Source organism: Staurois parvus, unplaced genomic scaffold (genome assembly GCF_062004578.1).
Source record: "Staurois parvus isolate SC_StPar_1 unplaced genomic scaffold, SC_StPar_1.0 ptg002865l, whole genome shotgun sequence".
Classification (NCBI taxonomy): Eukaryota; Metazoa; Chordata; class Amphibia; order Anura; family Ranidae; genus Staurois; species Staurois parvus.
The window spans coordinates 1-52,500 of NW_028320661.1; the positions used below are offsets into that span (position 1 = coordinate 1).

General features: G+C 56.9%; 2 protein-coding genes across 2 annotated transcripts in view; both read left to right on the forward strand.

Annotated features, from left to right (window-relative positions):
• The first annotated feature begins 369 nt into the window (after positions 1-369).
• On the forward strand, positions 370-26,663 carry VPS28 (VPS28 subunit of ESCRT-I). Its single transcript, XM_089666833.1, has 8 exons — positions 370-397; positions 1,511-1,548; positions 1,627-1,716; positions 20,080-20,185; positions 21,509-21,610; positions 23,648-23,701; positions 25,291-25,382; positions 26,328-26,663. Exons 3-8 carry the CDS (start codon positions 1,637-1,639, stop codon positions 26,443-26,445), a joined length of 552 nt encoding a protein of 183 aa, XP_089522959.1. The 5' UTR covers positions 370-397; positions 1,511-1,548; positions 1,627-1,636; the 3' UTR covers positions 26,446-26,663.
• A 17,026-nt stretch (positions 26,664-43,689) lies between these two features.
• LOC149429005 (ubiquitin-associated and SH3 domain-containing protein A-like) overlaps positions 43,690-52,500 on the forward strand; it is an 82,267-nt gene continuing 73,456 nt past the window's right edge. The window contains exon 1 of the mRNA XM_089666838.1: positions 43,690-43,816. Coding sequence (XP_089522964.1) covers positions 43,692-43,816 — 125 coding nt within the window. The 5' untranslated portion in view covers positions 43,690-43,691. The remainder of the gene's footprint in view (positions 43,817-52,500) is intronic.

Sequence of the window (52,500 nt, forward strand, 5' to 3'; positions counted from 1 at the left end):
TCCCGGCCTCTTCCCCGGGAGGGCGTCTGCTCGGGGCGTCCCGTCCTCTTCCCCGGGAGGGCGTCTGCTCGGGGCGTCCCGTCCTCTTCCCCGGGAGGGCGTCTGCTCGGGGCGTCCCGTCCTCTTCCCCGGGAGGGCGTCTGCTCGGGGCGTCCCGGCCTCTTCCCCGGGAGGGCGTCTGCTCGGGGCGTCCCGGCCTCTTCCCTGGGAGGGCGTCTGCTCGGGGCGTCCCGTCCTCTTCCCCGGGAGGGCGTCTGCTCGGGGCGTCCCGGCCTCTTTCCCGGGGGTGGGGGGTCTCCCCGGGGGCCTCTTCTCTGGTTTGCTGGGATGATGATCAGGGCGTCTCACTTTGTTTTCTTGTTTTTCAGCTCCCGGAAATAAACCCGAATTGTATGAGGTGAGGCACATCGGGGTTCTGCTTCACAAGGGGGGGAGGGGCCATATGGACTTTTCAGCGCATTTATATTTGTTCCCTCTGTGGGGACGCCGGGTTCCCTGTGTGGGGACGCCGGGTGAGGGGTTCCCTGTGTGGGGACGCCGGGTGAGGGGTTCCCTGTGTGGGGACGCCGGGTTCCCTGTGTGGGGACGCCGGGTTCCCTGTGTGGGGACGCCGGGTTCCCTGTGTGGGGACGCCGGGTTCCCTGTGTGGGGACGCCGGGTTCCCTGTGTGGGGACGCCGGGTGAGGGGTTCCCTGTGTGGGGACGCCGGGTTCCCTGTGTGGGGACGCCGGGTTCCCTGTGTGGGGACGCTGGGTGAGGGGTTCCCTGTGTGGGGACGCCGGGTTCCCTGTGTGGGGACGCCGGGTTCCCTGTGTGGGGACGCTGGGTGAGGGGTTCCCTGTGTGGGGACGCCGGGTTCCCTGTGTGGGGACGCCGGGTTCCCTGTGTGGGGACGCTGGGTGAGGGGTTCCCTCTGTGGGGACGCCGGGTTCCCTGTGTGGGGACGCTGGGTGAGGGGTTCCCTGTGTGGGGATGCCGGGTTCCCTGTGTGGGGACGCCGGGTTCCCTGTGTGGGGACGCTGGGTGAGGGGTTCCCTGTGTGGGGACGCCGGGTTCCCTGTGTGGGGACGCGGGGTTCCCTGTGTGGGGACGCGGGGTTCCCTGTGTGGGGACGCGGGGTTCCCTGTGTGGGGACGCCGGGTTCCCTGTGTGGGGACGCCGGGTTCCCTGTGTGGGGACGCCGGGTTCCCTGTGTGGGGACGCGGGGTTCCCTGTGTGGGGACGCGGGGTTCCCTGTGTGGGGACGCGGGGTTCCCTGTGTGGGGACGCCGGGTTCCCTGTGTGGGGACGCTGGGTGAGGGGTTCCCTGTGTGGGGACGCCGGGTGAGGGGTTCCCTGTGTGGGGACGCCGGGTGAGGGGTTCCCTGTGTGGGGACGCCGGGTTCCCTGTGTGGGGACGCCGGGTTCCCTGTGTGGGGACGCCGGGTGAGGGGTTCCCTGTGTGGGGACGCCGGGTGAGGGGTTCCCTGTGTGGGGACGCTCGGTGACGGGTTCTTTTTGTCTGTTGCAGGAGGTGAAGTTGTACAAGAATGCCCGGGAGAGGGAGAAGTACGGACTCTTCATCGGCTCCTCGGTCTGGTGATGTATGCTCGGTATGTGACGTTCTCCTCTGTGTTCCTCCTGCAGGTATGACAATATGGCCGAACTCTTTGCTGTGGTGAAGACTCTGCAGGCTCTAGAGAAGGCGTACATCAAGGACTGTGTGTCCCCCAGCGAGTGAGTCCTCCTTGTACCACCCCACAACCTGGCCAGAGGGAGGAAGGAACATGGCGCACACAAGAGGGGGGGGGAGCGCACACGGGAAGGGTGCGCACACAAGACGGGGGGGGGGGAGCGCACACAGGAGGAGGGCACACCCACAGGGAGGGGCTCACACAGGTAGGGTGTGCACATGGGGGGGGCGCACCCACAGGGAGGGGCGCACACAGGGATCGCGCACACTGTCCCTTCCCCGCACAGACCAGGATCTAACCACTTACCCCCCCGATCCTCATCCTTCTACCACTCCTTCCTTCTGCCACTGACCCTCTTCCCTACACCGACCCCCTCGCTCTCCCCAGTGCTGACCCTCGTCTTCCCTACACCGACCCCCTCGCTCTCCCCAGTGCTGACCCTCGTCTTCCCTACACCGACCCCCTCGCTCTCCCCAGTGCTGACCCTCGTCTTCCCTACACCGACCCCCTCGCTCTCCCCAGTGCTGACCCTCGTCTTCCCTACACCGACCCCCTCGCTCTCCCCAGTGCTGACCCTCGTCTTCCCTACACCGACCCCCTCGCTCTCCCCAGTGCTGACCCTCGTCTTCCCTACACCGACCCCCTCGCTCTCCCCAGTGCTGACCCTCGTCTTCCCTACACCGACCCCCTCGCTCTCCCCAGTGCTGGCCCTCGTCTTCCCTACACCGACCCCCTCGCTCTCCCCAGTGCTGGCCCTCGTCTTCCCTACACCGACCCCCTCGCTCTCCCCAGTGCTGACCCTCGTCTTCCCTACACCGACCCCCTCGCTCTCCCCAGTGCTGACCCTCGTCTTCCCTACACCGACCCCCTCGCTCTCCCCAGTGCTGACCCTCGTCTTCCCTACACCGACCCCCTCGCTCTCCCTAGTGCTGACCCTCGTCTTCCCTACACCGACCCCCTCGCTCTCCCCAGTGCTGGCCCTCGTCTTCCCTACACCGACCCCCTCGCTCTCCCCAGTGCTGGCCCTCGTCTTCCCTACAACGACCCCCTCGCTCTCCCCAGTGCTGACCCTCTTCCCTACAACGACCCCCTCGCTCTCCCCAGTGCTGGCCCTCGTCTTCCCTACACCGACCCCCTCGCTCTCCCCAGTGCTGACCCTTGTCTTCCCTACACCGACCCCCTCGCTCTCCCCAGTGCTGACCCTTGTCTTCCCTACACCGACCCCCTCGCTCTCCCCAGTGCTGACCCTCGTCTTCCCCCATACTGGCTCCTCCCCCTCACTCTCCCCAGTGCTGACCCTCGTCTTCCCTACACCGACCCCCTCACTCTCCCCAGTGCTGACCCTCTTCCCTACAACGACCCCCTCACTCTCCCCAGTGCTGACCCTCGTCTTCCCTACACCGACCCCCTCGCTCTCCCCAGTGCTGACCCTCGTCTTCCCTACACCGACCCCCTCGTTCTCCCCAGTGCTGACCCTCGTCTTCCCTACACCGACCCCCTCGCTCTCCCCAGTGCTGACCCTCGTCTTCCCCCACACTGTCTCCTCCCCCTCACTCTCCCCAGTGCTCACCCTCGTCTTCCCCCACACTGGCTCCTCCCCCTCACTCTCCCCAGTGCTGACCCTCGTCTTCCCTACACCGACCCCCTCGCTCTCCCCAGTGCTGACCCTCGTCTTCCCTACACCGACCCCCTCGCTCTCCCCAGTGCTGGCCCTCGTCTTCCCTACACTGACCCCCTCGCTCTCCCCAGTGCTGGCCCTCGTCTTCCCTACACCGACCCCCTCGCTCTCCCCAGTGCTGACCCTCGTCTTCCCTACACCGACCCCCTCGCTCTCCCCAGTGCTGACCCTCGTCTTCCCTACACCGACCCCCTCGCTCTCCCCAGTGCTGGCCCTCGTCTTCCCTACACCGACCCCCTCGCTCTCCCCAGTGCTGGCCCTCGTCTTCCCTACACCGACCCCCTCGCTCTCCCCAGTGCTGACCCTCGTCTTCCCTACACCGACCCCCTCGCTCTCCCCAGTGCTGACCCTCGTCTTCCCTACACCGACCCCCTCGCTCTCCCCAGTGCTGACCCTCGTCTTCCCTACACCGACCCCCTCGCTCTCCCCAGTGCTGACCCTCGTCTTCCCTACACCGACCCCCTCGCTCTCCCCAGTGCTGGCCCTCGTCTTCCCTACACCGACCCCCTCGCTCTCCCCAGTGCTGGCCCTCGTCTTCCCTACAACGACCCCCTCGCTCTCCCCAGTGCTGACCCTCTTCCCTACAACGACCCCCTCGCTCTCCCCAGTGCTGGCCCTCGTCTTCCCTACACCGACCCCCTCGCTCTCCCCAGTGCTGACCCTTGTCTTCCCTACACCGACCCCCTCGCTCTCCCCAGTGCTGACCCTTGTCTTCCCTACACCGACCCCCTCGCTCTCCCCAGTGCTGACCCTCGTCTTCCCCCATACTGGCTCCTCCCCCTCACTCTCCCCAGTGCTGACCCTCGTCTTCCCTACACCGACCCCCTCACTCTCCCCAGTGCTGACCCTCTTCCCTACAACGACCCCCTCACTCTCCCCAGTGCTGACCCTCGTCTTCCCTACACCGACCCCCTCGCTCTCCCCAGTGCTGACCCTCGTCTTCCCTACACCGACCCCCTCGTTCTCCCCAGTGCTGACCCTCGTCTTCCCTACACCGACCCCCTCGCTCTCCCCAGTGCTGACCCTCGTCTTCCCCCACACTGTCTCCTCCCCCTCACTCTCCCCAGTGCTCACCCTCGTCTTCCCCCACACTGGCTCCTCCCCCTCACTCTCCCCAGTGCTGACCCTCGTCTTCCCTACACCGACCCCCTCGCTCTCCCCAGTGCTGACCCTCGTCTTCCCTACACCGACCCCCTCACTCTCCCCAGTGCTGACCCTCTTCCCTACAACGACCCCCTCACTCTCCCCAGTGCTGACCCTCGTCTTCCCTACACCGACCCCCTCGCTCTCCCCAGTGCTGACCCTCGTCTTCCCTACACCGACCCCCTCGTTCTCCCCAGTGCTGACCCTCGTCTTCCCTACACCGACCCCCTCGCTCTCCCCAGTGCTGACCCTCGTCTTCCCCCACACTGTCTCCTCCCCCTCACTCTCCCCAGTGCTCACCCTCGTCTTCCCCCACACTGGCTCCTCCCCCTCACTCTCCCCAGTGCTGACCCTCGTCTTCCCTACACCGACCCCCTCGCTCTCCCCAGTGCTGGCCCTCGTCTTCCCTACACTGACCCCCTCGCTCTCCCCAGTGCTGGCCCTCGTCTTCCCTACACCGACCCCCTCGCTCTCCCCAGTGCTGACCCTCGTCTTCCCTACACCGACCCCCTCGCTCTCCCCAGTGCTGACCCTCGTCTTCCCTACACCGACCCCCTCGCTCTCCCCAGTGCTGACCCTCGTCTTCCCTACACCGACCCCCTCGCTCTCCCCAGTGCTGACCCTCGTCTTCCCTACACCGACCCCCTCGCTCTCCCCAGTGCTGACCCTCGTCTTCCCTACACCGACCCCCTCGCTCTCCCCAGTGCTGACCCTCGTCTTCCCTACACCGACCCCCTCGCTCTCCCCAGTGCTGACCCTCGTCTTCCCTACACCGACCCCCTCGCTCTCCCCAGTGCTGACCCTCGTCTTCCCTACACCGACCCCCTCGCTCTCCCCAGTGCTGGCCCTCGTCTTCCCTACACCGACCCCCTCGCTCTCCCCAGTGCTGGCCCTCGTCTTCCCTACACCGACCCCCTCGCTCTCCCCAGTGCTGACCCTCGTCTTCCCTACACCGACCCCCTCGCTCTCCCCAGTGCTGACCCTCGTCTTCCCTACACCGACCCCCTCGCTCTCCCCAGTGCTGACCCTCGTCTTCCCTACACCGACCCCCTCGCTCTCCCCAGTGCTGACCCTCGTCTTCCCTACACCGACCCCCTCGCTCTCCCCAGTGCTGGCCCTCGTCTTCCCTACACCGACCCCCTCGCTCTCCCCAGTGCTGGCCCTCGTCTTCCCTACAACGACCCCCTCGCTCTCCCCAGTGCTGACCCTCTTCCCTACAACGACCCCCTCGCTCTCCCCAGTGCTGGCCCTCGTCTTCCCTACACCGACCCCCTCGCTCTCCCCAGTGCTGACCCTTGTCTTCCCTACACCGACCCCCTCGCTCTCCCCAGTGCTGACCCTTGTCTTCCCTACACCGACCCCCTCGCTCTCCCCAGTGCTGACCCTCGTCTTCCCCCATACTGGCTCCTCCCCCTCACTCTCCCCAGTGCTGACCCTCGTCTTCCCTACACCGACCCCCTCACTCTCCCCAGTGCTGACCCTCTTCCCTACAACGACCCCCTCACTCTCCCCAGTGCTGACCCTCGTCTTCCCTACACCGACCCCCTCGCTCTCCCCAGTGCTGACCCTCGTCTTCCCTACACCGACCCCCTCGTTCTCCCCAGTGCTGACCCTCGTCTTCCCTACACCGACCCCCTCGCTCTCCCCAGTGCTGACCCTCGTCTTCCCCCACACTGTCTCCTCCCCCTCACTCTCCCCAGTGCTCACCCTCGTCTTCCCCCACACTGGCTCCTCCCCCTCACTCTCCCCAGTGCTGACCCTCGTCTTCCCTACACCGACCCCCTCGCTCTCCCCAGTGCTGACCCTCGTCTTCCCTACACCGACCCCCTCGCTCTCCCCAGTGCTGGCCCTCGTCTTCCCTACACTGACCCCCTCGCTCTCCCCAGTGCTGGCCCTCGTCTTCCCTACACCGACCCCCTCGCTCTCCCCAGTGCTGACCCTCGTCTTCCCTACACCGACCCCCTCGCTCTCCCCAGTGCTGACCCTCGTCTTCCCTACACCGACCCCCTCGCTCTCCCCAGTGCTGGCCCTCGTCTTCCCTACACCGACCCCCTCGCTCTCCCCAGTGCTGGCCCTCGTCTTCCCTACACCGACCCCCTCGCTCTCCCCAGTGCTGACCCTCGTCTTCCCTACACCGACCCCCTCGCTCTCCCCAGTGCTGACCCTCGTCTTCCCTACACCGACCCCCTCGCTCTCCCCAGTGCTGACCCTCGTCTTCCCTACACCGACCCCCTCGCTCTCCCCAGTGCTGACCCTCGTCTTCCCTACACCGACCCCCTCGCTCTCCCCAGTGCTGGCCCTCGTCTTCCCTACACCGACCCCCTCGCTCTCCCCAGTGCTGGCCCTCGTCTTCCCTACAACGACCCCCTCGCTCTCCCCAGTGCTGACCCTCTTCCCTACAACGACCCCCTCGCTCTCCCCAGTGCTGGCCCTCGTCTTCCCTACACCGACCCCCTCGCTCTCCCCAGTGCTGACCCTTGTCTTCCCTACACCGACCCCCTCGCTCTCCCCAGTGCTGACCCTTGTCTTCCCTACACCGACCCCCTCGCTCTCCCCAGTGCTGACCCTCGTCTTCCCCCATACTGGCTCCTCCCCCTCACTCTCCCCAGTGCTGACCCTCGTCTTCCCTACACCGACCCCCTCACTCTCCCCAGTGCTGACCCTCTTCCCTACAACGACCCCCTCACTCTCCCCAGTGCTGACCCTCGTCTTCCCTACACCGACCCCCTCGCTCTCCCCAGTGCTGACCCTCGTCTTCCCTACACCGACCCCCTCGTTCTCCCCAGTGCTGACCCTCGTCTTCCCTACACCGACCCCCTCGCTCTCCCCAGTGCTGACCCTCGTCTTCCCCCACACTGTCTCCTCCCCCTCACTCTCCCCAGTGCTCACCCTCGTCTTCCCCCACACTGGCTCCTCCCCCTCACTCTCCCCAGTGCTGACCCTCGTCTTCCCTACACCGACCCCCTCGCTCTCCCCAGTGCTGACCCTCGTCTTCCCTACACCGACCCCCTCACTCTCCCCAGTGCTGACCCTCTTCCCTACAACGACCCCCTCACTCTCCCCAGTGCTGACCCTCGTCTTCCCTACACCGACCCCCTCGCTCTCCCCAGTGCTGACCCTCGTCTTCCCTACACCGACCCCCTCGTTCTCCCCAGTGCTGACCCTCGTCTTCCCTACACCGACCCCCTCGCTCTCCCCAGTGCTGACCCTCGTCTTCCCCCACACTGTCTCCTCCCCCTCACTCTCCCCAGTGCTCACCCTCGTCTTCCCCCACACTGGCTCCTCCCCCTCACTCTCCCCAGTGCTGACCCTCGTCTTCCCTACACCGACCCCCTCGCTCTCCCCAGTGCTGGCCCTCGTCTTCCCTACACTGACCCCCTCGCTCTCCCCAGTGCTGGCCCTCGTCTTCCCTACACCGACCCCCTCGCTCTCCCCAGTGCTGACCCTCGTCTTCCCTACACCGACCCCCTCGCTCTCCCCAGTGCTGACCCTCGTCTTCCCTACACCGACCCCCTCGCTCTCCCCAGTGCTGACCCTCGTCTTCCCTACACCGACCCCCTCGCTCTCCCCAGTGCTGACCCTCGTCTTCCCTACACCGACCCCCTCGCTCTCCCCAGTGCTGACCCTCGTCTTCCCTACACCGACCCCCTCGCTCTCCCCAGTGCTGGCCCTCGTCTTCCCTACACCGACCCCCTCGCTCTCCCCAGTGCTGACCCTCGTCTTCCCTACACCGACCCCCTCGCTCTCCCCAGTGCTGACCCTCGTCTTCCCTACACCGACCCCCTCGCTCTCCCCAGTGCTGACCCTCGTCTTCCCTACACCGACCCCCTCGCTCTCCCCAGTGCTGACCCTCGTCTTCCCTACACCGACCCCCTCGCTCTCCCCAGTGCTGGCCCTCGTCTTCCCTACACCGACCCCCTCGCTCTCCCCAGTGCTGGCCCTCGTCTTCCCTACAACGACCCCCTCGCTCTCCCCAGTGCTGACCCTCTTCCCTACAACGACCCCCTCGCTCTCCCCAGTGCTGGCCCTCGTCTTCCCTACACCGACCCCCTCGCTCTCCCCAGTGCTGACCCTTGTCTTCCCTACAACGACCCCCTCGCTCTCCCCAGTGCTGGCCCTCGTCTTCCCTACACCGACCCCCTCGCTCTCCCCAGTGCTGACCCTTGTCTTCCCTACACCGACCCCCTCGCTCTCCCCAGTGCTGACCCTCGTCTTCCCCCATACTGGCTCCTCCCCCTCACTCTCCCCAGTGCTGACCCTCGTCTTCCCTACACCGACCCCCTCACTCTCCCCAGTGCTGACCCTCTTCCCTACAACGACCCCCTCACTCTCCCCAGTGCTGACCCTCGTCTTCCCTACACCGACCCCCCTCGCTCTCCCCAGTGCTGACCCTCGTCTTCCCTACACCGACCCCCTCGTTCTCCCCAGTGCTGACCCTCGTCTTCCCTACACCGACCCCCTCGCTCTCCCCAGTGCTGACCCTCGTCTTCCCCCACACTGTCTCCTCCCCCTCACTCTCCCCAGTGCTCACCCTCGTCTTCCCCCACACTGGCTCCTCCCCCTCACTCTCCCCAGTGCTGACCCTCGTCTTCCCTACACCGACCCCCTCGCTCTCCCCAGTGCTGGCCCTCGTCTTCCCTACACTGACCCCCTCGCTCTCCCCAGTGCTGGCCCTCGTCTTCCCTACACCGACCCCCTCGCTCTCCCCAGTGCTGACCCTCGTCTTCCCTACACCGACCCCCTCGCTCTCCCCAGTGCTGACCCTCGTCTTCCCTACACCGACCCCCTCGCTCTCCCCAGTGCTGACCCTCGTCTTCCCTACACCGACCCCCTCGCTCTCCCCAGTGCTGACCCTCGTCTTCCCTACACCGACCCCCTCGCTCTCCCCAGTGCTGGCCCTCGTCTTCCCTACACCGACCCCCTCGCTCTCCCCCAGTGCTGGCCCTCGTCTTCCCTACACCGACCCCCTCGCTCTCCCCAGTGCTGGCCCTCGTCTTCCCTACAACGACCCCCTCGCTCTCCCCAGTGCTGACCCTCTTCCCTACAACGACCCCCTCGCTCTCCCCAGTGCTGGCCCTCGTCTTCCCTACACCGATCCCCTCGCTCTCCCCAGTGCTGACCCTTGTCTTCCCTACACCGACCCCCTCGCTCTCCCCAGTGCTGACCCTTGTCTTCCCTACACCGACCCCCTCGCTCTCCCCAGTGCTGACCCTCGTCTTCCCCCATACTGGCTCCTCCCCCTCACTCTCCCCAGTGCTGACCCTCTTCCCTACAACGACCCCCTCACTCTCCCCAGTGCTGACCCTCGTCTTCCCTACACCGACCCCCTCGCTCTCCCCAGTGCTGACCCTCGTCTTCCCTACACCGACCCCCTCGCTCTCCCCAGTGCTGACCCTCGTCTTCCCTACACCGACCCCCTCGCTCTCCCCAGTGCTGACCCTCGTCTTCCCCCACACTGTCTCCTCCCCCTCACTCTCCCCAGTGCTCACCCTCGTCATCCCCCACACTGGCTCCTCCCCCTCACTCTCCCCAGTGCTGACCCTCGTCTTCCCTACACCGACCCCCTCGCTCTCCCCAGTGCTGACCCTCGTCTTCCCTACACCGACCCCCTCGCTCTCCCCAGTGCTGACCCTCGTCTTCCCTACACCGACCCCCTCGCTCTCCCCAGTGCTGACCCTCGTCTTCCCTACACCGAACCCCTCGCTCTCCCCAGTGCTGACCCTCGTCTTCCCTACACTGACCCCCTCGCTCTCCCCAGTGCTGACCCTCTTCCCTACAACGACCCCCTCACTCTCCCCAGTGCTGACCCTCGTCTTCCCTACACCGACCCCCTCGCTCTCCCAGTGCTGACCCTCGTCTTCCCTACACCGACCCCCTCGCTCTCCCCAGTGCTGACCCTCGTCTTCCCTACACCGACCCCCTCGCTCTCCCCAGTGCTGACCCTCGTCTTCCCCCACACTGTCTCCTCCCCCTCACTCTCCCCAGTGCTCACCCTCGTCTTCCCCCACACTGGCTCCTCCCCCTCACTCTCCCCAGTGCTGACCCTCGTCTTCCCTACACCGACCCCCTCGCTCTCCCCAGTGCTGACCCTCGTCTTCCCTACACCGACCCCCTCGCTCTCCCCAGTGCTGACCCTCGTCTTCCCTACACCGACCCCCTCGCTCTCCCCAGTGCTGACCCTCGTCTTCCCTACACCGACCCCCTCGCTCTCCCCAGTGCTGGCCCTCGTCTTCCCTACACCGACCCCCTCGCTCTCCCCAGTGCTGGCCCTCGTCTTCCCTACACCGACCCCCTCGCTCTCCCCAGTGCTGGCCCTCGTCTTCCCTACACCGACCCCCTCGCTCTCCCCAGTGCTGACCCTCGTCTTCCCTACACCGACCCCCTCGCTCTCCCCAGTGCTGACCCTCGTCTTCCCTACACCGACCCCCTCGCTCTCCCCAGTGCTGACCCTCGTCTTCCCTACACCGACCCCCTCGCTCTCCCCAGTGCTGACCCTCGTCTTCCCTACACCGACCCCCTCGCTCTCCCCAGTGCTGACCCTAGTCTTCCCTACACCGACCCCCTCGCTCTCCCCAGTGCTGACCCTAGTCTTCCCTACACCGACCCCCTCGCTCTCCCCAGTGCTGGCCCTCGTCTTCCCTACACCGACCCCCTCGCTCTCCCCAGTGCTGGCCCTCGTCTTCCCTACACCGACCCCCTCGCTCTCCCCAGTGCTGGCCCTCGTCTTCCCTACACCGACCCCCTCGCTCTCCCCAGTGCTGACCCTCGTCTTCCCTACACCGACCCCCTCGCTCTCCCCAGTGCTGACCCTCGTCTTCCCTACACCGACCCCCTCGCTCTCCCCAGTGCTGACCCTCGTCTTCCCTACACCGACCCCCTCGCTCTCCCCAGTGCTGACCCTCGTCTTCCCTACACCGACCCCCTCGCTCTCCCCAGTGCTGACCCTCGTCTTCCCCCCACACTGTCTCCTCCCCCTCACTCTCCCCAGTGCTCACCCTCGTCTTCCCCCACACTGGCTCCTCCCCCTCACTCTCCCCAGTGCTGACCCTCGTCTTCCCTACACCGACCCCCTCGCTCTCCCCAGTGCTGACCCTCGTCTTCCCTACACCGACCCCCTCGCTCTCCCCAGTGCTGACCCTCGTCTTCCCTACACCGACCCCCTCGCTCTCCCAGTGCTGACCCTCGTCTTCCCTACACCGACCCCCTCGCTCTCCCCAGTGCTGGCCCTCGTCTTCCCTACACCGACCCCCTCGCTCTCCCCAGTGCTGGCCCTCGTCTTCCCTACACCGACCCCCTCGCTCTCCCCAGTGCTGGCCCTCGTCTTCCCTACACCGACCCCCTCGCTCTCCCCAGTGCTGACCCTCGTCTTCCCTACACCGACCCCCTCGCTCTCCCCAGTGCTGACCCTCGTCTTCCCTACACCGACCCCCTCGCTCTCCCCAGTGCTGACCCTCGTCTTCCCTACACCGACCCCCTCGCTCTCCCCAGTGCTGACCCTCGTCTTCCCTACACCGACCCCCTCGCTCTCCCCAGTGCTGACCCTAGTCTTCCCTACACCGACCCCCTCGCTCTCCCCAGTGCTGACCCTAGTCTTCCCTACACCGACCCCCTCGCTCTCCCCAGTGCTGGCCCTCGTCTTCCCTACACCGACCCCCTCGCTCTCCCCAGTGCTGGCCCTCGTCTTCCCTACACCGACCCCCTCGCTCTCCCCAGTGCTGGCCCTCGTCTTCCCTACACCGACCCCCTCGCTCTCCCCAGTGCTGACCCTCGTCTTCCCTACACCGACCCCCTCGCTCTCCCCAGTGCTGACCCTCGTCTTCCCTACACCGACCCCCTCGCTCTCCCCAGTGCTGACCCTCGTCTTCCCTACACCGACCCCCTCGCTCTCCCCAGTGCTGACCCTCGTCTTCCCTACACCGACCCCCTCGCTCTCCCCAGTGCTGACCCTCGTCTTCCCTACACCGACCCCCTCGCTCTCCCCAGTGCTGACCCTCGTCTTCCCCCACACTGGCCCCCTCGCTCTCCCCAGTGCTGACCCTCGTCTTCCCCCACACTGGCCCCCTCGCTCTCCCCAGTGCTGACCCTCGTCTTCCCTACACCGACCCCCTCGCTCTCCCCAGTGCTGACCCTCGTCTTCCCTACACCGACCCCCTCGCTCTCCCCAGTGCTGACCCTCGTCTTCCCTACACCGACCCCCTTGCTCTCCCCAGTGCTGACCCTCTTCCCTACAACGACCCCCTCGCTCTCCCCAGTGCTGGCCCTCGTCTTCCCTACACCGACCCCCTCGCTCTCCCCAGTGCTGACCCTTGTCTTCCCTACAACGACCCCCTCGCTCTCCCCAGTGCTGGCCCTCGTCTTCCCTACAACGACCCCCTCGCTCTCCCCAGTGCTGACCCTCTTCCCTACAACGACCCCCTCGCTCTCCCCAGTGCTGGCCCTCGTCTTCCCTACACCGACCCCCTCGCTCTCCCCAGTGCTGACCCTTGTCTTCCCTACACCGACCCCCTCGCTCTCCCCAGTGCTGACCCTTGTCTTCCCTACACCGACCCCCTCGCTCTCCCCAGTGCTGACCCTCGTCTTCCCCCATACTGGCTCCTCCCCCTCACTCTCCCCAGTGCTGACCCTCGTCTTCCCCCCACACTGGCCCCCTCGCTCTCCCCAGTGCTGACCCTCGTCTTCCCTACACCGACCCCCTCGCTCTCCCCAGTGCTGACCCTCGTCTTCCCTACACCGACCCCCTCGTTCTCCCCAGTGCTGACCCTCGTCTTCCCTACACCGACCCCCTCGCTCTCCCCAGTGCTGACCCTCGTCTTCCCCCACACTGTCTCCTCCCCCTCACTCTCCCCAGTGCTCACCCTCGTCTTCCCCCACACTGGCTCCTCCCCCTCACTCTCCCCAGTGCTGACCCTCGTCTTCCCTACACCGACCCCCTCGCTCTCCCCAGTGCTGGCCCTCGTCTTCCCTACACTGACCCCCTCGCTCTCCCCAGTGCTGGCCCTCGTCTTCCCTACACCGACCCCCTCGCTCTCCCCAGTGCTGACCCTCGTCTTCCCTACACCGACCCCCTCGCTCTCCCCAGTGCTGACCCTCGTCTTCCCTACACCGACCCCCTCGCTCTCCCCAGTGCTGGCCCTCGTCTTCCCTACACCGACCCCCTCGCTCTCCCCAGTGCTGGCCCTCGTCTTCCCTACACCGACCCCCTCGCTCTCCCCAGTGCTGACCCTCGTCTTCCCTACACCGACCCCCTCGCTCTCCCCAGTGCTGACCCTCGTCTTCCCTACACCGACCCCCTCGCTCTCCCCAGTGCTGACCCTCGTCTTCCCTACACCGACCCCCTCGCTCTCCCCAGTGCTGACCCTCGTCTTCCCTACACCGACCCCCTCGCTCTCCCCAGTGCTGGCCCTCGTCTTCCCTACACCGACCCCCTCGCTCTCCCCAGTGCTGGCCCTCGTCTTCCCTACAACGACCCCCTCGCTCTCCCCAGTGCTGACCCTCTTCCCTACAACGACCCCCTCGCTCTCCCCAGTGCTGGCCCTCGTCTTCCCTACACCGACCCCCTCGCTCTCCCCAGTGCTGACCCTTGTCTTCCCTACACCGACCCCCTCGCTCTCCCCAGTGCTGACCCTTGTCTTCCCTACACCGACCCCCTCGCTCTCCCCAGTGCTGACCCTCGTCTTCCCCCATACTGGCTCCTCCCCCTCACTCTCCCCAGTGCTGACCCTCGTCTTCCCTACACCGACCCCCTCACTCTCCCCAGTGCTGACCCTCTTCCCTACAACGACCCCCTCACTCTCCCCAGTGCTGACCCTCGTCTTCCCTACACCGACCCCCTCGCTCTCCCCAGTGCTGACCCTCGTCTTCCCTACACCGACCCCCTCGTTCTCCCCAGTGCTGACCCTCGTCTTCCCTACACCGACCCCCTCGCTCTCCCCAGTGCTGACCCTCGTCTTCCCCCACACTGTCTCCTCCCCCTCACTCTCCCCAGTGCTCACCCTCGTCTTCCCCCACACTGGCTCCTCCCCCTCACTCTCCCCAGTGCTGACCCTCGTCTTCCCTACACCGACCCCCTCGCTCTCCCCAGTGCTGACCCTCGTCTTCCCTACACCGACCCCCTCACTCTCCCCAGTGCTGACCCTCTTCCCTACAACGACCCCCTCACTCTCCCCAGTGCTGACCCTCGTCTTCCCTACACCGACCCCCTCGCTCTCCCCAGTGCTGACCCTCGTCTTCCCTACACCGACCCCCTCGTTCTCCCCAGTGCTGACCCTCGTCTTCCCTACACCGACCCCCTCGCTCTCCCCAGTGCTGACCCTCGTCTTCCCCCACACTGTCTCCTCCCCCTCACTCTCCCCAGTGCTCACCCTCGTCTTCCCCCACACTGGCTCCTCCCCCTCACTCTCCCCAGTGCTGACCCTCGTCTTCCCTACACCGACCCCCTCGCTCTCCCCAGTGCTGGCCCTCGTCTTCCCTACACTGACCCCCTCGCTCTCCCCAGTGCTGGCCCTCGTCTTCCCTACACCGACCCCCTCGCTCTCCCCAGTGCTGACCCTCGTCTTCCCTACACCGACCCCCTCGCTCTCCCCAGTGCTGACCCTCGTCTTCCCTACACCGACCCCCTCGCTCTCCCCAGTGCTGACCCTCGTCTTCCCTACACCGACCCCCTCGCTCTCCCCAGTGCTGACCCTCGTCTTCCCTACACCGACCCCCTCGCTCTCCCCAGTGCTGACCCTCGTCTTCCCTACACCGACCCCCTCGCTCTCCCCAGTGCTGGCCCTCGTCTTCCCTACACCGACCCCCTCGCTCTCCCCAGTGCTGACCCTCGTCTTCCCTACACCGACCCCCTCGCTCTCCCCAGTGCTGACCCTCGTCTTCCCTACACCGACCCCCTCGCTCTCCCCAGTGCTGACCCTCGTCTTCCCTACACCGACCCCCTCGCTCTCCCCAGTGCTGACCCTCGTCTTCCCTACACCGACCCCCTCGCTCTCCCCAGTGCTGGCCCTCGTCTTCCCTACACCGACCCCCTCGCTCTCCCCAGTGCTGGCCCTCGTCTTCCCTACAACGACCCCCTCGCTCTCCCCAGTGCTGACCCTCTTCCCTACAACGACCCCCTCGCTCTCCCCAGTGCTGGCCCTCGTCTTCCCTACACCGACCCCCTCGCTCTCCCCAGTGCTGACCCTTGTCTTCCCTACAACGACCCCCTCGCTCTCCCCAGTGCTGGCCCTCGTCTTCCCTACACCGACCCCCTCGCTCTCCCCAGTGCTGACCCTTGTCTTCCCTACACCGACCCCCTCGCTCTCCCCAGTGCTGACCCTCGTCTTCCCCCATACTGGCTCCTCCCCCTCACTCTCCCCAGTGCTGACCCTCGTCTTCCCTACACCGACCCCCTCACTCTCCCCAGTGCTGACCCTCTTCCCTACAACGACCCCCTCACTCTCCCCAGTGCTGACCCTCGTCTTCCCTACACCGACCCCCTCGCTCTCCCCAGTGCTGACCCTCGTCTTCCCTACACCGACCCCCTCGTTCTCCCCAGTGCTGACCCTCGTCTTCCCTACACCGACCCCCTCGCTCTCCCCAGTGCTGACCCTCGTCTTCCCCCACACTGTCTCCTCCCCCTCACTCTCCCCAGTGCTCACCCTCGTCTTCCCCCACACTGGCTCCTCCCCCTCACTCTCCCCAGTGCTGACCCTCGTCTTCCCTACACCGACCCCCTCGCTCTCCCCAGTGCTGGCCCTCGTCTTCCCTACACTGACCCCCTCGCTCTCCCCAGTGCTGGCCCTCGTCTTCCCTACACCGACCCCCTCGCTCTCCCCAGTGCTGACCCTCGTCTTCCCTACACCGACCCCCTCGCTCTCCCCAGTGCTGACCCTCGTCTTCCCTACACCGACCCCCTCGCTCTCCCCAGTGCTGACCCTCGTCTTCCCTACACCGACCCCCTCGCTCTCCCCAGTGCTGACCCTCGTCTTCCCTACACCGACCCCCTCGCTCTCCCCAGTGCTGGCCCTCGTCTTCCCTACACCGACCCCCTCGCTCTCCCCAGTGCTGGCCCTCGTCTTCCCTACACCGACCCCCTCGCTCTCCCCAGTGCTGGCCCTCGTCTTCCCTACAACGACCCCCTCGCTCTCCCCAGTGCTGACCCTCTTCCCTACAACGACCCCCTCGCTCTCCCCAGTGCTGGCCCTCGTCTTCCCTACACCGATCCCCTCGCTCTCCCCAGTGCTGACCCTTGTCTTCCCTACACCGACCCCCTCGCTCTCCCCAGTGCTGACCCTTGTCTTCCCTACACCGACCCCCTCGCTCTCCCCAGTGCTGACCCTCGTCTTCCCCCATACTGGCTCCTCCCCCTCACTCTCCCCAGTGCTGACCCTCTTCCCTACAACGACCCCCTCACTCTCCCCAGTGCTGACCCTCGTCTTCCCTACACCGACCCCCTCGCTCTCCCCAGTGCTGACCCTCGTCTTCCCTACACCGACCCCCTCGCTCTCCCCAGTGCTGACCCTCGTCTTCCCTACACCGACCCCCTCGCTCTCCCCAGTGCTGACCCTCGTCTTCCCCCACACTGTCTCCTCCCCCTCACTCTCCCCAGTGCTCACCCTCGTCATCCCCCACACTGGCTCCTCCCCCTCACTCTCCCCAGTGCTGACCCTCGTCTTCCCTACACCGACCCCCTCGCTCTCCCCAGTGCTGACCCTCGTCTTCCCTACACCGACCCCCTCGCTCTCCCCAGTGCTGACCCTCGTCTTCCCTACACCGACCCCCTCGCTCTCCCCAGTGCTGACCCTCGTCTTCCCTACACCGACCCCCTCGCTCTCCCCAGTGCTGACCCTCGTCTTCCCTACACCGACCCCCTCGCTCTCCCCAGTGCTGACCCTCGTCTTCCCTACACCGACCCCCTCGCTCTCCCCAGTGCTGACCCTCGTCTTCCCCCACACTGTCTCCTCCCCCTCACTCTCCCCAGTGCTCACCCTCGTCTTCCCCCACACTGGCTCCTCCCCCTCACTCTCCCCAGTGCTGACCCTCGTCTTCCCTACACCGACCCCCTCGCTCTCCCCAGTGCTGACCCTCGTCTTCCCTACACCGACCCCCTCGCTCTCCCCAGTGCTGACCCTCGTCTTCCCTACACCGACCCCCTCGCTCTCCCCAGTGCTGACCCTCGTCTTCCCTACACCGACCCCCTCGCTCTCCCCAGTGCTGGCCCTCGTCTTCCCTACACCGACCCCCTCGCTCTCCCCAGTGCTGGCCCTCGTCTTCCCTACACCGACCCCCTCGCTCTCCCCAGTGCTGGCCCTCGTCTTCCCTACACCGACCCCCTCGCTCTCCCCAGTGCTGACCCTCGTCTTCCCTACACCGACCCCCTCGCTCTCCCCAGTGCTGACCCTCGTCTTCCCTACACCGACCCCCTCGCTCTCCCCAGTGCTGACCCTCGTCTTCCCTACACCGACCCCCTCGCTCTCCCCAGTGCTGACCCTCGTCTTCCCTACACCGACCCCCTCGCTCTCCCCAGTGCTGACCCTAGTCTTCCCTACACCGACCCCCTCGCTCTCCCCAGTGCTGACCCTAGTCTTCCCTACACCGACCCCCTCGCTCTCCCCAGTGCTGGCCCTCGTCTTCCCTACACCGACCCCCTCGCTCTCCCCAGTGCTGGCCCTCGTCTTCCCTACACCGACCCCCTCGCTCTCCCCAGTGCTGGCCCTCGTCTTCCCTACACCGACCCCCTCGCTCTCCCCAGTGCTGACCCTCGTCTTCCCTACACCGACCCCCTCGCTCTCCCCAGTGCTGACCCTCGTCTTCCCTACACCGACCCCCTCGCTCTCCCCAGTGCTGACCCTCGTCTTCCCTACACCGACCCCCTCGCTCTCCCCAGTGCTGACCCTCGTCTTCCCTACACCGACCCCCTCGCTCTCCCCAGTGCTGACCCTCGTCTTCCCCCACACTGTCTCCTCCCCCTCACTCTCCCCAGTGCTCACCCTCGTCTTCCCCCACACTGGCTCCTCCCCCTCACTCTCCCCAGTGCTGACCCTCGTCTTCCCTACACCGACCCCCTCGCTCTCCCCAGTGCTGACCCTCGTCTTCCCTACACCGACCCCCTCGCTCTCCCCAGTGCTGACCCTCGTCTTCCCTACACCGACCCCCTCGCTCTCCCCAGTGCTGACCCTCGTCTTCCCTACACCGACCCCCTCGCTCTCCCCAGTGCTGGCCCTCGTCTTCCCTACACCGACCCCCTCGCTCTCCCCAGTGCTGGCCCTCGTCTTCCCTACACCGACCCCCTCGCTCTCCCCAGTGCTGGCCCTCGTCTTCCCTACACCGACCCCCTCGCTCTCCCCAGTGCTGACCCTCGTCTTCCCTACACCGACCCCCTCGCTCTCCCCAGTGCTGACCCTCGTCTTCCCTACACCGACCCCCTCGCTCTCCCCAGTGCTGACCCTCGTCTTCCCTACACCGACCCCCTCGCTCTCCCCAGTGCTGACCCTCGTCTTCCCTACACCGACCCCCTCGCTCTCCCCAGTGCTGACCCTAGTCTTCCCTACACCGACCCCCTCGCTCTCCCCAGTGCTGACCCTAGTCTTCCCTACACCGACCCCCTCGCTCTCCCCAGTGCTGGCCCTCGTCTTCCCTACACCGACCCCCTCGCTCTCCCCAGTGCTGGCCCTCGTCTTCCCTACACCGACCCCCTCGCTCTCCCCAGTGCTGGCCCTCGTCTTCCCTACACCGACCCCCTCGCTCTCCCCAGTGCTGACCCTCGTCTTCCCTACACCGACCCCCTCGCTCTCCCCAGTGCTGACCCTCGTCTTCCCTACACCGACCCCCTCGCTCTCCCCAGTGCTGACCCTCGTCTTCCCTACACCGACCCCCTCGCTCTCCCCAGTGCTGACCCTCGTCTTCCCTACACCGACCCCCTCGCTCTCCCCAGTGCTGACCCTCGTCTTCCCTACACCGACCCCCTCGCTCTCCCCAGTGCTGACCCTCGTCTTCCCCCACACTGGCCCCCTCGCTCTCCCCAGTGCTGACCCTCGTCTTCCCCCACACTGGCCCCCTCGCTCTCCCCAGTGCTGACCCTCGTCTTCCCTACACCGACCCCCTCGCTCTCCCCAGTGCTGACCCTCGTCTTCCCTACACCGACCCCCTCGCTCTCCCCAGTGCTGACCCTCGTCTTCCCTACACCGACCCCCTTGCTCTCCCCAGTGCTGACCCTCGTCTTCCCTACACCGACCCCCTCGCTCTCCCCAGTGCTGACCCTCGTCTTCCCTACACCGACCCCCTCGCTCTCCCCAGTGCTGACCCTCGTCTTCCCTACACCGACCCCCTCGCTCTCCCCAGTGCTGACCCTCGTCTTCCCTACACCGACCCCCTCGCTCTCCCCAGTGCTTGCCCTCGTCTTCCCTACACCGACCCCCTCGCTCTCCCCAGTGCTGACCCTCGTCTTCCCTACACCGACCCCCTCGCTCTCCCCAGTGCTGACCCTCGTCTTCCCTACACCGACCCCCTCGCTCTCCCCAGTGCTGACCCTCGTCTTCCCCCACACTGGCCCCTCCTCGATCATAGATCTGATATGAAGTCAGTTATATGTGTGAATCTGTTTGCTTCCAGGTACACGGCTGCATGCTCCCGCCTCCTGGTTCAGTACAAAGCAGCCTTCAAACAGGTCCAGGGGGCGGAAGTTGGATCCATAGATGACTTCTGCCGGAAATATCGGGTGAGTCCATCGTGCTGGAACTACTCTGCGCCCTCTGATCGCTCCCCCTCCGTGCTCTGCTCCCTGCGCCCTCTGATCGCTCCCCCTCTGCGCCCTGCGCCCTCTGATCGCTCCCCCTCTGCGCTCTGCGCCCTGCGCCCTCTGATCGCTCCCCCTCTGCGCCCTGCGCCCTCTGATCGCTCCCCCTCCGTGCTCTGCTCCCTGCGCCCTCTGATCGCTCCCCCTCTGCGCCCTGCGCCCTCTGATCGCTCCCCCTCTGCGCTCTGCGCCCTGCGCCCTCTGATCGCTCCCCCTCTGCGCCCTCTGATTGCTCCCCCTCTGCGCCCTGCGCCCTCTGATCGCTCCCCCTCTGCGCTCTGCGCCCTCTGATCGCTCCCCCTCTGCGCCCTCTGATCGCTCCCCCTCTGCGCCCTCTGATCGCTCCCCCTCTGCGCCCTCTGATCGCTCCCCCTCTGCGCTCTGCGCCCTCTGATCGCTCCCCCTCTGCGCCCTCTGATCGCTCCCCCTCTGCGCTCTGCGCCCTCTGATCGCTCCCCCTCTGCGCCCTCTGATCGCTCCCCCTCTGCGCCCTCTGATCGCTCCCCCTCTGCGCCCCCTGATCGCTCCCCCTCTGCGCCCCCTGATCGCTCCCCCTCTGCGCCCCCTGATCGCTCCCCCTCTGCGCCCCCTGATCGCTCCCCCTCTGCGCCCCCTGATCGCTCCCCCTCTGCGCCCCCTGATCGCTCCCCCTCTGCGCCCCCTGATCGCTCCCCCTCTGCGCCCCCTGATCGCTCCCCCTCTGCGCCCCCTGATCGCTCCCCCTCTGCGCCCCCTGATCGCTCCCCCTCTGCGCCCCGCCCCCTGATCGCTCCCCCTCTGCGCTTTCTGATCGCTCCCCCTCTGCGCCCTCTGATAGCTCCCCCTCTGCGCTCTGCGCCCTCTGATAGCTCCCCCTCTGCGCTCTGCGCCCTCTGATAGCTCCCCCTCTGCGCTCTGCGCCCTCTGATAGCTCCCCCTCTGCGCTCTGCGCCCTCTGATCGCTCCCCCTCTGCGCCCTCTGATCGCTCCCCCTCTGCGCCCTGCGCCCCCTGATCGCTCCCCCTCTGCGCCCTGCGCCCCCTGATCGCTCCCCCTCTGCGCCCCGCCCCCTGATCGCTCCCCCTCTGCGCCCCGCCCCCTGATCGCTCCCCCTCTGCGCCCCGCCCCCTGATCGCTCCCCCTCTGCGCCCCGCCCCCTGATCACTCTGCCTCTGCACCCTTACTATACCTTTCGATCACTTTCATCTCCCCAGCCCTTTGTACCTGGGAGCCATCATGTAACGTCTGTAAGTTTTCTCCTCACAGCTGGACTGTCCTCTGGCTATGGAGCGCATTAAGGAAGATCGTCCAATCACAATCAAGGATGATAAGGGAAATCTGAACCGCTGTATAGCAGACATTGTCTCGGTGGGTGACCACTGCTAACTGCCATTTGTGCCTCCCCAGTCAGGATTTACAGCACAGGAACATCGGGATATAAATATGGGGGAAGGGGGGCAGATGTATTGGGAAGGGGGACAGATGTATTGGCTAGGGGAGGGGTAGATGTATTGGGAAGGGGAGGGGTAGATGTATTGGGAAGGGGAGGGGTAGATGTATTGGGAAGGGGAGGGGTAGATGTATTGGGAAGGGGAGGGGTAGATGTATTGGGAAGGGGAGGGGTAGATGTATTGGGAAGGGGAGGGGTAGATGTATTGGGGAGGGGAGGGGTAGATGTATTGGGAAGGGGAGGGGTAGATGTATTGGGGAGGGGAGGGGTAGATGTATTGGGAAGTGGAGGGGTAGATGTATTGGGAAGTGGAGGGGTAGATGTATTGGGAAGGGGAGGGGTAGATGTATTGGGGAGGGGAGGGGTAGATGTATTGGGAAGTGGAGGGGTAGATGTATTGGGGAAGTGGAGGGGTAGATGTATTGGGAAGTGGAGGGGTAGATGTATTGGGAAGGGGAGGGGTAGATGTATTGGGAATTGGAGGGGTAGATGTATTGGGAAGGGGGGCAGATGTATTGGCTAGGGGAGGGGTAGATGTATTGGGAAGGGGAGGGGTAGATGTATTGGGAAGCGGAGGGGTAGATGTATTGGGAAGCGGAGGGGTAGATGTATTGGCTAGCAGAGGGGTAGATGTATTGGGAAGCGGAGGGGTAGATGTATTGGGCAAGGGAGGGGTAGATGTATTGGGGAGGGGAGGGGTAGATGTATTGGGAAGCGGAGGGGTAGATGTATTGGGAAAGGGAGGGGTAGATGTATTGGGAAAGGGAGGGGTAGATGTATTGGGAAAGGGAGGGGTAGATGTATTGGGAAGGGGAGGGGTAGATGTATTGGGAAGGGGAGGGGTAGATGTATTGGGAAGGGGAGGGGTAGATGTATTGGGAAGGGGAGGGGTAGATGTATTGGGAAGGGGAGGGGTAGATGTATTGGGAAGGGGAGGGGTAGATGTATTGGGAAGGGGAGGGGTAGATGTATTGGGAAGCGGAGGGGTAGATGTATTGGGAAGCGGAGGGGTAGATGTATTGGGAAGCGGAGGGGTAGATGTAATTGGGAAGCGGAGGGGTAGATGTATTGGGAAGGGGAGGGGTAGATGTATTGGGAAAGGGAGGGGTAGATGTATTGGGAAGGGTAGATGTATTGGCTAGGGGAGGGGTAGATGTATTGGGAAAGGGGGTTGATGTATTGTCTAGGGAAGGGCAGATGTATTGTGAAGGGGTAGATGTATTAAATAGGGTAGGGGTAGATGTATTTGGGGAGGGTAGATATATTGGGAATTGTGAAGGGGGTAGATGTATTGGCTAGGGGAGGGGTAGATGTATTAAGAAGGAGGGACAGATATATTTGGGGGCAGAAGTATTGGAAAGGCAGATGTATTGGGGAAGGGGGGCAGGTGTATAGGGTCAGGGGGGTAGATGTATTGGCTAGGGGAGGGCAGATGTATTGAGAAGGGGGGCAGATGTATTGGCTAGGGGAAGGCAGATATATTGGGGGTAGATGTATAGGGAAGGAGGGCAATTGTATTGGCTAGGGGGGAGCAGATGTATTGGGAAGGGTTGCAGATGTATTGGCTAGGGGATGGCAGATGTATTAAGAAGGGGGGACAGATATATTTGGGGGTAGATGTATTGGAATGGGGGGCAGATGTATTGGGAAGGGGGGTAGATGTATTGGGAATGGGGGGCAGATGTATTGGCTAGGTGAGGGCAGATGTATTGGAAAGGGGAAGGGTAGATGCATTTGGGGGCAGATGTATTGACTAGGGGAGGGCAGAGGTATTGGGAAGGGGAAGGGTAGATGCATTTGGGGCTGATGTATTGGGAAGGGAAGGGTCAGATGTATTGGTAAGGGGGGCAGGTGTAATGGTAAGGGGGGCAGATGTATTGGGAAGGCGGTTAGCAGGGAGGGTAGAGGAACTGTCACATTGCTCTCCATGTGCTGAACACATTTGTATCTTCCAGCTCTTCATTACTGTGATGGACAAGCTGCGGTTAGAGATCCGAGCCATGGACGAGGTAGGATTGGCCCACCAGGCAGAACCGTTTCGTAGATTTTATTTATGTCGATGATCATATCCATCCAAACAACTTGTGTTCTCCAAAGTCAAACTATTTCCTCTGATGTAAATGTCTTGTTAGAAATTGTATTCTTGAGGGCCTCCAACAATGGATGGGTGACCCTTGATCTTTATTGATCTCACCCATCACAGGGCTCTCTAGGGGAGATCTTTAAAAACCCCAATACACAGCCTTTTGATGGGTGATAGTAGTACAGACCTCCTTTGGACAACTTTGTGATGGCACTGAGGACCTTCAGTTAGACAATATCGGGGGGCCTAGAATGGAGGAGGTATCACTGAGGACCTTCAGTTAGACAGTATCCGGGGGGCCTGGAGTGGAGGAGGTATCACTGAGGACCTTCAGCTAGACAATATCCGGGGGGCCTGGAGTGGAGGAGGTATCACTGAGGACCTTCAGTTAGACAATATCCGGGGGGCCTGGAGTGGAGGAGGTATCACTGAGGACCTTCAGCTAGACAATATCGGGGGGCCTGGAGTGGAGGAGGTATCACTGAGGACCTTCAGTTAGACAATATCCGGGGGGCCTGGAGTGGAGGAGGTATCACTGAGGACCTTCAGTTAGACAATATCCGGGGGGCCTGGAGTAGAGGAGGTATCACTGAGGACCTTCAGTTAGACAATATCCGGGGGGCCTGGAGTAGAGGAGGTATCACTGAGGACCTTCAGTTAGACAATATCCAGGGGGCCTGGAGTGGAGGAGGTATCACTGAGGACCTTCAGTTAGACAGTATCCGGGGGCCTGGAGTGGAGGAGGTATCACTGAGGACCTTCAGCTAGACAATATCCGGGGGGCCTGGAGTGGAGGAGGTATCACTGAGGACCTTCAGTTAGACAATATCCGGGGGGCCTGGAGTGGAGGAGGTATCACTGAGGACCTTCAGCTAGACAATATCAGGGGGCCTGGAGTGGAGGAGGTATCACTGAAGACCTTCAGTTAGACAATATCCGGGGGGCCTGGAGTGGAGGAGGTATCACTGAGGACCTTCAGTTAGACAATATCCGGGGGGCCTGGAGTAGAGGAGGTATCACTGAGGACCTTCAGTTAGACAGTATCCGGGGGCCTGGAGTGGAGGAGGTATCACTGAGGACCTTCAGCTAGACAATATCGGGGGGCCTGGAGTGGAGGAGGTATCACTGAGGACCTTCAGTTAGACAGTATCCGGGGGCCTGGAGTGGAGGAGGTATCACTGAGGACCTTCAGCTAGACAGTATCCGGGGGCCTGGAGTGGAGGAGGTATCACTGAGGACCTTCAGCTAGACAGTATCCGGGGGCCTGGAATGGAGGAGATATCACTGAGGACCTCCACTGGATGGCCTTGTGGTGGTAGATGGACACTGAGGATTTCCATGTATATTTGATATCTCTGGAGGGGAGGAGATATCTCTGGAGGGGAGGAGATATCTCTGGAGTGGACAGCATTTATATAACGGACAATGTGAAATTATTGGTGACTCCGCAGTTCTCATATTTCATAGAGATGTGAGGTCACAATGACCTGATATGTCTGTTTTGTCTTCTGTCAGATCCAGCCAGACCTACGGGAACTGATGGAGACGATGAATCGCATGAGCCACCTTCCTCCAGACTTCGAGGGTAGAGAAAAAGTCAGCCAATGGTGAGAGAGTTTGATGTCCCTGGTTACCCCCCCGCCCAGCCTCTTCTATCCCAATCTTCTCTGATCCCTGTCCTCATCCCTGGTCTTCCTTTTACCCCCCCCCCACTCAGCCTCTTCTATCCCTGTCCTCATCCCTGGTCCTTCTTTGCTCCTCCCCAATCTCTTCCTGGGCTCCTATTCCAAGTCTTCATTTATATTTTATGTTCCTTTCTTGAATAGTCATCGTTCCGGTCTACCCCCCCGCCCAGCCTCTTCTATCCCTGTCCTCATCCCTGGTCTTCCTTTTACCCCCCCCCCCCCCCCCACTCAGCCTCTTCTATCCCTGTCCTCATCCCTGGTCCTTCTTTGCTCCTCCCCAATCTCTTCCTGGGCTCCTATTCCAAGTCTTCATTTATATTTTATGCTCCTTTCTTGAATAGTCATTGTTCCGGTCTACCCCCCCCGCCCAGCTTCTTCTATCCCAGTCTTCTCTGATCCCTGTCCTCATCCCTGGTCTTCCTTCATTTCCGGTACAAATTAATTGTTCTCATTTCTTACCTGAACCCGCTATCTTGTGCTGGTGTGACTGTACTGCCTGTCTGGAGCCCCGCCCTTTGGAGATGTCGTCATCTATTCTTTCTGGGATACACAGAATATAACTGGATATAACATTTATAGGGAAAGTTGATCCCGGGAATATCTGATTGCCTCTCGGGGGATCAGGAAGGAATTTTTTCCCCTGCAGGAGGAGATTGGATCGTGCTTTGCTGGGTTTTTTGGCCTTCCTCTGGATCCACTGTGGGTGGAGGATTATAACTTTGTTTTTTTAATGGTTGAACTGGATGGACTTTTGTCTTTTTTTCAGCCAGACTAACAATGTAACTATCACATGATCCCCCGTCCTACACCTATCACAGGTGTCACCTCGATGGTGGCTCTCTCTGACTCCTCCTCTTTCCTCCTCAGGTTACAGAAGCTCAGCAGTATGTCGGCATCAGATGAACTCGATGACTCTCAAGTCCGTCAGATGTTGTTTGACCTGGAATCCGCGTACAACGCCTTCAACCGATTCCTTCATTCCTAACATCTACCAGAGCCGAGGGGTTCCTCCGTCCGAGGGGTTCCTCCGTCCGAGGGGTTCCTCCGTCCGAGGGGTCCTGAGCACGGTTCATGTCACCATTGTTACTCCATTAGTGAGAGATCCTCCTCCTCCCGGAATACTTTAGTATTGTCTCTGTGATCGCCCCGCCCTGGTCTGTATAGTTGTCAATAAATGTGTTCTTTGTATATTATACATACAAACTGTCTGGTCAATTTATTAATGGGGGGTGGGTGGCAGGCCTTCCATGGGGAGTATGTGGAGTCGGGGATCAGATGACACCATAGAAGGTTCCCTAGGCGGGTGACATTCAACTCTCCAGGTATGGCCGGTATTCTGGAGACGTGAGGAATGGACCAGAACCGTGCAGGATGAGATTTCAATATAATCAATGTAGAAGAGATCGGAGGTTGGGAATATGAAGAGACGGATTGGGGGAGAAGACTATTCCTCCCACTGACACCAATGATGGGCCGCTGTTCCTTCCACTGACGCCAATGATGGGGCACTATTCCACTGACACCAATGATGGGCCGATATTCCTTCCACTGTTACCAATGATGGGGCACTATTCCTTCCACTGACGCCAATGATGAGCCGCTATTCCTTCCACTGATGCCAATGATGGGGCACTATTCCTCCCACTGACACCAATGATGGGGCACTATTCCTCCCACTGACACCAATGATGGGGCACTATTCCTCCCACTGACACCAATGATGGGGCACTATTCCTTCCACTGACACCAATGATGGGTACTATTCCTCCCACTGATACCAATGATGGGCCGTTATTCCTTCCACTGACACCAATGATGAGCCGCTATTCCTTCCACTGACGCCAATGATGAGCCGCTATTCCTTCCACTGATGCCAATGATGGGGCACTATTCCTCCCACTGACACCAATGATGGGGTACTATTCCTCCCACTGACACCAATGATGGGGCACTATTCCTCCCACTGACACCAATGATGGGGCACTATTCCTCCCACTGACACCAATGATGGGGCACTATTCCTCCCACTGACACCAATGATGGGGCACTATTCCTCCCACTGACACCAATGATGGGGCACTATTCCTCCCACTGACACCAATGATGGGGCACTATTCCTCCCACTGACACCAATGATGGGGCACTATTCCTCCCACTGACGTCAATGATGGGGCACTATTCCTCCCACTGACGTCAATGATGGGGCACTATTCCTCCCACTGACGTCAATGATGGGGCACTATTCCTCCCACTGACGTCAATGATGGGGCACTATTCCTCCCACTGACGTCAATGATGGGGCACTATTCCTCCCACTGACGTCAATGATGGGGCACTATTCCTCCCACTGACGTCAATGATGGGGCACTATTCCTCCCACTGACACCAATGATGGGGCACTATTCCTCCCACTGACACCAATGATGGGGCACTATTCCTCCCACTGACACCAATGATGGGGCACTATTCCTCCCACTGACACCAATGATGGGGCGCTATTCCTCCCACTGACACCAATGATGGGGCGCTATTCCTCCCACTGACACCAATGATGGGGCGCTATTCCTCCCACTGACACCAATGATGGGGCGCTATTCCTCCCACTGACACCAATGATGGGGCGCTATTCCTCCCACTGACACCAATGATGGGGCGCTATTCCTCCCACTGACACCAATGATGGGGCGCTATTCCTCCCACTGACACCAATGATGGGGCGCTATTCCTCCCACTGACACCAATGATGGGGCGCTATTCCTCCCACTGACGTCGATGATGGGACGCTATTCCTCCCACTGACACCGATGATGGGGCACTATTCCTCCCACTGACACCGATGATGGGGCACTATTCCTCCCACTGACACCGATGATGGGGCACTATTCCTCCCACTGACACCGATGATGGGCCACTATTCCTCCCACTGACACCAATGATGGGGCACTATTCCTCCCACTGACACCAATGATGGGACACTATTCCTCCCACTGACACCAATGATGGGGCGCTATTCCTCCCACTGACGTCAATGATGGGGCACTATTCCTCCCACTGACACCGATGATGGGGCACTATTCCTCCCCCTGACACCGATGATGGGGCACTCCTCCCATCGCCTATGTACGCCCATCACCTATGTACGCAGCCATTTTTCAAAAATTTTGCATCAAGGGAAAAAAAACTCAGATAAGAGAGAGATAGCCACCCCCTGGAAAGAGACTCCTGGTAGTCAGTGAGGCTTGAAACCCCTCCATGCCTTCAACCAAGCCCCCTGACCCCACTTGTCTCTCTCAAGCACCTGAATCTTCCACACCCCATGCAAAATGTCACCACCACCACCTGAACAGGAAGGATTTTACACCGAGTGGTGACCTGACACCGTGCATTCTGGGTGACATAATGGGCTACTAGGCTAACTAAAAAAGTGTATCCAAACAAAAAGCCCCACCAGTGTTGAATGCTCTGAACGCCCGTTATGTACACCCGTTATGTACACCCGCTCCGTACACCCGCTCAGCATAACCCAGCCTAGAGAGGAAAGGGACACTGAGGGCCCTCCCCACCTCTTTGTATACCTCTATGTTAAAAGGGCCACGAAGCAGAAAATGGTCCATAGTCTCTTCCTCACCTGCACACTCCTCCCGAGGACAACCACAATCCATCTCACTGCCATACTTCATATTGCCCCGAACATAGAACCTCCTATGGAAGCACAGCCAGGCCAGATGCCTAAATTTAAGGGGGACTCTATCCAAATGAGTCAGCCTTCACTCTTATGTAATAATTTCACCTGGGCAATCCCTTAAGGCCAGCGGGTCATAAAAGACTTCACTCAAGACCCGGCTCATAAGGACTTTCCTCGGAGCGGATCTGAAATCTTCAGCCGACAATCGCCACTGCCGCAGCAACTTCAGGCACAGAGAGACGTAGGCTGGAAGCTGACCACGATGACCTCTGAGATTCTTCACTTGGCCACCTTCTTCCCAAAGTCGTAGAAAAGGCCTAAACCAAGGTCTAATCATGCCTGCCCATCCAGGAGGTTCCACTGCAAGCATGTTCCCAGTGTTAAACTTGAGAAAAAGCAGTGAAAGGAAAAGAACTGGGTTGGCCATACCTAAGCCTCCCTCTCTCCTGGACAGATAGGTGATATTCCTCTTGATGAGGTTCAGTCTGTTCCCACACAGCATCTGGAAGAACATACTAGAGACCCTAGCATAGAGAGACACTGGCAAGATGCAGACAAAGCTGACATACAAGAAGATTGGAATCAGGTAAGTCTTCATCAAACCAACCCTTTCCCTCAGAGATAGTTTCCATCTCTTCCAGCTGATCACCTTAGTAATCGCAATGTCCAGCCTGCCTTCCCAATTTTTAAGGCCATAATCACCAGGTCCGAATTCAATGCCTAGTATCTTAACTTTTTCCTGGGGCGTTGGAAAGGCGTCCGGGAGATCAAACACCTCACCTTCCTTTCCCATCCAGAAACCGTTACTCTTATCCTGATCTTTCATCCAGTGACAATCACTGATACATCATCCTCATAGGCAACAACCCTCAAAGGTGGCTCACCCGGGAGCCCCACTGGTACCCCACACAACATGCTGCTCTCTAGCCTCCTGATGAAAGGGTCTATTGCAAACACATAGAGCAGGGGACTCAGAGGACAACCCTGGCGCTCCCCAGAGCCAACCTCAAAGGACTGCCCAACCATTAACAAGAGGGAAGCTTTCTGCCCCCTTATACAAGACTTTCAACCAAATCGACAAAGCCACCTGGCAGACCGTACTTACTAAGGAGCAGCCACAAGTTCTCATGGTTGACACAATCCAAAGCCTTTGCCTGATCCAATGCCAGCAAATACTTTCCCCAGCCTGCACTGCTCCAGGGCCTCCTGGACAGCTAACACCGCTGTGAAGGTGCTCCTATCCTGGACCGTGCTGATGGCGAGAAAGCAAAGACTCTACTACTGATGATAAGTGCCAGAAAAGTATCTTCGCCAGCACCTTTCTATCAACATTGAGAAGGCTGATGGGGCGCCAATTCTCAATCATCCAAGGATCCTTACCTTTTAACAGAAGAATCACAGCAGAGTGCCTCATGGAAGGGGGAAGAGTCCCCTCAGCAAGGCAGCTGTTAAAAATCTCTACTAAATGTGGGGCTAGAATAGACTTGAAAGATTTGTAAAACTCAGCCGTCAAGCCATCGGGTCCAGGTGACTTTTTGATGGCTAGCTTCTCAATTGCCCTCATCACCTCAACTGTGATCTCCTCTGTCAAATTCATCAATGGAACATCTCCACCATTTAGACCTGGAGTAGAGTCCAAAAAGCCTTCCATCTTGCTTCAATCAAGCTCTTTCCTTCCAAGAAGTTCAACATAAAAGGGCCTCACGTCTTCCAGGATCCCTGACCTGGACTTTGTCAAGGAACCTGTACCATCCTTAAGGCCAACGACCGTCTTAACTGCAACACCTAGTTTTCAGTTCTGGTAAGGGTCCAGCGAGTGCTACTTCCCATAGTCCCTCTCCAGAACCAAAGAGGCATGCCAGTCATATTGACACTTCCTGAGGAGGAGTTTCACCTCAGAGATTGCCCCAGGATCTCCTCCTCTCGAGACAAGAATATCCAGCTTCCTCTGCAACCTTTGGTAGGTCATGTGTCTATCAAACTGCTTTCTATTGGCTAGGCCCCTGAAGAATCCAGCGATCCTCTTTTTGGTCAGCTCCCACCACTCAGCCTTGCTGCTACAAAAGTCCAGGATGGTCACCTGTGCCTGAAAGAATTCCTCAAAGGATTCTCTAATGTGTTCTTCCTCGAGGAGAGTCGAATTCAATTTCCAGATGCCCTTGCCCCTCTGAGGGGAGTCTAAAGCATTTAAGACCACAGATAGCATACAGTGATCAGATAACTCTACTGCCTGCAACACTGGGGGAGAGAAAGCAGAGGTCTCCTTTAAAAAAAACCTATCTATCCTACTCTGGCTATTGCCTCGATGAAAGGTGAACCCCGTGTCGTCTGGGAAGTGCTTAATGTGCACATCCACAAGACCAGCATCCCTAACAATACTATTCAAAAAAACGTTATCATATCCCAGCTTGTCTTTGAAGTCCTTCCTGTCCTTGGGCCTAGTCACAGTAATAGTCACCTCCAAAGACCACTTGCTGGGATGTAAAAAGAAATGTCTTGATCCTTGTAAAAAGGCATGACTATAGCACCAGAGATAGGTCATCCAAATCCCCCCCTTACTATACTTAAATAAAAACCATGACACCAATTTTGGAGTAAATGGCCTTTTATTAACAAACATTTTTAACACCAACCATTCCTTATAACAGAAACATACAGAGTTGTTGTTGTTGTTGGTCTTCGAAGGCACCCCACAAAAATGATCTGAAATGCACCTGCGGACAACCATATTACACAAAGGCCTCCAGCCGCAACCAACCAGCTCGGAGACAACCATACCGTCCGCAGTGCAGCACCACCACCTTCCAGTTAAACCTTGGTTAACTGGAATGTCCCCGGGCACACCATATCACCGATGGGTCCCACACCATTATCTGTACCTCCAAGATAAGAACCGCCTCCAAGACCAACAACCGCCCAAGACTGAAATAACCCCCTTTCCCCCGAGAGGAACACAATACTCCCTATAACATGGGAGGGCGGGAGGGAATCTCACTCACCAACGTCCAGCTCCGAAATGATGCCTCCCCCCCCCGGGACACCCCACCCTAAGGTGCGGCAGAGCCCACCCACGCTCTCTCTCCACCAACCAGCACCCCCAGCTATACTTTTCCACACCCCCCTGGCACATCATTAACCCTTTCTTATTCTCCTTCCCACTCTAGGCCTAGTCATGCCTGCCCTGCGCTAATTTTCCTTTCCTTTTTTCGCTACGGGCATTACTTTTCCTGCCCTACTTTGTGTGCGCCCCATAAACATTAATTAGGCGCAGGTCCTGCCCTCCCACAAGGATGTCTAAGACCATACTGTAACATAAATGTCAGTAGAAATATGTCATTGTAGATCTAGCTTAGTTCCATGTTATTAAAGATAAGTTAAGTGTTCAGTCAGAGACATATGTTCACCAATTAGCATCTGAAAGGATAGAGCAGCTTCTAGGCTGGAGGTGGCACCTAGATGCCAATAAAACATTGTGACCTATGTAGTCAGACTTTGCTACCTTCTTGAAATTTAAAAGAGGAGCTCCAGCCATTTCAGCTTCGGGAAGCAGCAGGAGACCAGGAGTGGCTCCGATGTGTCTGCCAGCTATGACTTATATCCACAGATCAAAAGAAAATATTTCATCTCTCATGAAAGCTAAAATATTAGTTGCAGAGAGATGAAAATACTTCCTTCTGATGGGGCACTCTGTGGGTTACATCTGCATGTAAAACTGTATTTGTAGCCTCTGTAGAATCCCAGGGAAACACAGAAAATGGTTATATGGCGCCTGATTGCGTCAGCTTAACAGCGATTGGTACTGTCGCGATCAGACTGATGCGCTGGTGTCGGAAATTCTATCCCTGACTTGGTGATTCAAACCGTTCCTGGTCCAATCGACTTTGGGCACTTCAGAACACAGAATGTCCTGTGAGCTGGTACAGGAACACCCCCCAGGGTTGATTGGCCAAGGGCTAATGTCCAGCCTACATCCATATTTCAATAAATTGAGGACCCTGAGATATGGACGGTGTGATTCGTATGGAGCCGGTTCCATGTGACTGGCGAATCGCGGACTTTCTCTGACTTTGTCACGTACCTGATGGGAGACTGAATTGACGAGGTCGGCCTCACTTGTGTCACTAGCCCTGACCCCGCTGAGGTTGAAACAGAGGGAGTCTAGGGCCCAGGGGAACAAGAGTGCCAGTAGTTGTTGTTTGCAGCTCTTGCAGATGAATACCTTGGAAGGCTGATGATCCTCTGATTTTGGCACAGGAGTAGCAGGCAAAGCAGGTTTGGTAGATTGCCAGGTGTGCACCAGAGCAAGGCAGGCAGTGAGGACAAGAGACAGGAGCAGTGTCATGGAATAGCCGGGGCCATCAACAGTCGGGCAGCGCGGTACAGAATCAGAAGGAGAAGCTGAAGTCAGGAACCAGAATCAGGAGAGCAATCAGAGTCAGGTGAGAAACAAGCCGGGTCAGCAACAAAGGAATCACACAGGAACAAGCAGGACATGGGGGAGCTGAAGACCAGTCAGCACTGAACCTGAGCAGAGGCACTCCTTAAATAGCCTGTCTGGCGCCAATCTTTGCCGTGTGCGTGCATGTGCGCGATCGTGCATTCCTGCGCACAACCGGCAATTCTTCTGCGGGATCTCTTTCGCGCATGCGTGTTCCCGATCGCGATTCTTCTTGCTGGAAATCCTTCACAGACTTGCTCCAGTCTCAGGATAACGCTTGGTAAAAGTTTTATTTTTGTTTTTATTCCCTTTTATTTTATAGTGAAGTCATTTGTGTGTCTTCTTGTATTTTCTGATATTTGTGTGACTTGCGAGCCAATATATCCACCTACTATTAACCCAATATTAACCCCTCAAAGCAAAAAAAGGACACTCACTGTCCCAAATGTTAATAGGATCGCAAACACTCAACACACTACTACCACTGTGTCCATAAAGTTATTAATTCATAATGTGTTGCGCTCCCAGTGAGAGTATCAAAGATATTAATTCTATTTACCCTTTTATAAACAAATATATACTCAGGTAATGTGCAAAAAATGCAAAAATAAAAATATATATAGTGATAAAAAATTATTATATATATTATCCACTAATGAAAAAATGGAAAATGTGAAAATAATACCCTCGAAAACAATATGTGATAAAAATGTGTGCTAAAACAGGAATATAAATAAATCAATGTGCAACATGATTATTCAAAAGAAAAAATATTAAATAATTAATATATATATATATACTGCTAATTGATTTGTGATAATAATGTCCTTTAGTTTCTGTGACTTAGTGCTTGATTAAATCTTGATTTGGTGACTTATTGTGAATCCGTGACTTTCTTTAAATCCTTAATCAGTGAAGATGTACGCTCACCTCCTTATTAGCCTGCAATTAGGCTATTCACACTTGTGGTTCACCTCCTATGGAACCTGTTTAGATGGAATTCCTCCTTTACAGATTGTAAAAACGTGGATATCCGTTATCCTTAATTAGCCCTTGTGCGTTTTTCCATATGTGGGAACAAATTGCCAGACATAGTGTTTTATCCTTATAAAAAGGTTTCCGCTTTATTGCTTTCCAATAGGTACACTCACATAGATAGTGTGCGGTATAGGATGAATTGCTCAGCTCAAGTAATCCGCCAACCGTCCAGCCATGCACCCGCCGTCTGTCAAACCCCCCTGGGGTGGGGCTGCGTTGTCACTCGGAGAGAGCCGGAGTGTTTGACAGACGGCGGGTGCATGGCTGGACGGTTGGCGGATTACTTGAGCTGAGCAATTCATCCTATACCGCACACTATCTATGTGAGTGTACCTATTGGAAAGCAATAAAGCGGAAACCTTTTTATAAGGATAAAACACTATGTCTGGCAATTTGTTCCCACATATGGAAAAACGCACAAGGGCTAATTAAGGATAACGGATATCCACGTTTTTACAATCTGTAAAGGAGGAATTCCATCTAAACAGGTTCCATAGGAGGTGAACCACAAGTGTGAATAGCCTAATTGCAGGCTAATAAGGAGGTGAGCATACATCTTCACTGATTAAGGATTTAAAGAAAGTCACGGATTCACAATAAGTCACCAAATCAAGATTTAATCAAGCACTAAGTCACAGAAACTAAAGGACATTATTATCACAAATCAATTAGCAGTATATATATATATATTAATTATTTAATATTTTTTCTTTTGAATAATCATGTTGCACATTGATTTATTTATATTCCTGTTTTAGCACACATTTTTATCACATATTGTTTTCGAGGGTATTATTTTCACATTTTCCATTTTTTCATTAGTGGATAATATATATAATAATTTTTTATCACTATATATATTTTTATTTTTGCATTTTTTGCACATTACCTGAGTATATATTTGTTTATAAAAGGGTAAATAGAATTAATATCTTTGATACTCTCACTGGGAGCGCAACACATTATGAATTAAAATCTTCTTGTATTTTCTGTAACTTTTTATACTTTGTACATATTTTATGCTCCGCCCACTTTCGGGATATTAAATCATAAAATTAATAAGTGACTTCTGGGTACTAAGCTCGGGCTCATATCTCCGGAGAGATTGTTGGATTGTAGTGTCTATGTGTTCGGTCAAGTTCATTGCCTATCTGTATGAAACTGCACTGTGTGTTGGCAGATTGTAAAGTAGCAGGTCTGCCAGACGGAGATCTGTGTGTGTGGGGTGTCCCAGCAGACCAGTTTGCGGACAAACTGTTGGGTGGTGGCAGGCTACCGTTTGTGGTGTGTCTGGTGTGGGGGAGGGGTGTGTCTGGTGTGGGTGGTGTGTGGGGGGAGGGGTGTGGACAGTGGAAGGGTGATTAACATCGGGGTTCTAGCTGTAGGATAGCTGGAGGAATCCTAGAAGGGTGTGTGATTGCTAGGCTGCTCCCCAACCCTTAGAGTGCACCAGATTGTATATAAGATTTGTATGTGCCAGTGTGTGGTCAGCCAGCTGGATTGGAGTGGAGTCTCCCTCTAGTGGTGGCCAGAGGTAGTGCGGGCTGTGAAAGTGTATCACGGACGGTCTTATATATATTCAAAGTACTGAATGAGGAAAGAACACACAGAGGGCGCACAGGCCGAGTGCATTGCTATAAAAAATGTTTAATAAGAAATGAAGTAGGTGTTGTACTCACAAACGAGAATAAAGTCAAGGCACATCATAAAAGAACAGCTGGGTCAGCACCGCGCTGAGTAACAGTCCATAATGGGGAGTGTAGACATCCAATAGGCTGACGCGTTTCGAGGACTCGCCTCTTCCTCAGAGCCAACTGACCAAATGTTTACTCCCTCTTTTATATGCTCACTGCTAGTTGAACCAAAGGTCACATGGGCCGTCCTGGACACTCCCCTATGCAGGGGGAGGGGTCACAGGGACAATTGACATAGTATAAGTAAACACAAAAGATCTATAAAAATATATAATTGTCCCTGTGACCCCTCCCCCAGCATAGGGGAGTGTCCAGGACGGCCCATGTGACCTTTGGTTCAACTAGTAGTGAGCATATAAAAGAGGGAGTAGACATTTGGTCAGTTGGCTCTGAGGAAGAGGCAAGTCCTCAAAATGCGTCATCCTATTGGATGTCTACACTCCCTATTGCGGACTGTTACTCAGCGCGGTGCTGACCCAGCTGTTCTTTTATGACGTGTCTTGACTTTATTGACCTTTGTGAGTACAACACCTAATTAATTTCTTATTAAACATTTTTTCTGGTAATGCCCTCGTCCTGTGCGCCCTCTGTGTGTTCTTTCCTCATTCGGTATATTTGGGTTCCCCCGTCTACTGAGGGCAGCAAGGTGTGCATGTTCCAGGACATTCCTAATGTGGTTGTAGCACCCAGTCCATCCCCAACCGCAGGAGCATTTGTGTTTGCTGGTTCCATATATTCAAAGTAAGTCCCCCTCATTCCCTCTTACCCCAAGTCATGGCTGGACGTGCATGCCTCGGATAGCTAGTCGCTGTGGGCGTGGCATGTGGGTTGGATCCACGACACAAAGTTACATAGTTAGTCTGGCCGAAAAAAGACAAAAGTCCATCCAGTTCAACCATTAAAAAAAAAAAAGTTCTAATCCTCCACCCACAGCTGATCCAGAGGAAGGCAAAAAAACCCAGCAAAACAAGATCCAATCTCCTCCTGCAGGGAAAACAATTGCTCCCTGACCCCCCGAGAGGCAATCGGATATTCCCGGGATCAACGTTCCCTATAAATGTTCTATCCAGTTATATTCTGTGTATCCAAGAAGGGATCCAGGACTTTCCTACAGCAACCCACTGAGCTGGCCACACCCAACTCTGGGGGGAGTCTATTCCACATTCTCAGCTCTTACTGTGAAGAAACCTTTCCGTGTTTGGAGATGACATTTCTTTTCCTCCAGACGTAAAGAGCGCCCCCTTGTCCTCTGTGATGACCTCAGGGTGAAGAACTCTAGTGATACGTGAAGGATTATTTGTCTAAAAGGACGACTTGACTTTGTATTACGTCTATGTTGGTCGTTCTGCTTCCACTGCCGCCCTCTAGTCATTAATTTCAGAATCATAAAAAAACAAAAACAAAAAGTGAGAGTCATTGACTCCCACTGATGTCAATCACAGCCAGTGAGGAGAGAGTGGGGGATGGGGCAAAGCCTTGGCTCTATGTGCCTTATGGATGCAGAGAGCAGGACTCAGGAGCAAGCACGCACCAGTTCCCCCATAGCAAACGGCTTGCTATTGGGGGCACTGGTCAAGAGGGAGGAGCCAGGAGCGCTGGTGGGGACCTGAGAAGAGGCGGGTCAGGGCTGCTCTGTGCAAAATCATTACACAGAGCAAGTAAGTATGACATGTTTGTTATTAACGGAAACATCCTGGACCTTGTCTTCTCCCTCCTCTGCGCTCCCCACAACCTCACTAACACCCCCTTCCCTCTCTCTGACCACAACCTGATTACCTTCTCTATCTCCTCATCCTCCAACACCTACCCCTCCAAATGTCACACTACTACCAGCCGTAACCTCCGCAACCTTAACCCTGCCCCCCTCCACTCTGCAGCTGATCAACTCCATGACAGCATCCTCCCCCTGTCCTGCCCCGACTTGGCTATGACCGCCTACAACAATGCGCTGTCATCAGCCCTTGACTCACTAACGCCTTTAACCACACGCAACATCAGACCCCGACTGCTCCAGCCCTGGCAGACTGATCACACCAAAACCCTCAAACGACACAGTCGTGCCCTGGAGCGACTATGGCGCAAAACCAAATCCCAACAAGCCTTCACCCGCTACAAATCTGCCTTCCACACCTACACCTCCTCCCTCCATACTGCCAAACAAGCCTACTTCCTGACCCTCATCAAGGCCCTCTCCTCCAATCCTCACCGACTCTTCTCCACCTTCAACTCTCTACTCTCTCCACCCCCACCTCCACCCAGCACCTCACTCACCGCTCTCCCCCCCCCCCCTCACCTCCACCCAGCACCTCACTCACCGCTCTCCCCCCCCCCCCCCCCTCACCTCCACCCAGCACCTCACTCACTGCCCTTGAGATTGCCAATCACTTCAAAAACAAGATTGACACAATTCGCAAGGACATTGCCGCAACTCACACGCCCTCTCAACCCGTCCCCTCTCACACAGCTACCCCCTCATCCCCCCTCCCCCTCGACATAACCCGCAGGGACTTCGTCGCTGATGAAACTCCCTCCAACCCCGTTCCCCCTCCCTCAGCTACCCCCTCATCCCCCCTCTCCTCCGACCTCACCACTGCTCTGACCTCCACCCCACCCCACCCTACATTCCTCATACTGAAGCCCCCCCAACACTCCGCACCTTTGACCTTACTATCATCGAGGATGTCACCAAGATCCTCTCTGATGCCCGCCTCACCACCTGCCCCCTCGACCCTTTCCCCTCACAACTCCTACGACCTCCCTCCCCCTCCATCCTACGCTCCCTCACCCACATCTTTAATCTCTCCCTCTCCTCCGGCACTTCCCCCCCCCCCTGAAACATGCACACATCACCCCCATACTTAAAAATCCCTCCCTGGACCCCAATGACCCGAACAACCTCAGACCCATCTCCCTGCTCCCATTTACATCTAAACTCCTCGAGCGCCTCGTCTACACCTGCCTATGCTCTCACCTCAACGACAACAACCTCCTCGATCCCCTACAGTCCGGCTTCCGTCCCCTACACTCCACCGAAACCGCCCTACACTCCACCGAAACCGCCCTACACTCCACCAAAACCACCCTACACTCCACCGAAACCGCCCTACACTCCAGCGAAACTGCCTTACTCAAACTCTCCAACGACCTTCTAACCGCCAAAGCTAATGGCCACTATTCAGTGCTCCTACTCCTTGACCTCTCTGCGGCCTTCCACACAGTCCACCACCCCCTCCTCCTCACTAAACTACACTCCCTCGGCATCAGAGACTCTGCTCTCTCCTGGCTCTCATCCTACCTGTCACAACACTCTTTCAGCGTTACCTTTAATGCTACCACCTCCCCCTCTCTGTTGGGGTCCCTCAAGGCTCCGTCCTCGGGCCCCTTCTCCATCTCTACCTCCTCCCTTGGCCAACTCATACACTCTCACGGCTTCAACTACCACCTCTATGCCGACGACACACAAATCTATCTCTCAACCCCCCACCTCACCCCCTCGGTCTCCGCCCAAATCACACACCTACTGAGCGACATATCAGACTGGATGTCACTCCACTTCCTTAAACTGAACCTCTCCAAAACCGAGCTCCTTGTCTTCCCCCCAGCCTGGACCCCACCCCCCATTGACTTCTCCATCACGACCACCAATGCCACCATCAGCCCCACCCCGCAGGTTAGAGTACTTGGTGTCATTCTGGACTCCAACCTATCCTTCCAGCCCCAAGTCCAATCACTAACAAACTCATGCAGACTCCACCTCCGCAACATGCAGACTCCACCTCCGCAACATGCAGACTCCACCTCCGCAACATGCAGACTCCGCCTACGCAACATGCAGACTCCACCTCCACAACATGCCGACTCCACCTCCGCAACATGCCGACTCCACCTCCGCAACATGCAGACTCCACCTCCGCAACATGCAGACTCCGCCTACGCAACATGCAGACTCCACCTCCACAACATGCCGACTCCACCTCCGCAACATGCCGACTCCACCTCCGCAACATGCAGACTCCGCCTCCGCAACATGCAGACTCCACCTCCGCAACATGCAGACTCCACCTCCGCAACATGCAGACTCCACCTCCGCAACATCGCCAAAATACGCACGTTCCTAACCCCATGCACTTCCAGTGCTCCTTGCTGCAAAGGCCAGTTCTAGGTTGGGGTGGTTGCCATTTGTACAATGTTTTCTGCCCCTTCAAAGTGTTTATTGTGTTGGGCAAATCCAATGCTATGAATTCCAATGGAATAAATCTTGATTTCAGGTGCTGGAAATGTCCACGGGTGCAAAGCCCCGTATTGGTCATAGAGGAGTGATGTAAGCAGTGGAATAAGTAGTATATACGGATTTATACAGTGCAGGAAATGTGTATTTGCTCCCCTCTGATGTTGAATGTTCGCCTCTCACACAGAAACGATCGGTCTAACAATGGAATGTTCGCCCCCACACAGAAATGATCGGTCTAACAATGGAATGTTCGCCCCTCACACAGAAATGATCGGTCAAACAATGGATTGTTCGCCCCTCACACAGAAATGATCGGTCTAACAATGGAATGTTCGCCCCTCACACAGAAATGATCGGTCTAACAATGGAATGTTCGCCCCTCACACAGAAACAATCGCTCTAAATGGAATGTTCGCCCCTCACACAGAAATGATCGGTCTAACAATGGAATGTTCGCCCCTCACACAGAAACGATCGGTCTAACAATGGAATGTTCGCCCCTCACACAGAAACAATCGGTCTAACAATGGAATGTTCGCCCCTCACACAGAAATGATCGGTCTAACAATGGAATGTTCGCCCCTCACACAGAAACAATCGCTCTAAATGGAATGTTCGCCCCTCACACAGAAATGATCGGTCTAACAATGGAATGTTCGCCCCTCACACAGAAACGATCGGTCTAACAATGGAATGTTCGCCCCTCACACAGAAACAATCGGTCTAACAATGGAATGTTCGCCCCTCACACAGAAATGATCGGTCTAACAATGGAATGTTCCCCCTCACACAGAAACGATCGGTATAACAATGGAATGTTGGCCCCTCACACAGAAACGATCGGTCTAACAATGGAATGTTCGCCCCTCACACAGAAACGATCGATCTAACAATGGAATGTTCGCCCCTCACACAGAAATGATCGGTCTAACAATGGAATGTTCGCCCCTCACACAAACGATCGGTCTAACAATGGAATGTTCGCCCCTCACACAGAAACAATCGGTCTAACAATGGAATGTTCGCCCCTCACACAGAAATGATCGGTCTAACAATGGAATGTTCGGTGTAACACTGAGAGACAGAATACAACAACAAATTCAGCAGAAATGCGTCTAACAAATGATGACGGATCTGCATGTTCATGAGGGAAAGAAGGATTTGATTCCCTTCACAAAACATGACTTAGTACTTGGTGGCCAATCCCTTGTTGGCAATCAGAGGTCAGATGTTTCCTGGAGTTGGCCCCCAGGTTCGCACACATCTCAGGAAGGATTTTGGCCCACTCCTCTTGGCAGATCCTCTCCAAGTCATTAAGGTTTGGTGGCTGACGTTTGGCAACTCGAACTTTCAGCTCCTCCACAGATTTTCCATCGGATGAAGGTGTGGAGACTGGCTAGGCCACTCCAGGACCTTAATGTGCTTCTTCTTGAGCCGCTCCTTTGTTGCCTTGGCTGTGTGTTTTGGGTCATTGTCATGCTGGAACACCCATCCACCACCCATTTTCAATGCCCTGGCTGAGGGAAGAAGGTTCTCCCCCAAGAGAATGATGGGAATGATGAGGGTACATTGTCCCGTCCATCGTCCCTTTGATGCGGTGCAGTTTTCCTGTCCCCTTAGCAGAACCCCCCCCCAAGCAGAATGTTTCCACCACCATGTTTCACAGTTGGGATGGTTTTCTTGGGGTCATAGGCAGCATTCCTCCTCCTCCTCCAAACACGGTGAGTTGAGTTGATGACAAAGAGCTGGATATTGGTCTCCTCTGACCACAACACTTCCCACCAGTCCTCCTCGGCATCATTCAGATGTTCAGTGGCAGACTTCAGACGGGCCTGGACATGTGCTTTCTTGAGCAGAGGGACCGTGCGGGCACTGCAGGATTTCAGTCCTTGTCGGCGTAGTGTGTTACCAATTGTTTTCTTGGTGACTGTGGTCCCAGCTGCCTGGAGATCATTGACAAGATCCTCACGTGTAGTTCTGGGATGATTCCTCACTGTTCTCATGATCATTGACACTCCACGAGGTGAGATCTTGCATGGTGCACCAGACCTAGGGAGACTGACACTTGTTTTGTGTTTCTTCCATTTGTGAATGATTGCACCAACTGTTGTCACCTTCTCACCAAGCTGCTTGGCCATAGTTTGGTAGCCCAGTCCAGCCTTGTGTAGGTCTACCATCTTGTCCCTGACATCCTTGGACAGCTCTTTGGTCTTTGCCATGGTGGAGAGTTTGGACTCTGATGGTTTGATGGCTCCTGTGGACAGGTGTCTGTTATACAGGGAACACAATGAGATCAGCAGCACTCCCTTTAAGAGACTGCTTCTAATCTCAGCTTGTTACCTGTATGAGAGACACCTGGGAGCCAGAAATACTGCTGAATGATAGGGGATCAAATCCTTCTTTCCCTCATGAACATGCAGATCCGTCATCATTTGTTAGACGCATTTCTGCTGAATTTGTTGTTGTATTCTGTCTCTCAGTGTTACACCGAACATTCCATTGTTAGACCGATCATTTCTGTGTGAGGGGCGAACATTCCATTGTTAGACCGATCGTTTCTGTGTGAGGGGCGAACATTCCATTGTTAGACCGATCGTTTCTGTGTGAGGGGCGAACATTCCATTGTTAGACCGATCGTTTCTGTGTGAGGGGCGAACATTCCATTGTTAGACCGATCGTTTCTGTGTGAGGGGCGAACATTCCATTGTTAGACCGATCGTTTCTGTGTGAGGGGCGATCATTCAATTGTTAGACCGATCGTTTCTGTGTGAGGGGCGAACATTCCATTGTTACACCAATCGTTTCTGTGTGAGGGGCGAACATTCCATTGTCAGACCGATCATTTCTTTGTGAGGGGCGAACATTCCATTGTCAGACCGATCATTTCTGTGTGAGGGGCGAACATTCCATTGTTAGACCGATCATTTCTGTGTGAGGGGCGAACATTCCATTGTTAGACCGATCATTTCTGTGTGAGGGGCGAACATTCCATTGTTAGACCGATCGTTTCTGTGTGAGGGGCGAACATTCAGCATCAGCCGGGGAACAAATACGAACTTCCTTCACTGTAAGGTGTAGATGATATCAGCCACACAAGTGATAGAAGTTTGCCTTCACACCTCCCCCACCTCCTCTGTGGCACAGGATGTCAGAGGCTGCCTGTAAGATGGCTCTTGCTGCTCCTCTCTATGCGAAAATAAGAGGTAAAAATAAGGCACAGTCCTCACTCCTGGATGGTCTTCTCCATCGAGGCTTCCCGGTGCACCAAGCGTGAGTACAAACCTCCCAAAATGTGACTTGTCGTCTGATCCCGGGGCTCCGCTCTGTTACTCTCCCTGTATGTGAATGGTATTGTGTCCGGGAACTAAGGTGATGAAGAGTAAATCATCGAAGGAAAAGTCCTAATTCCGGTATAATAGAGTTCCAGTACTAGATAGAGATATGGTGATGAGGAGGAGCTCTAGGCATGGAAAGTGATGTAGATAGGGATGGTGGAGCGGTGTGGTTGGGATGGATGATGATGGCGGTGATGTGGTACAGTCCTAGATAGGGATGGTGGAGCGGTGAGGTTGGGATGGATGATGATGGCGGTGATGTGGTACAGTCCTAGATAGGGATGGTGGAGCGGTGTTGTTGGTATGGATGGTGATGGACATTGATGTGGTACACTCCTAGATAGGGATGGTGGAGCGGTGTGGTTGGTATGGATGATGATGGGCGGTGATGTGGTACAGTCCTAGATAGGGATGGTGGAGCGGTGTGGTTGGGATGGATGATGATGGGCGATGATGTGGTACAGTCCTAGATAGGGATGGTGGAGCGGTGAGGTTGGTATGGATGATGATGGGCGGTGATGTGGTACAGTCCTAGATAGGGATGGTGGAGCGGTGTGGTTGGGATGGATGATGATGGGCGGTGATGTGGTACAGTCCTAGATAGGGATGGTGGAGCGGTGAGGTTGGGATGGATGATGATGGGGTGATGTGGTACAGTCCTAGATAGGGATGGTGGAGCGGTGTTGTTGGTATGGATGATGATGGACGGTGATGTGGTACAGTCCTAGATAGGGATGGTGGAGCGGTGAGGTTGGGATGGATGATGATGGGGTGCTGTGGTACAGTCCTAGATAGGGATGGTGGAGCGGTGTGGTTGGGATGGATGATGATGGGCGGTGATATGGTACAGTCCTAGATAGGGATGGTGGAGCGGTGAGGTTGGGATGGATGATGATGGGGTGATGTGGTACAGTCCTAGATAGGGATGGTGGAGCGGTGTGGTTGGTATGGATGGTGATGGGCGGTGATGTGGTACAGTCCTAGATAGGGATGGTGGAGCGGTGTGGTTGGTATGGATGATGATGGACGGTGATGTAGTACAGTCCTAGATAGGGATGGTGGAGCGGTGTGGTTGGGATAGATGATGATGGGCGGTGATGTGGTACAGTCCTAGATAGGGATGGTGGAGCGGTGTGGTTGGTATGGATGGTGATGGGCGGTGATGTGGTACAGTCCTAGATAGGGATGGTGGAGCGGTGGGGTTGGGATGGATGATGTGGTACAGTCCTAGATAGGGATGGTGGAGCGGTGTGGTTGGTATGGATGGTGATGGGCGGTGATGTGGTACAGTCCTAGATAGGGATGGTGGAGCGGTGGGGTTGGGATGGATGATGTGGTACAGTCCTAGATAGGGTTGGTGGAGCGGTGTTGTTGGTATGGATGGTGATGGACATTGATGTGGTACAGTCCTAGATAGGGATGGTGGAGCGGTGTTGTTGGTATGGATGATGATGGGCGGTGATGTGGTACAGTCCTAGATAGGGATGGTGGAGCGGTGTGGTTGGTATGGATGATGATGGGGTGATGTGGTACAGTCCTAGATAGGGATGGTGGAGCGGTGTGGTTGGTATGGATGGTGATGGGCGGTGATGTGGTACAGTCCTAGATAGGGATGGTGGAGCGGTGTGGTTGGTATGGATGGTGATGGGCGGTGATGTGGTACAGTCCTAGATAGGGTTGGTGGAGCGGTGTGGTTGGTATGGATGGTGATGGAGTGATGTGGTACACTCCTAGATAGGGATGGTGGAGCGGTGTTGTTGGTATGGATGATGATGGGCGGTGATGTGGTACAGTCCTAGATAGGGATGGTGGAGCGGTGAGGTTGTGATGGATGATGATGGGCGGTGATGTGGTACAGTCCTAGATAGGGATGGTGGAGCAGTGTGGTTGGGATGGATGATGATGGGCGGTGATGTGGTACAGTCCTAGATAGGGATGGTGGAGCGGTGAGGTTGGGATGGATGATGATGGGCGGTGATGTGGTACAGTCCTAGATAGGGATGGTGGAGCGGTGGGGTTGGGATGGATGATGTGGTACAGTCCTAGATAGGGATGGTGGAGCGGAGAGGTTGGTATGGATGATGATGGGCGGTGATGTGGTACAGTCCTAGATAGGGATGGTGGAGCAATATGGTTGGTATGGATGATGATGGGCGGCGATGTGGTACAGTCCTAGATAGGGATGGTGGAGCGGTGAGGTTGGGATGGATGATGATGGGGTGATGTGGTACAGTCCTAGATAGGGATGGTGGAGCGGTGAGGTTGGGATGGATGATGATGGGGTGATGTGGTACAGTCCTAGATAGGGATGGTGGAGTGGTGTTGTTGGTATGGATGATGATGGACGGGGATGTGGTACAGTCCTAGATAGGGATAGTGGAGCGGTGTGGTTGGTATGGATGATGATGGGCGGTGATGTGGTACAGTCCTAGATAGGGATGGTGGAGCGGTGTGGTTGGTATGGATGATGATGGGCGATGATGTGGTACAGTCCTAGATAGGGATGGTGGAGCGGTGTGGTTGGTATGGATGATGATGGCAGTGATGTGGTACAGTCCTAGATAGGGATGGTGGAGCGGTGTTGTTGGTATGGATGATGATGGACGGTGAATTTTTACAGTCCTAGATAGGGATGGTGGAGCGGTGTGGTTGGTATGGATGATGATGGCAGTGATGTGGTACAGTCCTAGATAGGGATGGTGGAGTGGTGTTGTTGGTATGGATGATAATGGGCGGTGATGTGGTACAGTCCTAGATAGGGATGGTGGAGTGGTGTTGTTGGTATGGATGATGATGGCAGTGATGTGGTACAGTCCTAGATAGGGATGGTGGAGTGGTGTTGTTGGTATGGATGATGATGGGGTGATGTGGTACAGTCCTAGATAGGGATGGTGGAGTGGTGTTGTTGGTATGGATGATAATGGGCGGTGATGTGGTACAGTCCTAGATAGGGATGGTGGAGCGGTGTGGTTGGGATGGATGATGATGGACGGTGATGTGGTACAGTCCTAGATAGGGATGGTGGAGCGGTGTGGTTGGTATGGATGATGATGGGCGGTGATGTGGTACAGTGCTAGATAGGGATGGTGGAGCGGTGAGGTTGGTAGGGATGATGATGGGGTGATGTGGTACAGTCCTAGATAGGGATGGTGGAGCGGTGTGGTTGGTATGGATGATGATGGGCGGTGATGTGGTACAGTCCTAGATAGGGATGGTGGAGCGGTGTGGTTGGTATGGATGATGATGGGCGGTGATGTGGTACAGTCCTAGATAGGGATGGTGGAGCGGTGTGGTTGGGATGGATGATGATGGCGGTGATGTGGTACAGTCCTAGATAGGGATGGTGGAGCGGTGAGGTTGGTATGGATGATGATGGGCGGTGATGTGGTACAGTCCTAGATAGGGATGGTGGAGCGGTGTGGTTGGGATGGATGATGATGGGCGGTGATGTGGTACAGTCCTAGATAGGGATGGTGGAGCGGTGAGGTTGGGATGGATGATGATGGGGTGATGTGGTACAGTCCTAGATAGGGATGGTGGAGCGGTGTTGTTGGTATGGATGATGATGGACGGTGATGTGGTACAGTCCTAGATAGGGATGGTGGAGCGGTGAGGTTGGGATGGATGATGATGGGGTGCTGTGGTACAGTCCTAGATAGGGATGGTGGAGCGGTGTGGTTGGGATGGATGATGATGGGCGGTGATATGGTACAGTCCTAGATAGGGATGGTGGAGCGGTGAGGTTGGGATGGATGATGATGGGCGGTGATGTGGTACAGTCCTAGATAGGGATGGTGGAGCGGTGTGGTTGGGATGGATGATGATGGGCGGTGATGTGGTACAGTCCTAGATAGGGATGGTGGAGCGGTGTGGTTGGTATGGATGATGATGGGTGGCGATGTGGTACAGTCCTAGATAGGGATGGTGGAGCGGTGAGGTTGGTATGGATGATGATGGGTGGCGATGTGGTACAGTCCTAGATAGGGATGGTGGAGCGGTGTGGTTGGTATGGATGGTGATGGGCGGTGATGTGGAACAGTCCTAGATAGGGATGGTGGAGCGGTGTGGTTGGTATGGATGGTGATGGGCGATGATGTGGTACAGTCCTAGATAGGGTTGGTGGAGCGGTGTTGTTGGTATGGATGGTGATGGACATTGATGTGGTACAGTCCTAGATAGGGATGGTGGAGCGGTGTGGTTGGTATGGATGATGATGGGGTGATGTGGTACAGTCCTAGATAGGGATGGTGGAGCGGTGTTGTTGGTATGGATGATGATGGACGGTGATGTGGTACAGTCCTAGATAGGGATGGTGGAGCGGTGAGGTTGGGATGGATGATGATGGGGTGATGTGGTACAGTCCTAGATAGGGATGGTGGAGCGGTGTGGTTGGTATGGATGGTGATGGGCGGTGATGTGGTACAGTCCTAGATAGGGATGGTGGAGCGGTGTGGTTGGTATGGATGGTGATGGGCGGTGATGTGGTACAGTCCTAGATAGGGTTGGTGGAGCGGTGTTGTTGGTATGGATGGTGATGGAGTGATGTGGTACACTCCTAGATAGGGATGGTGGAGCGGTGTTGTTGGTATGGATGATGATGGGCGGTGATGTGGTACAGTCCTAGATAGGGATGGTGGAGCGGTGTGGTTGGTATGGATGATGATGGGCGGTGATGTGGTACAGTCCTAGATAGGGATGGTGGAGCGGTGAGGTTGTGATGGATGATGATGGGCGGTGATGTGGTACAGTCCTAGATAGGGATGGTGGAGCAGTGTGGTTGGGATGGATGATGATGGGGTGATGTGGTACAGTGCTAGATAGGGATGGTGGAGCGGTGAGGTTGTGATGGATGATGATGGGCGGTGATGTGGTACAGTCCTAGATAGGGATGGTGGAGCAGTGTGGTTGGGATGGATGATGATGGGCGGTGATGTGGTACAGTCCTAGATAGGGATGGTGGAGCGGTGAGGTTGGGATGGATGATGATGAGCGGTGATGTGGTACAGTCCTAGATAGGGATGGTGGAGCGGTGGGGTTGGGATGGATGATGTGGTACAGTCCTAGATAGGGATGGTGGAGCGGAGAGGTTGGTATGGATGATGATGGGCGGTGATGTGGTACAGTCCTAGATAGGGATGGTGGAGCAGTATGGTTGGTATGGATGATGATGGGCGGCGATGTGATACAGTCCTAGATAGGGATGGTGGAGCGGTGAGGTTGGGATGGATGATGATGGGGTGATGTGGTACAGTCCTAGATAGGGATGGTGGAGCGGTGAGGTTGGGATGGATGATGATGGGGTGATGTGGTACAGTCCTAGATAGGGATGGTGGAGTGGTGTTGTTGGTATGGATGATGATGGACGGGGATGTGGTACAGTCCTAGATAGGGATGGTGGAGCGGTGTTGTTGGTATGGATGATGATGGCAGTGATGTGGTACAGTCCTAGATTGGGATGGTGGAGTGGTGTGGTTGGTATGGATGATGATGGCAGTGATGTGGTACAGTCCTAGATTGGGATGGTGGAGTGGTGTTGTTGGTATGGATGATAATGGGCGGTGATGTGGTACAGTCCTAGATAGGGATGGTGGAGCGGTGTGGTTGGGATGGATGATGATGGACGGTGATGTGGTACAGTCCTAGATAGGGATGGTGGAGCGTTGTGGTTGGTATGGATGATGATGGGCGATGATGTGGTACAGTGCTAGATAGGGATGGTGGAGCGGTGAGGTTGGTAGGGATGATGATGGGGTGATGTGGTACAGTCCTAGATAGGGATGGTGGAGCGGTGTGGTTGGTATGGATGATGATGGACGGTGATGTGGTACAGTCCTAGATAGGGATGGTGGAGCGGTGTGGTTGGTATGGATGATGATGGGCGGTGATGTGGTACAGTCCTAGATAGGGATGGTGGAGCGGTGGGGTTGGGATGGATGATGATGGGGTGATGTGGTACAGTCCTAGATAGGGATGGTGGAGCGGTGAGGTTGGGATGGATGATGATGGGGTGATGTGGTACAGTCCTAGATAGGGATGGTGGAGCGGTGTTGTTGGTATGGATGATGATGGGGTGATGTGGTACAGTCCTAGATAGGGATGGTGGAGCGGTGAGGTTGGGATGGATGATGATGGGCGGCGATGTGGTACAGTCCTAGATAGGGATGGTGGAGTGGTGTTGTTGGTATGGATGATGATGGGGTGATGTGGTACAGTCCTAGATAGGGATGGTGGAGCGGTGTGGTTGGTATGGATGATGATGGGGTGATGTGGTACAGTCCTAGATAGGGATGGTGGAGCGGTGAGGTTGGTATGGATGATGATGGGGTGATGTGGTACAGTCCTAGATAGGGATGGTGGAGCGGTGTTGTTGGTATGGATGATGATGGGGTGATGTGGTACAGTCCTAGATAGGGATGGTGGAGCGGTGTGGTTGGTATGGATGATGATGGCCGGCGATGTTGTGCAGTCCTAGATAGGGATGGTGGAGTGGTGTTGTTGGTATGGGTGATGATGGGCGGTGATGTGGTACAGTCCTAGATAGGGATGGTGGAGCGGTGTGGTTGGTATGGATGATGATGGGGTAATGTGGTACAGTCCTAGATAGGGATGGTGGAGTGGTGTTGTTGGTATGAATGATGATGGGCGGGGATGTGGTACACTCCTAGATAGGGATGGTGGAGCGGTGAGGTTGGAATGGATGATGATGGGGTGATGTGGTACAGTCCTAGATAGGGATGGTGGAGCGGTGTGGTTGGTATGGATGATGATGATGGGCGGCGATGTTGTACAGTCCTAGATAGGGATGGTGGAGCGGTGAGGTTGGATTGGATGATAATCGGGTGATGTGGTACAGTCCTAGATAGGGATGGTGGAGCAGTGAGGATGGAATGGGTGATGATGGGGTGATGTGGTACAGTCCTAGATTGGGATGGTGGAGCGGTGTGGTTGGTATGGATGATGATGATGGGCGGCGATGTTGTACAGTCCTAGATAGGGATGGTGGAGCGGTGTTGTTGGTATGGATGATGATGGGGTGATGTGGTACAGTCCTAGATAGGGATGGTGGAGCGGTGAGGTTGGTATGGATGATGATGGGGTGATGTGGTACAGTCCTAGATAGGGATGGTGCAGCGGTGTGGTTGGGATGGATGATGATGGACGGTGATGTGGTACAGTCCTCGATAGGGATAGTGGAGCGGTGTGGTTGGTATGGATGATGATGGACGGTGATGTGGTACAGTCCTAGATAGGGATGGTGGAGCGGTGTGGTTGGTATGGATGATGATGGGCGGCGATGTGGTACAGTCCTAGATAGGGATGGTGGAGCGGTGTGGTTGGTATGGATGATGATGGGCGGCGATGTGGTACAGTTCTAGATAGGGATGGTGGAGCGGTGAGGTTGGTATGGATGATGATGGACGGTTATGTGGTTCAGTCCTATATAGGGATGGTGGAGTTGTGTGGTTGGTATGGATGGTGATGGACGGTTATGTGGTACAGTCCTAGATAGGGATGGTGGAGCGGTGTGGTTGGTATGGATGGTGATGGACGGTTATGTGGTACAGTCCTAGATAGGGATGGTGGAGTTGTGTGGTTGGTATGGATGATGATGGGCGATGATGTGGTACAGTCCTAGATAGGGATGGTGGAGCGGTGGGATTGGTATGGATGGTGATGGACGGTGATGTGGTACAGTCCTAGATAGGGATGGTGGAGCGGTGTGGTTGGTATGGATGATGATGGGCGGCGATGTGGTACAGTCCTAGATAGGGATGGTGGAGCGGTGAGGTTGGTATGGATGATGATGGACGGTGATGTGGTACAGTCCTAGATAGGGATGGTGGAGTGGTGTTGTTGGTATGGGTGATGATGGGCGGTGATGTGGTACAGTCCTAGATAGGGATGGTGGAGCGGTGTGGTTGGTATAGATGATGATGGGCGGTGATGTGGTACAGTCCTAGATAGGGATGGTGGAGCGGTGTGGTTGGTATGGATGATGATGGACGGTGATGTGGTACAGTCCTAGATAGGCATGGTGGAGCGGTGAGGTTGGTAGGGATGATGATGGGCGGTGATGTGGTACAGTCCTAGATAGGCATGGTGGAGCAGTGAGGTTGGTATGGATGATGATGGGCGGCGATGTGGTACAGTCCTAGATAGGGATGGTGGAGCGGTGTGGTTGGGATGGATGATGATGGGGTGATGTGGTACAGTCCTAGATAGGGATGGTGAAGCGGTGAGGTTGGTAGGGATGATGATGGGCGGTGATGTGGTACAGTCCTAGATAGGGATGGTGGAGCGGTGTGGTTGGGATGGATGATGATGGGGTGATGTGGTACAGTCCTAGATAGGGATGGTGAAGCGGTGAGGTTGGTATGGATGATGATGGGCGGCGATGTGGTACAGTTCTAGATAGGGATGGTGGAGCGGTGTTGTTGGTATGGATGGTGATGGACGGTTATGTGGTACAGTCCTAGATAGGGATGGTGGAGCGGTGTGGTTGGTATGGATGGTGATGGACGGTTATGTGGTACAGTCCTAGATAGGGATGGTGGAGTTGTGTGGTTGGTATGGATGATGATGGGCGATGATGTGGTACAGTCCTAGATAGGGATGGTG

What these genes read in the sequence shown, in the direction of transcription:
- VPS28 (XM_089666833.1), top strand. Translation starts at nt 1,637, where the DNA reads ATGGCCGAACTCTTTGCTGTGGTGAAGACTCTGCAGGCTCTAGAGAAG. An exon ending in GACTGTGTGTCCCCCAGCGA is followed by an intron (nt 1,717 to 20,079) that starts GTGAGTCCTCCT and finishes GTTTGCTTCCAG; the next exon opens with GTACACGGCTGCATGCTCCC. An exon ending in ACTTCTGCCGGAAATATCGG is followed by an intron (nt 20,186 to 21,508) that starts GTGAGTCCATCG and finishes TTCTCCTCACAG; the next exon opens with CTGGACTGTCCTCTGGCTAT.